Source organism: Erpetoichthys calabaricus, assembly GCF_900747795.2.
Source record: "Erpetoichthys calabaricus chromosome 1 unlocalized genomic scaffold, fErpCal1.3 SUPER_1_unloc_2, whole genome shotgun sequence".
Lineage (NCBI taxonomy): Eukaryota > Metazoa > Chordata > Cladistia > Polypteriformes > Polypteridae > Erpetoichthys > Erpetoichthys calabaricus.
The window spans coordinates 1,378,490-1,450,578 of NW_026261585.1; the positions used below are offsets into that span (position 1 = coordinate 1,378,490).

The 72,089-nt window shown below is 40.5% G+C and overlaps 1 protein-coding gene and 2 non-coding genes across 3 annotated transcripts in view; 1 reads left to right on the forward strand and 2 right to left on the reverse strand.

Annotated features, from left to right (window-relative positions):
- Nucleotides 1-2,310, reverse strand: part of LOC127525844 (zinc finger protein 175-like) — a 10,207-nt gene extending 7,897 nt beyond the window's left edge. Inside the window, exon 1 of the mRNA XM_051921674.1 lies at nucleotides 1,986-2,310. Within this exon, the coding sequence (XP_051777634.1) occupies nucleotides 1,986-2,267 (282 nt within the window). The 5' untranslated portion in view covers nucleotides 2,268-2,310. The remainder of the gene's footprint in view (nucleotides 1-1,985) is intronic.
- A 22,026-nt stretch (nucleotides 2,311-24,336) lies between these two features.
- On the reverse strand, nucleotides 24,337-24,408 carry trnaq-cug (transfer RNA glutamine (anticodon CUG)). Its single transcript has one exon. It is a non-coding gene; the product is annotated as a tRNA-Gln (tRNA).
- A 5,176-nt stretch (nucleotides 24,409-29,584) lies between these two features.
- Nucleotides 29,585-29,656, forward strand: trnaq-cug (transfer RNA glutamine (anticodon CUG)). Its single transcript has one exon. It is a non-coding gene; the product is annotated as a tRNA-Gln (tRNA).
- Nucleotides 29,657-72,089: the final 42,433 nt, after the last annotated feature.

Below are 72,089 nucleotides of genomic sequence, written 5' to 3' on the forward strand. Positions count from 1 at the left end.
ATAAGCGGAAGACAATGGATGGATGGATGTTTTGCCTCTTCTGGCATAGCAGATTTGCTGAGTCTTACTCCAACTCTCAATACTCCTTCTTGCAGGACTGGGTCTAGTTTGTGGATTTTACTACTTTTCTTTACTGATTTTTGCGCAAAGCTTCAACTCTTTTAGGGTGGATGTCGACTTTTGTTGACATGAGAGGTTGAGGGCACATGTTGACAAAAGTCGACATCCAGGAGTAGAGGGTGACAATAGCTGCTAATGGTGACAAAACTCACTGTTACGTCACAGACATTCCCTCTCTGCTTGGAGGAATGTTAGACTCATTGACTCGACATCTTATCCTTGCGTGTGCGTGAGTTACGAAATGTACACAAAGGCAAGATGGCATCGACAATCTCATGAGGCAGGGAAGCGAGTGCAGAAAACAAAATACTCCACAGACAATGTTTTGCGCATTACCGCTGAATCAGATTTTGCAGAATCTTTGTTCAGATGATCAGGAGATCGAGCAAGAGAGTGAGGAACTGGCATCAGCTGATCGGACACTATCAAATGCCGCCCCAGCTGATCGGTGGCCAGCAGAGTGCATTCGCGCAGCTGATGTACCTACAACAAGGTTCATGTGGCAGGAAAACCCAGACATTGATCCATGGGAGCCAAACTGGTGATCGAACTTCACAAAACAGCATGGTTTGCTGTTGGACACGACAGATTACCAGCCGCTGGACTACTTCAGGCTGCTCTCTCCTGATGTTGCTTTTCAGCTACTGTCAGACGAGACAAACAGGTATGCAGAGCAATTTTTTTAATCATAGTATGTGACATCATATACAGTAGTATGCAGGCTCAAACAACATGCAAGACAGTAACATTTGTCAAAAATAAATATTTTTGTTGATTTGATGTATTAAACCATTGCTTTGTGTTCTTTTTTTTTTAAAAAAAGTTAGTTTTTAGAAAAATATTCAGCCCTGGGAGAAAAGAAACAAAAAAAATAGCCCTAAAAGAGGTGACCTCTTCTGGATAAGCTTATAATTGACTGAGGTGAATAAGTTCATTCTCTGCCTTAATCAAGTCTTTCAGAGACAGTGGCTTCAGCCTCATTGTTGATTTGCATTCCTTGATATGTTCTTTGTTTAGTGTTTTTTTGTCTTTCTGGGCCGTGTCCATATTGACTGACTGTATATTGGATAGCCTTTCTCTCTTCTTTCAGACGCAGTAGCACTTCATTGAACCTAAGGAACCACATTACTGCTTTCTTTAAATTGAACCATTCTGAGTAGTACCCCACAAGTCTTTAAACTGATTCAGTTTTTTTTTTAAATAGTAAGAATAAGAGCAGCTCACTTCTCAAAATGGAGTCGTCCGGAGTCAAACTCATGACCTTTTGATTACCAGTCAGTAGTTACGCCACCAAAGCAGTCATATTACGTCCGTATCAATGTCGCACCCTAACGCAGGTTCTTTTTCTGCAGTTATACTCTTGAATAAAAGTGCACTTGTTGTGTTATACTTATACCTTTTGTGAAAGTGTTTATTTGATATTTGGACTTCAAGGTTCACACATTATACGCTTCATGTCTACCTTTTGTCAATTATTACTAAAACATGAAAAATATTTCTGTTTTAATGATGTGTTTACATAGATTGTTGTAGACAAGGAACACACATGAAATGCATGTATTTCAAATAACGATATAGTATTTACTCTATACAACTCTAAACAACTGACACACAGGTAAACAGACTTGAGCTGAGAAAACTTTGTGTGGCGGTGGGGGGGGATGTGATAGTAGACTGCATGTTGCTTATCAACACATTTACAAGACAAAAGACTTTAACGGAGAGGTGCAAAGGGATTTAAGGTGGAACAGATTTACGAGATTTTTCATAGACTTTGATAATTCTAGTGTTAAAAAGCACAAGACAGCACTTTCAAGCCCATAACCCTAACCCTAAAATGTACACCCATTTTATTTTTCACTTACTTGTTTCAGATGATGTCTTAGTGGTGACTGACCTCCCCAAGTTCTAGGAGATGAAATTTCTTCAATCGTCTTTGTGTCCGACTGTAATGATTCATATTTTACATTGATAGAAGACTCCTCTTTACTTATTGACCCCAGTTCATGGTCCCCTTCCTTAATGCTCAGACTCCCCTGTTTAGGATGGACACTCTCCCACTCACAGTCCTCCTCCTCCTCAAAATTTACAGTCCTCTCCTCCATGCTATTCATGTTGGCATCGCAAGTCTTCTCTTTCACATCCATTTATACATTACAGTAAATGGCAGATTTTTCTCTGTGGAGAAAAAAAAACAGGATTCAATTCAAACTGCATCATCAAGATCTAAACACATTTGATTTTTATAACATCCTCTTAGTTAAAGCTGATGTCAAGACAGGCTAGAAAAAGAAGGAGGCCATCTTTCCCAGTTGTGTGTCAACAGTATTCACTACTTTGATTGAACATTCAGTACTGTTGGTTCTCAGAATTCTGTTATCAGTTAATCTTAAGGAAGGTTTACACAAGTCAGGCTTCAGGATTATGTTAAGAAACGGGGCAAATGAAGGAGGAACTTAAATAATGGATCTGAAATTTGCAATCTTAGGATGATATCATAATGGACAACTTATTGAGCAATTTTAAGTTATAGCGCTCATTTTTGTATTGTTGTCCAAAAATTGACCATGAAGTTATGGGAAAGAGTAGTGGAAGCTAGATTAAGAAGTGAGGTGATGATTAGTGAGCAGCAGTGTAGTATCATGCCAAGAAAGAGCAGAACATACGTGGTGTTTGCTATGAGGGTGTTGATGGAGAAGTAGAGAGAAGGACAGAAGGAGTTGCATTGTGTCTTTGTGGACCTGGAGAAATCATATGACAGGGTGCATCGAGAGGACTTGTGGTATTGTATGAGGAAGTTAGGAGTATGAAGATGTACAGGAAATGTATGAGGGAAGATTGACAGTGTTGAGGTCAGCGGTAGGAGTGACAGATGCATTCAACGTGGAGATGAGCTTAAATCAGGGTTCAGCTCTGAGCCCTTTCTTATTTGCAATGGTAATGGACAGGGTGACAGACGAGAATAGACAGGAGTCCCCCCGTGGTCTATGATGTTTGCTGATGACATTGTGATTTGTAGCGAGAGTAGGGAGCACGTTGAGGAGACACTGGAGAGGTGGAGATATGCTCTAGAGAGGAGAGGAATGACGTTCAGTAGGAACAAGACAGAATATGTGTGTGTAAATGAGATAGAGGTCAGTGGACTAGTGAGGATGCAAGGAGTAGAGCTGGCGAAGGTAGATGAGTTTAACACTAGAATTACCAAAGCCTATGAAAAAACTCAAATCCAGCCCACCTTAAATCCTTTTGCACCTCTCCGTCAGCGTCTTTTGTCTTGTAAATGTGTCGATAAGATAAAGCAGCCTCATCACACCCCCATATACCCTGCCCCCCCCCCCCCCCCCCCCCCCCCCCCCCTTCCAGCCATGCAGAAAGGGCCAACCCAAGCCTTGATTATCTTGGAATGAAGTGCTGGAGTTTCAGAGGGGAAATAGATCACTAATTGGAACACATGCATTTCATGTGTGTTCCGTGTCTACAACAATCTTTGTAAACAAATCGTTAAAACAAAGATTTTTCATGTTTTAGTAATAAATGACAAAATGTTGACATGAACTGTATATTATGTGAAGGCTAAAGGCCAAATATCAAATAAACACTTTCACAAAAGGTGCCATGTGCAATACGACAGCTTTCGTGGTGCAGCGGTAAGAACTGCTGACTTGTAATCAAGAGTCCATGGGATCGATGCAGGGTGTCTCGAAAATTTACCATTTTGAGCAGTGAGCTGCTCTTATTGTTAATGTTATACAATAAAAAACATAAATTTGATTTGCGTCTGTAACAGCCGGAGTAAATTGATAGTACTTATATAAATTAGCGTTTCTTCTTCACTTTTATTCTCTCAGTCATGATCATGATACAAACCCCCCACCCCAGATCTGAGGGTGTTAGTTTTTAGCTGAAACTGGGAATAACTGTAGATGCGAGTGGTGTTTTCAGACAACTGGAAATTCTCTCATCTGGAGGGATAAAAGCTGACACACAAAAGCTGGTGAATCTGCCTTGTTTGTATCTTATTGTCACTTGAATTTTTTTATTCAGTTTTATTGAGTGTTCCTGCTCACACTGAATTAGTATGCACCCTATGGTCCACGATGTCGAAGCCGCAGTGACAAAAAACAGAGACATAGGTATATATGATATTTGGAATTCATTTTATATTATTATATATATATATATATATATATATATATATATATATATATATATATAAATACATATACACATACATACACACACACAGTCAGCCCTCGTTTGTCGCGGTTAATCAGTTCCAGACTCTACTGCGATTAATGAATTTCTGCGAAGTACGATTATATATAAATCGAATACAGTGGTCCCTCCTCGATTGCGGGGGTTGCATTCCACAACCCCCCGCGAAAGGTGAAAATCCACGAAGTAAAAACCATACGTTTATATTGTTATTTTTATATTGTCACACTTGGGTCACAGATTTGCACAGAAACACAGGAGGTTGTAGAGACAGGGACTTTAAAACACTGCAAACAAACATTTGTCTCTTTTTCAAAAGGTTAAACTGTGCTCCATGACAAGACAGAGATGACAGTTCCGTCTCACAATTAAAAGAATGCAAACATATCTTCCTCTTCAAAGGAGTGCGTGTCAGCAGCAGAGAATGTCAGAGAGAGAGAGAAAAAAGCAAACAATCAAAAATCAACAGGGCTGCTCGGGCTTTTAAGTATGGGAAGCACCAACCGACAAAGCAACCGCAATAAAGGGAGCAATGTGAAGGTAGTCTTTCAGCATTTTTTAGAGGAGCGTCCATATCCTCTAGGCCAATGTGCGAACAGCCCCTCTGTCAGGAGCAGAGAATGTCAGAGAGAGCGAGAGAGACACAGAGAGAGAAAAGCAAACAATCAAAATTCAATACGTGCTGTTCGGGCTTTTAAGTATGTGAAGCACCGCATGGGAAGCATATCGTATATCATTGAGGAGTTTAATTTAATACATAATACGTGCTCTGATTGGGTAACTTCTCAGCCATCCACCGATAGCGTCCCTTGTATGAAATCAACTGGGCAAACCAACTGAGGAAGCATGTACCATAAATTAAAAGACCCATTGTCCGCAGAAATCCGCGAACCAGCGAAAAATCTGTGATATATATTTAGATATGCTTACACATAAAATCCGCGGTGGAATGAAGCCGCGAAAATCGAAACACGATATAGCGAGGGATCACTGTATATACAGTTAGGTCCATAAATATTTGGGCAGAGACAACTTTTTTCTAATTTTGGTCCTGTACATTACCACAATGAATTTGAAATGAAACAACTCAGATGCAGTTGAAGTGCAGACTTTCAGCTTTAATTCAGTGGGGTGAACAAAATGATAAAAATGTGAGGCAACTGAAGCATCTTTTTTAACACAATCCCTTCATTTCAGGGGCTCAAAAGTAATTGGACAATTGACTCAAAGGCTATTTCATGGGCAGGTGTGGGCAAGTCCGTCGTTATGTCATTATCAATTAAGCAGATAAAAGGCCTGGAGTTGATTGAGGTGAGGTGCTTGCATGTGGAAGATTTTGCTGTGAACACACAACATGCGGTCAAAGGAGCTCTCCATGTAGGTGAATGAAGCCATCCTTAAGCTGCGAAAACAGAAAAAACCCATGTGAGAAATTGCTACAATATTACGAGTGGCAAAAATCTACAGTTTGGTACATCCTGAGAAAGAAAGCAAGCACTGGTGAACTCAGCAACGCAAAAAGACCTGGACGTCCACGGAAGACAACAGTGGTGGATGATCACAGAATCATCTCCATGGTGAAGAGAAACCCCTTCACAACAGCCAACCAAGTGAACAACACTGTCCAGGGGGTAGGCGTATCGATATCCAAGTCTACCATAAAGAGAAGACTGCATGAAAGTAAATACAGAGGGTGCACTGCAAGGTGCAAGCCACTCATAAGCCTCAAGAATAGAAAGGCTAGATTGGACTTTGCTAAAGGACATCTAAAAAAGCCAGCACAGTTCTGGGAAAACATTCTTTGGACAGATGAAACCAAGATCAACCTCTACCAGAATGATGGCAAGAAAAAGTATGGAGAAGGCGTGGAACAGCTCATTATCTAAAGCATACCACATCATCTGTAAAACACGGTGGAGGCAGTGTGATGGCTTGGGCGTACATGGCTGCCAGTGGCACTGGGACACTAGTGTTTATTGATGATGTGACACAGGACAGAAGCAGCAGAATGAATTCTGAGGTGTTCAGAGACATACTGTCTGCTCAAATCCAGCAGTCAATTGATTGGGCAGCGTTTCATGACCCAAAACATACAGCAAAGCAACCCAGGAGTTTATTAAAGCAAAGAAGTGGACAATTCTTGAATGGCCAAGTCAGTCAACTGATCTTAACCCAACTGAGAATGCATTTCACTTGTTGAAGACTAAACTTCGGACAGAAAGGCCCACAAATAAACAGCAACTGAAAGCCGCTGCAGTAATGGCCTGGCAGAGCATTAAAAAGGAGGAAACCCAGCATCTGGTGATGTCCAGGAGTTCATGAGCTGTCATTGCCAGCAAAGGGTTTTCAACCAAGTATTAGAAATGAACATTTTATTTCCAGTTATTTAATTTGTCCAATTGCTTTTGAGCCCCTGAAATAAAGGGATTGTGATAAAAAAATGCTTTAGTTGCCTCACATTTTTATGCAACCGTTTTGTTCACCCCATTGAATTAAAGCTGAAAGTCTGCACTTCAACTGCATCTGAGTTCTTTCATTTAAAATTCATTGTGGTAATGTACAGAACCAAAATTAGAAAAAAGTTGTCGGAAGTGCTGGGGGGGGGGGGGGGGGGGGGGGTGGGGGGAAGAGGAGCAGGGACACTCTGAGTGCTTCCGGGGATGCAGCCGGCACTTCTGCCACACTGGGGCGTGTCGGTGGAAGATTGCCGGGGACACACCTGGAGCACTTCCGGGTGATCACAAAAGGGGCCGCCTCCCTTCATACAGGGGCTGGAGTTGGGGAGAGAAAAAGACGAGGTATGGGAGGAGGCAAAGAGGCAGCCTGAAGAAGAGAAGGCATAATGTGTGGTGTTGGCCAGGACTATTGGAGACTTGTGAGCACTTATCTGTAAATATGCAACCTGTAAATAAACGTGTGTGGGGTGATTTGAACGTGTCTGCCTGTCTGTGTCTGGCTCATGCTCCATAATATATTATATATATATATATTATATATAATATATATATATATATATATATATATACTATATTATATATATATATATATATATATATATATATATATACACACATACATCTATACATACACACACACACATTATACATATAATGGCCAAAAGAAAGCGGGGCGTCGCTTGGACTTATTTTACTACACTGAGAAATAATGAAGCAAAATGGGATACGTGTCAGAAGGCCGTACGTTATTAAGGCAACACCACAAACCTTGTAAAACACATTGAAGTCAGACACATTGCTGAACTCGAGAAAATCAGAAGAGAGCACAAACACTCAGGCTAAAGAGCCTGGCACAGGTGCCAAAGGGCTGTAGTCGACTCAAAGAAGCTTCAAGAAAGGCTGGCAGTACCCAGCGAACATTGGTACTGTAAACTGATGTAGGGGTCTTGTAACTGTTAGAATAGACAGAAAACAATGTCTGCTTTTAAGGAGGAGTAAATTACATTTATAGCTTGATGAATTGACATACTTATAATACATTTTCAAACTTTCCAAATTTATCATGTCCGTTTTGCGTAAAAAAAAAAGTATTACTCAAAATTAACGTTATTTCATTCAGGCTGTGCTAAAAGCTTCAGTCCCGAGTGTTACCTGGTCAACAGTACAGGCGCAGCTTCTCCTCTCACCTGTAGGTGTGCCAAGTAATAATGGCATCTCTAGTTTTTCACATCCCAAGTGTTGCCCGCTCTTGCCAGTGATACGAGCAGTGATGTTGGGGAGCCTCTCATCAGCAGTGATGACAAAGTGAATCTGTCTTCAGGCAATGCAAATGAAATGAACAGTGAAACCGAAAGAGATTCTGATGAATTATTGCTTGGTATTTGCATTATTATATGTTTTACACTTCACACTGTGTACTTCTAGAATTTTGCAAGTTTTACAGTAAAAAAAATAATGTAATTTGTTGAGCCAAAAAATGTATGCTTTTTATATAAAACATCTAACACTAACGCTTGTTATTCTTCCAGAGATCATTTGGAGGAACTGAACGCGTTTAATAATTTCTGTTAATAAAAAAGTAAACAAGTCTGATCTTTGGCACTATATGTAATAGTCTGCTAATGCAAAGTGTTTAAAATGTGACTTTTTGACGTCCACACTCACTGTAATTTTTTATAGAAGATTAACCATTCTTACAAGATGACACCCTGGCTATATCAGTATCGGTATCAGCATCACCAATGCTGGCGTCAGTATCACTTGGTATCGGATCAAAAAGAAAATCTACAGCATCAGCCATCACTAGTTTTCAGGTGTAAATACTGAAGAGCAGGTTTTCAATTTCAATAATGAATGTTGGCTACCAGTTGTCAAGAGTCGTGAAAACGTATTTACAGACAAAGAGATAATGAACAGTGTGGGACAGGCCAGTGTACGGAGTGACAATCAACCCGTCTTTATTTTGGAAGGCTTTGTCATCAGCAGTGTAGGACAGACTGACATTACCATTTTTAACATGGCTAGAACACAAGTCCTGTTTTAAAATGCTGCTGCCAGACACTCGTATTGCCAGCTAAAAACTCTCAGTTTCCATGGCCGGGCCCCTCGCCTGAATGCAGCCTTCATGCCTTACCTGATAAGACAATCGATACCAGACCATATTAAAATGCAGGGACGTCTCTCAGAGGCACAAGCTGGACACTCAAGATCAAACAAAGGACCATAAATCGAGGAGTAACACTGATGTACAGCACTTTGCACAAATTGACAGTCAAGAGGATGGACTTTTATGCAAACTCAAGAAACCAATCTCAAGGCCTCTATTCCGTCATTTAAAAACCCTTATAAAACACAGATCATCTCATCAAGCTTACAGCTCTCAGCCTGACCATAACTTTGGCTGTCCATAGCTTACAGGGATTGGACGTAACAGAGGTTGGAGCATTCACTTTACTCCAAGGGGCAACTGTGCTAAATTGGAAAGGTGGAAGACTTGTCTGCACTGGAGTTGGATGAGGGTGACATTAGCCCAAACCTTGCTGAAGAATAGCTAGTGCACAAGCCGAGATGGTATCTTAAAGGCCACATAGTCATTTTACTTGATATGGCAAATAACTAATCACAATTTTTTTTAGAAGACATGACATTGGTAGCAACAAGCTCAATTAACATTTTCTATAGCAGACACCATCAAAAGGCGCTTTACACAAATTATAAAACAGGAATAATAAATAATAACAACACTGCAAATAAAGGAAATACAACTGTAGGTGGGAAAGAATGTATGGCTATGACAGGAACGTACATATGTCCAGTCCTTGGCGTTTCAAATTAATCCACTGTTATTGTATAAAAACAAACAATGTTTATTTTCCATCTATATATATAATTCACTAAGTCCATGGCAAGCAAGACGACTGCAAGACCGAGCCCCGCCCACCAACAATTCACTAAGCAGCTGACCATGGCACACGCATGACAACAATTCGCGCGAGAGCGAAAGCATTTGCCAAGAATGTTTTCATTAATCAAGAATGAAAGTCGGAGGTTCGAAGAATATCACATACCGTCGTAGTTCCGACCATAAATGATGCCAACTGGCGATCCAGTGGCATTATTCCCATGACCCGCCGGGCAGCCAAACGGGTAACCAAAGTCTTAGGGATCCGGGGGGAGTATGGTTGCAAAGCTGAAAGTTAAAGGAATTGACGGAAGGGCACCACCAGGTGTGGAACCTTTGGCTTAATTTGACTCAACATGGGATACCTCACCCGGCCTGACCGTGGCTCAGAGGTGTATGTGAACTGTAGCACAGACGAAAGCGGTTGAGGCGGTGTTTGGAAAATGAACAGTCAACGTGACTCACAAGTGCATGTGGACTGTACACAGTTGAAAACAATTCAGGTGAGGAGTTGGGTGGCGGGCACATGAGCAGGCAGTGCGTACTGAACGATGACTAAGAGATTACTATGAAATCGGCAGACTAGATTGGCGGGGGCCGGGGCGGAATGGGTGTCAGACGATCGAACTTGCCTATCTAGAGGATGTAAATGTCATAACAAGGTTTCCGTAAGTGTACCTGCAGAAGGATCGTTACCGGTTGTGCTGACCCATCGTTGGACGGTTAGGACCCGAAACCTCTCGGGCCCACTTCCCCGCCCTCTCTCCGGATAGGCAGAGAGGGCAGAAAGGGCGTCCTTCCCCTCTCACCCCGTTCCAGCCCCGTCCCTCGCTCTGGGAGGTGGGGGCACGGCGGCGGTCCTCCAGTTTTCAGTCACGGACAATTGTATGTTGCTCTGTCCAGAGTACCATCTTTTCATTCACTTACAGTCGTATCCTCAAACCCACCCCATTTGGACATCTGTGTCTTTCAGGAAGTGTTCACCCATCAATACATAATTATGCGGCGTATGCTACGCCGTGGGTTGGCTAATGTCACATATTTCCACAGTCAAAATGAAACTCAAGACGGACACGGTAAGAAAACCTGAGTGTTTCCACGGCCTTATCAATCCACACAAAAACTTACAATAACTTCCTAATTCCCGCTACCCAGCACCTCTTCTTAAAGTAACAATACCCCATTAGAAATGAATAATTATCTGGCCGTATTCTTAATATATAAACTAATCTTGAACTACAGAATAAATTTAATATATTTTCAAATTAACTGAACATAAAAACGTTAATACAGAACTTGGCTCATACATCGAGTATGACAGAGGCATTAGGCATCAGCAGAGAGTTTACAAAATAAACTGTCTGAACAAAGGGGGCTTGATGACGGGGGAGAGTAGCTAAATGGTAAAACTTTAAATGAACATTTACAGGCTTCACATTAAAATCTCTGAAACAAAATTGTATTGCCATTTTCAACAACTGGAAACAACAAATATCACATTTATCAACTTCATCTTGTGGAAGGAAAGTTCCACACAAACATACACCATCATAAATAGTTTACTAATTACCACAGTAATAAACTCCTATTAAACAGCAGCACCTCCTAGTTCAGTGACGTCGGCATGGTGGAGGTCTCATGTGCCTCAGTCTTCATTAGAGCTCCATTGTCTAAGGATGTAAGATCCTGACAAAACCAGTGTGCTATGGGTAATCATCAGTGGAGGGGCTAGACAAAGAACATCTCATTATTGTCCCTTAAATTTAATGAAAGTGGGTCTTGCCCAGAAGAGGGATGCTAGTCCTGACACTGGTGTTCACATAATAGTGGCACAAAGGGTTGACCCACACAGCCTGGTTGGCTCTGCATGATAAAACCACATGTAGCAGTAACTAAATTGGACTTAGCTTCCACCTCACCACCATCAACCAGCACCAAACAAATTGGGAATTGAGGCAAAAACCAGAGTACCTGTACAGGTCAGGAAACAGCTATAGACCATCATAGGGTACACTCACATTCAAGTACACGACCACACCAAGACAAGTTAGACTTGCCAGGCCTCTAAACCTGAGCATATTTAGAGATATAGAGAAAATAAAAATAAATGAGCAGACATGGAAACTGCATAGAGAATTAAAAATCAGGCTGAGATACAAATTCAGTCAGCTAGAACTGTAAGGCGGTAACACAAACCACAAATTTCTATTAACTTCTCTAATACTCATTAACAGGCATTACTGGTTTGGCTATAGCAATGAAACATGGGAGTTTGTCATATTTCATAACAATTAAAAGAAAAAAGAAATTATATAAAAAAATCTTGGTTCAAGACATGATCATCTCAGAGAGACACCTTGACGTCAAGCGAGACTAGACATTACAACCTTAGGAAGCAAGACCCGTTAGATGGTGACTTTTGCACATCACGCCCTACTTACAATTTAAAAACAAAGTTCACTGACATCTAACCTCACAGTTGTTGGAATGCTTTTTGGCAGACAAACTTCATGTGCTCCCAGCTGTTAAAAATGTTATACATTCTAGACAGCACATTAACGACTAAGGGAAGAAAGAGCAGCACATTGAAAAGAGACACGAAAGCGAAATAGGGTGCACAACAGAATAATAATATATGTGCAAATTCAGAGAATAAGGAAAGTAATAATCAGCCTGTACGTCCCGAAAGAGACACTGACGTCCCGCAAGACAAAGCAGTGAGACCAAAGGACAGCTACTGTGCAGGGTTTTAAATGATCAACACGCAGCACGACAAGCAGAGCACACAGCTCAGCAGCAGAAGGACAGCAGCTGATCCGTCCATATCTCCTTAGCTTGCGTTCAACTCTCCCTTCACACCGCGAGCGGCAGAGACGCTTAGTGGCAGGCGCTCAGCACACTCCAGATCAGGAGTTAAGCTAGCAAAACGAGGACAACTGCTGTACAGGATTTGAAATGGACAATGCACAGCGCAAGAAGCAGAACACGCAGCAGAAGGACCCCGGTTGATCTGTCCGTATCTCCAAAGCATGTGTTCAGCCACCCCCTTCACAATGTGATCGGCAGAGACGTGAAGTGGCTGGCAAAGCCCCCAAATAAATAAATAAACTTTTACATAATTGACCATTCAAGCAATGCATGGACTTTTAAAAGCAACATCCAGTGCTGCCACGAATGGCCATGTGTAACAGCAGCACCCATGTTTGCCTTGCCTTTGTTGTTATTTCTTATTATTTTTCCGGAGAACTTGGATAACCAAAGTGGCGAGGAAGGTTTGACTCGCATACCTGCGACAGCAACTGCCAGACCTGCGCCCTTTGTCTCCCAGAGTGCCTGAACTAATCGCTGGGCTGCCAGCAGAGCTACAGATTTGGACGCTGAGGAAAAGAAGAGCAGGTGTCCAACTCCACAACAAGAGAAGGCGGCACAGAACGTAGCTGCCTTCTGTCATCATGGGCAATGTAAAATCAAACGCTGGTCAGGAGCCCATGGAAATACAAACTCAGCAGTCTCATGTGCTTCAGTGAAATGAGACTTAGAGCTGAACCACCAGACTCTGTGGGTGCGCCAGACGGATTTAAAATCGCGCAGATGGACAGAAGCCAAAGTGAAAGCGGTAGGAGAAAGAAGAAAGAAGGTGGACATTGTTGTGAATGAAAAATGGTGCAACACCGGACACATTACTATTAAAGCACCAGACCTGAATGTAGTGCATTTATTGGTTGGGCGGTGGGGTTGTCGCCTTACAATCTTATTATATGCTGAGACAGTTTTCACATGCCATTGTGCTGATAGTTTATATCTCCCAAGGGCAGATGCGGCCATCACAACAGACACAGTATATTCTGTAATAAGCACATTCTCTACTGACCATCCCCGTACATTCGTAACAATTTCTGGGTTGTTTGACCCCGTTTCACTTTCCTCCACTCTCACCAAGTTTTTAGCATTTTGTAGAGTGTATAACAAAAGAAAGCAAGGTGCGCCAACGTTAAGGAGGCATGTAACTCTAGTGCTTTGCCACCTTTATGTCAACAAGACCATAATTTGTTACAGCTCATGCCTGCATATCATTGACCAGCAGCTGCCAATCACCACCAGGACCGTTCAGAAATGGACAACAAAGGCTGAGGAGGCTCTGAAGACAAAAGAGCTGGCGAGCCAAAGAGCCTCTGAGACCAGTCGCCATTAGGATGGAGAACACAGAAGTCGTGCAGAGCTGGGTGTCGACATCAACAACAAACTGGACTGGTCTCATAACACAGTGGCGCAGGTCAAGAAGGGCCACAGCAGACCGAACATTCTAAAGAGACTCCGGTCTTTTGATATATAAAGCAAGTTGCGTTTGGGTGCTTTGAGCTAAAAACGGGACTCGACCACGTGAAGTGAATCGGAGAGACACGCCAATGAACAGCAACAGCGTGTGGCAGGCCACATGGGGGTTCACTCAAGTAAAGTCCGCTGCTGAGCTGAAGAAAACGAAAGCGCCGCGCGCCTCTCACTCAGATCGCGTGCAGTAAGTCTGAGAGTGGAGCGAATTAAAACTCACACATACATAAAGTGCATTCCCCCCCCCAAAAAAAAAAACAAAAAAAAAACACACGGAGCACTTACCTTCTGTTTGTCGGCGATAGACAACTTTCTAACCTTGTTCAAACTCCTCCCTCACTCCACCACGGTCTTCCTCTTGTGCAGTTCTTACTAGTGATGGGCCGCTCGATACTCAGGTTTCGACACTGTGTCGAGCTTTCGAAGCACTGGAGATCGAACCGCCGCTTCGAGGCTTGCTTCAAATGCGCCCGTCACGTGATTTTGAGTCACGCTTGCGTAATGACGTCATTGATATCTGCGCAGTCAGCAGTCGATTTGGTCATTCACTAGTCTGTTAAAGCGCTTTGGCTCAAAGCGTAAAAGCAGTTGTTCTTGCTACAACGATAAGGTTCGCTAACCCGAGATGAAATCCTAATTTAGGCTCGCATATGTGGAAATAAGAATTTTGTATAAAACAGTTAAGTAGTACTTGTCTGAAAGTTAACAAATATATTTTGGAGACATTATGAACGATTTACATGGGGCACCTTTTTCCTTGGTGTGGAATCGTGTCCACCTAGAATCTGTAACAAATTAATGAGCATATTTTGCGTAAGGTAGCACGTATTATAACAATCCAGAATCTACTCTACGCCATGTCGATCATATCAGAGAGGCTAAGAAACGCTTCACTAAAGCCGACGTGGTCATTACACCAGTATATGCGCAAGACACTCTCATTAAACGTTTTACTATTCAGTGATTCCCAGATCTGTAGCTGATTTGTATTACTGATTTCCAAAAAGCAATGTGAGTAAAAGCATGTGCTGCATAACTAATCACAACTGTCTTCTGCAATTTTAGGAAAGCTTCGGGAGTTCTGCGTTAATGAGACAAAAACGTTGTAAAGAAACTTTGCGAATTCATCCAGAGGTGAACATAAAGATCACTCAAGTACTGACAAGAAGGAGCAGCTGGATAAGCACATCTGGAGCCAAACTTTCAAAATAACACCTGACTTTGTCAGCAACATCCTTTCCTTCTGAATGCATCTTATCAAAGGCTGCGCTGGGGGATAAATAAGTAATCTTCCGAACTGCAGCACAACGGAGTAAATCATTGATGTAAATAAAATTATTGAAAGACTAAGCTTTTGTCGTTTCTGTATTCTTAAACCATCTTCCAGTCCCACAATCCCCCGCATTCACTGTCACATTTAACGTTCCCTGCTCCTCACCTGTCGTGTCACCCAAAGTATCAACACTCAGTGTAATTCAAGGCTTTACCATCCTTCCTTTCATAGACATAAAATAAGACACACATTCCCTCTACATACGTGTCCAATAATAATAGTAAACTGGCAGGAACGAGAAAAAGCACAAGATGGGAATATTCATGACAAGAGCCTCGGCATCAGGGTGAGGATGTGCCTTGTCACCCATTACGTGAGCTCGTCGGCCACCCTTCAGTTGCACTGGCACACGTTACACTCTGGGGCAATTGCAATGGAGAATACCGACAATGTACACCTTCAGAAGTGGAATAAATCGACTGTATAAGTAGAACATTTCAGATAAACTATGAATTTTGTTAATCATAAACAATGCAACATAACTATTATATGTGTTGTTACTTTTTATTTATTCTCACCAAACGTTACATATCTACATGGGAAATGAACATGGGTAATATGTTTATAACCATTCTCACTAAAATACACTGTCAAAATATATTAATGAGCAAACTTAGACACATTGGCCTTTAGGAAATATAAAAAAGCGTATGCGCTGCCATTTAGGACAGAATGCATTGTTAATTTGACAAACTCTCTACTGATGCGATGTCACAAAAAAAGAGACAGCACAGTCCGTGCAAACTCATCGCCTCCTTGGTTTTTGACCTTATGATTGTCAACATCAAATCAATAAAGTCATTTTAAGAAGATGACAAGTCTGCTATAGTCAGTTCAATGAACGCTCCTTTTAAAAAATTTCTTATACCGAATATAAATCAGAATCTCAATGATGCGGGACTCGCGAGTAGTAACGAATAATATATGACACTGAGAAATTGTAATCCCTAATAACGGGAACAAGTAAAAACTACGATTTCCTAAAACGGACACTGTAAATGTAGGCATTTCAATAAATAATTTAGGAGACTTGTGTGCGCATTTCAATACCAATTTAAGAACTACTTAGGCTACCTGTTGTACTATAAACGCTACCTCAAGCAGCACTTAACAGTAAATAGTCTAACAGGACAATGACTGACTGAAACGAAGATGCTGCGCCGCTACAATAAAGGGTCACACTGTTATTCTGCATGTTTAGAAGGCGCTGATTGGCTGAAACTGTTTATAGCGAATTGTCTTAAATTGGTAGTGCCGTATAGCGATCAGAAACGAAAAGACACATTTAGGCATGCTGCACAGTAGTTTGTTTTTCTACAATACAAATTCAGTACGACACCAGGGTCTCCAAACACACAAATATGAAGCTTATTACGTTTTACAGTGAAACTCTTTACATACACAATATAATTAGGGACGTGTGCCCCCTGCCCGTCTATGGAGGCCCAATCTTCCCTCGACAGCTCGATTCGCTCGCTATCCGTCCCAGCTGAAAATATTGTTAAATGGAGGAATTGAAAAAAACCTTTAACAAGTGGAGGATCGACGACGCGAACCGCTGGTGTTTTTTACCGAGAGACAGTTGCGATACCATTGAGCCACCTAATCAAGATAATCAACGAGCTTCGCACAACTGAACTACTACTACTGTTCTTACTGCGGCGGATGTGGAAATATGTTGTTTGACATATGCACGTTAAATTGGTTTAATTGACACGAGAGTATCATTGTTGTATTCTCCTAATGAAGACAAAAAAATTATATTTATAGATGTATACTATATGACGTACGGTTTTGAACAAAATTAAGTGTTCCATAAAAAGGTTGCACGATTTACCTAATCTTTTTATATATATAAAGTTGATATATGACAATATATCTTTGACACTATGTATCAGACAAAGGAAATCACAGCAATCCACAAGAACAATAATTACTTCTCAGCAACTACCTGAATTGTAGTTTAACTATATTAAGTGAAGTGTGTAATGTCAATACGAATTACAAAATATAACTAGAGAGTTAAGTGTCAGATAGACTCTCAAAATATAGAGGTCAATGCCTTTGAGTGTGCTGAGGCTTCACAAAGATTCAGTAACCAGTGACCATGTCTGCTCGAGACTTCGAAGCCCTATCATGATCCAATCTCAGTACTACGCATGTCTGAAGCTTCAGAGCTCCGTCATGAGCTCAGTACTACGCATGTCTGAGGCTTCAAATCCCCGTTTGAAGCCCGTCATGACGCAATCTCAGTAGTACTACGCATGTCTGAGGCTTCAAATCTGCTCGACGCTTCGAAGCCTCAGTTACCCCAGTGCGCATGTCTGAGGCTTCAAATCTGCTCGACGCTTCGAAGCCTCAGTTACCCCAGTGCGCATGTCTGAGGCTTCAAATCTGCTCGACGCTTCGAAGCCTCAGTTACCCCAGTGCGCATGTCTGAGGCTTCAAATCTGCTCGACGCTTCGAAGCCTCAGTTACCCCAGTGCGCATGTCTGAGGCTTCAAATCTGCTCGACGCTTCGAAGCCTCAGTTACCCCAGTGCGCATGTCTGAGGCTTCAAATCTGCTCGACGCTTCGAAGCCTCAGTTAACCTAGTGCGCATGGCAGAGGCTTCGGAGTCGCGTCACGATCTCAGTACTCAGCATGTCTGAGGCTTCAGCACGCCATCAGGATGCAATCTCAGTACTACGCATGTCTGCTCAGTGTATCGAACCGCAATGCATGGGGGCGGGACATTTCCACTCCTCATGTCAGCTTACTGCTTCGACCCGAGAGTTAGGAAGTTATATTAATTACATTACACTGCATATTCCACCACCAGGTTACAAAATTTCAACAGAGTTGTGATTGGTGAAACAAATCTTTCTGGATCATCAACACAACTGAAATTATTGTGCAGTAGATTACTTAGTGTCAAAATATAAAATGACAAATTTTGCATATTAAAATGCTGACTATTAGAATGCATAAGAACAGCTGTACTAATATGGTTCAAAACACTTCCTTCACCATAATACTCTGGCTGTTCTCATAAATATTCCAGTCTCTGTGTTGCACTGCCTCACTTCTATAGTGAACAGTGTTATGCGTGTATTCACTGAATATAGAAATCAACATATATATATAAAATCCGCGATATAGAAAGACCATATAAATAAACATTTTTATAGTTTAAGCCTTAAAAATACCCATCCCACATGCTTTAAACACATGTAAACTTATAAAACACACTTTGTTAACACATATGATATGTGGATGTCGGGCTAAGGATATGAGTAACATCTCACTATTATAAAACATTTTAACTTCATGCAAGACAAGACAGTGAGACAGGAAAATTGGTGATGTACAGGCTTTTAAATTATTGACACGCAGAGCGACAAGCAGCACAAAGCCAGCACAAAGTCCACTTCTCCTTAGCGTTCATTCAGCTCCCCACCCCCTTGACAATGGGAACTGCGCCTCCGGGGAGGGGGGTTTGAGCGAACGTGCGTTCAGCCCCCCCGAACACACCCCACACACACTCCTCCTCCTTCCGAACGCGCAGAGCGACAAGCAGGCATTTTGGCAGAAGCAGCACAAAGTCCATTTCTGCTCAGCGTGAGTTCAGCTGCCCCCCTTCACAAAGCGAGTGCAGACACATTGACGTCTGATCGCTGCGTGCAGGCAGTGTGCAGTGTTGGTCTGAGGTGTTTAAGAATGTAGAAAATGTTTAAGAGCATAGGCAGTGTTTATAAGAGTGTGGGAAAGGTTAACAAGAGAGTGAGAAGGGTTTATAAGAGTGTGGGAAGGGTTTATAAAGCCTTAAAATATGTATAAATAATAAAATAAATATAGGTCGCTACTTCACGGATTTTCACCTATCGCGGGGGGCTCTGGAACGTAACCCCCGCAATAGGTGAGGGATTACTGTATATTTGCAGCTGGAGATCCACAAAGGGAGAAAAAATGTATCATGTATCATAAAGTAGTTTTTATTCCTGAGCTTTCAACCCCTGCCAGGGGTCTTCATCAGAGGATAATGCTTAGACTTGCAAGAATCAAACGCAATATATAGCAAAACATTATGTGGATGGGGGGTGGCTAAATCAGTGTGATTGGGGGGGGGGGGGGGGGTATTGGGTATACAGTTTATTTATTATGAACATGTTCTCCTTAAGTTTACATATGCTGGATTTACGTCCAAGTGTCTGTTGATGGCGTTCTCATTTGATAGCCAAGATTCGGCCAGCTCTCTGCCACTTTTAGTACTAGCCTTAAATTTGACTTGTCCCAGTTAAATGTATGTCCTGTTGATTTAGTATGCGTGTAGATCAATGAAAGTGAGTCCTTTCTTCTGACGGCGTTGCGATGTTCCTGTATACGTGTTGCGATTCTTTTTGAAGTTTGTCCTATGTATACTGCTGAGCAAGAACTGCGTGGAATACTATAAACTGCGTTTCGTGTTTCTGCTATCGATTTCTTGTTTTTAGCATTAAAGAGGACCGTGCGCAGATTGTTCGTGGGTTTGTGTGCTATTCTGACGCCTGACTTGGCCAGGATGCCCGCTGTACCTTCTGACACATTGTGGTGATAAGGGAGTGAGTGCCAGGTGAGGTGGGGGTTCTGATTCAGTTCAATTGTTTGCTGAGTTTTTTGGCGTCTTCTGTGTAAGCTCCGATTAATGAATGTTTTTGAGTATCCGTTTGAAGTGAAAAGATGAAAGAGATAGCGTCTCTCATTCATTTTTGTTTCCTTCGTATTACAGTGGGTGTGGACTCTTCTGAATAGAGTTTTAACACAGCTCCGTTTATGAGATACCGGGTGGTTGCTGGTGAAGTGTAATATCTTGTTTGATATTCTATATGTTCTATTTACTGTGTTATATGTTGTTTTTATACTGTTTGCTACGATATCACTGTTTCTGTCCCTTCTCATAAATATTCCTTTTCTTCCTCAGGTTCATTATTACTGCTATAATTACTGCATTAATGTTCAATATGTCTGTCAGTCAGTCAGTCATTGTCCAACCTGCTATATCTAAACACAGGGTCACGGGGGTCTGCTGGAGCCAATCCCAGCCAGCACAGAGCGCAAGGCAGGAACAAATCCCCGGCAGCATGCCAGCCCACCGCAGGAGACACACATACACCAAGCACACACTAGGGACATGTTAGGATCTCCAATGCACCTAACCTGCATGTCTTTGGACTGTGGGAAGAAACCGGAGCACCCGAAGGAAACCCATGCAAACACGAGGAAAACATGCAAACACCACGCAGGGAGGAGCCGGGAAATTAACCCGGGTCTCCTTACTGTGAAGCAGCAGTGTGATAAAGATGTATCTAATGAAAATATGTGTCTTGTTTCATGTGTATGATGAAATGGTAGATCTAGCTAACGTAGTTTCATTAGTTGTATTAGCTATATTATGTTACAATATGTAAACTGCAGGTCTTGTACTTTGAACGTTAGGTGATATACGTGTATCAAGTCTTATTTGCGCATGCTTCGAGATAAATGATTAGTATGGGCTGCTCTTACGGTAAACAAGAATAAATGTTTCTGGCAAAGACAGATTTTTTTTGAAATTACTATAAATATGGATAGCTGCCTGCTCTTTGTTTCCAGTGCATTAGTAGATCTTCATGTCGGCGTCTGTATCAATCGATGAAGAGTCTATAGCGTCGTCATTAACAAGGCTAACATGGGGTGAAGTAATTGACAGTGCTGATAAAAGTAAACACACGACATATCTCAGTGACATTTGGCTTTACCTCCCCTTCATCATCTCACGTGCACTTTTAAACACGCTTCAATGTGTCGTTTTGAAACATTTGTGCGTCAAAAGCTCAGCGTCTCATTTCCAATGCACGTGATGATGCGGATGTGTAGCGCCAGTTCGTATCAGTATAGTTATTGCAAAATTTAGTGACAGTTAGTGATGGACCAATCTCATTTCCACGAGGTGTAGTCTAGTTTGTTTGAAGAGTTTAATTCAAATACTGATATATGCTGCTTTTACATTGGAATTAGAATATGAATGTACATTATGCAGATTAAATTCCCGATTAGAAGTCTAACACCAACCAGGTTTTCAAGGAGCATTGCCGCATAATCGGAACTATCAATCAAACGCACCAGGCAACGGAAATCTGCAATCCCCAGACAGATGCTGACCAGGTTTGTTATTGAACACGAGACCTGGCGCTGTCCGACTGGCGTAATTGTTCAAGCCACCGTTACATTTACTTCTAAACAACGGTAATCAGTGCTGGCGCCTAACGTAACTAGTCAACGTTGATCCGATTACTGCAGAATAATTACTTGCTAAGCGTATGTCGATTTACAATGCTTGACATTATTGCCAATTATAATTTTTGACTTCAAAGGTGTATATCACAACTTCATAGAGATTCGGTATTCGTCCACAATGCTCTAAGAGTTTACTGTTAAAATGTGCTGTTAATACAAATGGCCAGGAGGTGTCCCTAGAGAGGTGAGTGTCAAATGCTTCGAAGCTTCGATACGATTTCCGACACAATTGCTTCAAACGTGTTGATGCTTCATGAGGCTTCACTCCGCCCATCACTAGTTCTTACTACAATGCGGTGAGGCAGCGTGGTTACAGTAACAGTCGCCCTGGATGACGTCAGCCGTACGCGACCATAGCTACACGCGACAGGAAGCTATGAACAGCACAGTGAAAAAGTTTATGGGATAACCGTTATCTCATACGTACGTGAAAATGTCACATTCGTACGAGATAATGTTGGATTAAAAAATTACAAACGTGCGCTTCGGGGCTGCCTGATTACGACCTTACCAAGGGTTCGGCGCTTCAGTTTGACGCCACTTACAGCTCTTGTAGAGCGGTGATATAAAAAGCAGACGGCTGGGCTTTTATTTATTAAAGTAGTGTGGGATGGTAGGAGATGGGTTTAACTGCAGCCTGCAGTTCGTATGATGTGCGTCTGATAATGCCGACAACATTAATCACGAAATGCCCATCGCGTACCCCGTTACACTATGGTTAAGATTAGGCTTGTGGGAGGGTAAGGGTTTAGGTACGTGCTTTATGTTTACAGGTATTCGTCTGCACACTCGTACGGAGCCCCTGAGGAGATATGGTGTTTTTTTCTTCCTGGGAAACAAGTTGGTGCGTACAAATTACTATCTTGTGCCCACCACTTACCGTAGCCTGCGCACCAGGTACTTTAAGGTCGCACCGGCCAATACTGCGTGTGCGCCGCCGCATACATTCAGATGAGCACCAAATGCCATCGTGTGCTGCTGTACATTATTTTCTGGAAACAGGACATATCACTGGGTAGTCTGATGTTTTCCTCACACAGTTACAGTCCACAGAAATGGATGTTGGCAAGTTTATAAAAGCAGGCTATGGATTCAAGCCCAGATCGTTAAATCCGTGAAGCAGCACCGCTAACCACTGCACTAATTTATATTGAAATGACTTTAGTTAGCCATCTACTTACTGGGCCGAAGCTTCTTAAACTCCTTACTGAGTAGCAGGTTGTTGATAATCACATTCCCTCATTTTATTGTATTTTCCTTTAGTGCTCGACGTGAGTGCTTCATCATTACCATGAAGTTCTCATGAGCCGGACGTGGAAACTGAATCTGATTATAACAAGACACGTGTTCACGACGTTCATGGCACGTATTCACCTTTTCAAATCTTCTTCTGTAGCTGTTCTCATTTTTATATATGGTCTCTATTTTTGACTAGACTTCTCCAATGAATGTTTTGCTGTGATTTTGTATAACCAGTGCTTTATTGTAACATGCTATCTGTCCAGCCGTGCTGTTTAGGATTACTGCACATGCTCACAGCATATGTTTTCAATTGAATATAGGTTGAAAAGGATTTGAAAATCATTGTATTCTGTTTTTATTTACGTTTTACACAACGTCCCAACTTCATTGGAATTGGGGTTGTAATTTAAAGAAAGAAGGGGAATGGTGGTATCATAACACCAGCTATGACACCCACTGTGAGCAGAAAAATAAGCAAGAATCGTAGCCTAACCTTAATTAAATAATACCAAGAATCTGTGGAAAAATTCAATTTTTCCAGTTTACTTTTGTTTGTTACAACAATGCCTCAGGAACATGACAAATATGCGTTCCACCCATTAGCTCGATTGTAAAACACAAGAGCAGGCTATTTAGTTTTTTGAATTTTTTTAAAAATATGCTTCACTTCAAAAATCATTGTCATGTTACAAATTAAAATATACCATTACAGTGAAGAGGTAACTTCAATTTGAAAAATACTGAACATACCTTAACTTATAAAAACATGAATGATTCAAAACTGTAATGTACAATTACTTCCCAAAAAGTTCTTGTGCAAAGTATATAAGACATCTGTATGAATTAATAAATGTTCCTAAATTCTTCACACTTGTGGCATATTTATAAATCATAAATCACCCATATCGTGTTAAATTTGTGCATGTAAAAAAAGTGCCCTCAAATATCTCTATGTAGAAGAAAATACAGAAAGAGAAAGAAATGGTCCCCGTTCGGGGTAAGAAAAGAAATCCCTGCAATGTAAATAATTCTCCGATTGTTTTTATAGATTTTGGATGGAGGGTGTTGAGAACACAAATATTAGCTGATTAATATTAGCATATAGTAATTATTATTAATATTAACAGATGTTAGCTACCTCAGATTATTGATCACTTGTGAGAGCCAAAGGGCAAGTAAGTGCTTTCCAGGAGAATTTGGAGGTCTGCACAGTCCCCCTGCAAGCAGATTAACTTCAATTGTCAGCCGCTATCCACACTGCAGATATTTAAAAAACGCACAAACAGAGTAAACTGCCTTAGATTTTTCACGAAGTGTGCAAGTGAAGTAACCAGTTACAGTCCTTTTAAATGTATGCTTTTAAAACTCGCTCTGAACTTTTATCACCGAACAGTAATGTCTCTTTATTTCGTGTGTCCGAATTTTATGAACCAAGACAGACAAACAGGTTCCACCGAGATTTGAACTCGGATCGCTGGATTCAGAGTCCAGAGTGCTAACCATTACACCATGGAACCGTCTTAAGTACTTTTCTACAGTAAATACGGTAATGGCAAAGCACTGTAACGTGTTTATTTACATTTTAGGTGCTAGTTTGACATACTAAAAACTGTTCAGTGCTTTTTTTAATAATGTAAATATACTTGTAATACTTCTGTGCCCTCGGAATCTTTACCCGATGCATACACTGCATTTTTGCGTCTCATATTTGGGACGACCTTCACACATTTAAGAGTTTTTATTTACCTCTGGTGAGAATTTCCGCAGTTCCTACCTGTGACATCTCACCTTCCCTCATAGTTGAGCTCACTTGAAGTTTTCTGAGTGTCTTAGGAGACTCTTTGGATGGCAGTACCTGTTCATTTCCTATGTTGCCCAAAAAGCAATTATAGATGTTCCAAAAAAAAAATCGTAAAAAATAAGAAGCAAACGAAACATATTGTAGCATACCTGTGTGTGGATATAAGAGGGACTAACTGTTTGAGAGGCCAAGTCCAAAATGATGGGATTCCTGGAGAAGCGGACTTGAAATCCTCGCTAATGAGCGGAAATTGAGAGGGGCGTGTCACCGCTGCTGAAGCCCATCCCCCTGGCTGCGTGGCTCTAATGTGTACCCGAGTATTAGGTCGGCTCACGGAGGGGAGGAACAGGGAGACAGACACGTTACCTGTGACCCCGGGTACGCGAGAATTTAGCCCTACCTCTGTAATACACCTTTTACTGTCAGATGCGTCCGATTGAAAACCGCATGGGGGGTGGCGTGATGATTTCGCGCTGTCCACGGCCGTTTTCCGAGAGCTGAACAGGGGAAACAAGGCTCAAAGATCAGGGGCTATAGGTCTAGCTTCTGTGAACATGTTGGGGGACGTCTCTCGAAGATTAGGGGCAACACGCTTGAGATCGGAGGCTAAAGCCCTGGAACACCCCTGCCTAACGACGCCACTGGGTAGGCGGTGTTTATGTGTGGGCAAATGAGATAAGCAGCTGGCAGCGCCCATCGGAGAGTAAAGCGGCAAATTCCATTCCATTCCAATCCCGTTACAATATTAAACGTGTCGAATTTCTCTAGATAAAACGCGACAACAAAAATGATTTCTTTGGGGCCCATTTTTTATATATTATTGTAGAGCATCGAGATAGAAAGACTATAAGACCCATAACGAATGGGAGTCAAGCCAAATAATGGGCGCATTTTTTCCACAACAAATGATGTACAATAGTCTCCGTGCAGAAATAAACTACGCTGTAAAAGCCATGTAAACCGCTCCGTAAAAATAACAGTCACTTCTCTAGACGGGCTATTGCACTCTCACAGTGTTACAGATCGTGTGGTGTCCCTTTCCACGTCTCTCCGTTATCATTTGCATCGCCGTGTTTATACTGTCCTGACAATCTCCACCAGCGTTCTCGAGCCTTCTCGGACTTGAAAGGTGTAACGAGAAATGTCCTGGGGTTCCAGGAACGTAGAACTCAGGACACCTGTGAATACCCTGCTATCGATCGCCTCTCCATCCCCGTCTGTAGGTGACAATGCTGGTTACTACAGTGTGTGTGTTTTGTACATTGGATATGGCCGGTTTTATTATTACTTCGTTGTCTCACTAGAAGGTACTACTTAGAAAGGAACTATCTATCTAATGTGAAATTCTCCCCTGGGAAACCCTTACTGAGTGCAGATAGACGTGCGGGTATACAATGACCAGGGTGAGGTCCCGCCTTGTACCCAGCAGCATAGACTCGTCTATAAAACGATTGACAATATGCTCCATTGCAAGGAGCTTTAAAAGGAAAACATTATTTCAGTATGTTATTGGCACAACAACTTTGCAAAATAAGCAATGTTACATAACAGGAAGATACAATTGATGCTTTGAGCAGAATAATAAAAGGTTAAAAAGAAATTTTTAGCAGAGGATGGTTTCGATCCATCGACCTCTGGGTTATGGGCCCAGCACGATTCCGCTGCGCCACTGTGCTAGATGTTTCTAGCAACTTGTAAATTAAATAAATAAATAATCAACATGTCGCTAGAGGGTGATGTTTATCAAATCCAGTTTATTTTTATTTAAATAAAATAAAAGTAAACCAAATGATCACTTAACGGTGCCATAAAATGATTTAAATAGGTCTCAAATGTTCAAAACTATAACTAAATCATAAAAGACACCAGAGTATAAAAATAACAAGACAAAAGAAAAGCAATACATTTATTATTCAATTGAAACATTGTGTATCATACAATAGTTAAAATCTTTTTTTTTTTTTTTTTTTTTAAATCATAATTGTTGCCTGGGTGGCGCAGCTTCCCTTGTCCTCCCTGCGTGGAGTTTGCATGTTCTCTCCGTGTCTGCGTGGGTTTCCTCCCACAGTCCAAAGACATGTGAGTTAGGTGCATTGGCGATTCTAAATTGTCCCTAGTGTGTGTGTGTGTGTGTGTGTGCGCCCTTGTTTCCTGCCTTGTGCCCTGTGTTGGCTGGGATTGGCTCCAACAGACCCCCGTCACCCTGTAGTTAGAATATAGCGGGTTGGATAATTGATGGATGGATAATTGTTGCCGAACATAGTCGGTGGCTATGTGCATCGTGCTTTACCAAATTACATCCATTCGTCCTTCCATCTTTCAAACCTGCTTATCCAGTCATCTGGAAAATACATTTTGTTTGGAAAAGTACAATTGTGAAGTTTTAGAATTTATACTTAGGAAATAAAATAGTGCACAGTAACATGCCTTTGTCTCACTGAATAAACCTTACAACAATTCAGAGCTCTGCAAATTATTGCAACAACAACATCATAAATGTATTCAAATGTCAGTAGCTGGACATCCCTCAGTTACGCTTGTCTGCTCTTTAGATAGATAGATAGATAGATAGATAGATAGATAGATAGATAGATTGATTGATTGATCTTTATTTATCCCCAAGTGGAAATTTGGCTTTCTATAAAAGCTCTTTAAATGAATAAATACATAAATAGACAGATAAATACAAATATACACACATATACCAGAATGACTAAAAGGGAAGAAGAAAGAAAACGCCTCAGTGTTAGTGTGTCATGGAGAGAATGTGCAGCATTGTTCATAATGCCACTCAGTTTTGTTTTACCTCTCTCCTTTGCTGCTACCTCCATGGTCCAGAATGCATCCTATAACTGAGCCTGCCCGTTTAGTTAGCTTGTACATTCAGTGGCCTCTCTTGAAGTGATCTTACCAGCCCAACACACACCATACTGGTTATCAAAGAGTCACAGAAGATGTGATGGATGTCACTATTGAGTCTCCCAAGTAAAAAAGAGCATGCTGTGCCCTTCCTTATATAGTTCCTCTGTGTTCTGAGACCAGTCCACCCAGTTATTGATGTGGCCCCCCAAGTACTTGTAGAACCTCGTTATCTTTATATCACTACCTGCTTAGTGACCAGACATAGAGGCTATTTGGTGTGTCAAAAGTCAATAAGCAATTCCTTGGTTTTGCTGATTTCTGAGATGCAGACAATTCTCTTTGCACCAAGAAACAAAGTTGTTTATCTGACTCCTCTCCTCTGTCTCATCCCCCTTATCATTATATACCCCATAATTGCTGAATCATCTGAGACATTCCACAAGTAACATGACCTGATCCTATATTTATAGTATGAGGTGTACAGAGTGAAGAGAAGAGCAGGCAGGACTGTTCCTTTTGGTGTCCCAGTGTTGTTCACATCCACGTCAGAGGTGTGGTCCTTAAGTCTCACAAACTGAGGTCTGTCTGACAGTTGGTCCTGTTATCCAGGACACCACAGGCTCATCTACCTGCAGAATCTCTTCTCTTACTGTTGAACATGCACACACTATAGTTATCCTCTTTGCCTATACTTTATCGCAAGCCTTTCTTAATTGAGCCTTCTGAATCTACAGTATATGAACGACTACGTGCTACTGACATTTTAGTTAACTTTTTTTGGAACTTGTTGTGTCACAAATAATTTTTTCTGAGGATTGGCGAACCATTAAAAGGTTACTTTGCTAAATATCTTCCAGTCAATAGCTTGCTTTAACGAACGACATTAAGCAAAGCGCCCCTGTGTTACTATGCCAAACTGAGTTCGCGTGTCAGTCTATCTAGATATTTATCTTTGTTTATGACTGAGACTTGTTACAATTAACGTATTTATCAGATATACGTAAGTAGAAATCATTTTACCGACTATTAACTGGTCAATAGCAATTTTATTTAAAACGTAACGCAAGTTCCACCAAGATTTGGACTCGGATCGTTGGATTCTGAATCCAGAGTGCTAACCATTACACCATAGATACTTAATTGCAATACCATCGTACTCTAAAATGCCTGCAGTGTTTAGGCATTCACTTTATTAAAATAGGTAAAAAGTATTTTGTTTTGGTAAGTACTCGTTTGTTTTCTTATATAATTGCGTTGTTTAAAGACTAAAGCCGGGACGCGGATAAAAATCTGTCATTTTGAACTGTGCATATTACCCAGAAATAGAATATATTCTGTACTTTTAATAGCAATGTGTGCGATCACAAAACACTTTCCAGAGAAAACAATATTGCAAATGTATAGGGTTTTAAAATTAACGTATACCAATGGATCTACGTAAATAGCACGTGAAGAATACAATGCTGAGATATGCTAATGTTCAAAAACAGAGATAGCAGAGGATGGTTTCGATCCATCGACCTCTGGGTTATGGGCCCAGCACGCTCCCGCTGCGCCACTCTGCTTTTCAAGAATTTAAATTTGCAGTGATGTAAAAAAAACTATACAAGCATCCAACTGCAGTCAGGGCATGTTTCAGTTCTTAATATATCAGCGCACCTCATTGCTTTTTGGGCAACCTAGGAAATGAACAGGTACTGCCATCCAAAGAGTCTCCTAAGACACTCAGAAAACTTCAAGTGAGCTCAACTATGAGGGAAGGTGAAATGTCACAGGTAGGAACTACGGAAATTCTCACCAGAGGTAAATAAAAACTCTTAAATGTGTGAAGGTCGTCCCAAATATGAGACGCAAAAATGCAGTGTATGCGTCGGGTAAAGATTCCGAGGGCACAGAAGTATTACAAGTATATTTACATTATTAAAAAAGCACTGAAAAGTTTTAGTATGTCAAACTAGCACCTAAAATGTAAATAAACACGTTACAGTGCTGTGCCATTACCGTATTTACTGTAGAAAAGTGCTTAAGACGGTTCCATGGTGTAATGGTTAGCACTCTGGACTTTGAATCCAGCGATCCGAGTTCAAATCTCGGTGGAACCTGTTTGTCTGTCTTGGTTCATAAAATTCGGACGCACGAAATAGAGAAACATTACTGTTCGGTGATAAAAGTTCAGAGCGAGTTTTAAAAGCATACATTTAAAAGGACTGTAACTGGTTACTTCACTTGCACACTTCGTGATAAATCTAAGGCAGTTTACTCTGTTTGTGCGTTTTTTAAATATCTGCAGTGTGGATAGCGGCTGACAATTGAAGTTAATCTGCTTGCAGGGGGACTGTGCAGACCTCCAAATTCTCCTGGAAAGCACTTACTTGCCCTTTGGCTCTCACAAGTGATCAATAATCTGAGGTAGCTAACATCTGTTAATATTAATAATAATTACTATTTGCTAATATTAATCAGCTAATATCTGTGTTCTCAACACCCTCCATCCAAAATCAATAAAAACAATCGGAGAATTATTTACATTGCAGGGATTTCTTTTCTTACCCCGAACGGGGACCATTTCTTTCTCTTTCTGTATTTTCTTCCACATAGAGATATTTGAGGGCACTTTTTTTACATGCACAAATTTAACATGATATGGGTGATTTATGATTTATAAATATGCCACAAGTGTGAAGAATTTAGGAACATTTATTAATTCATACAGATGTCTTATATACTTTGCACAAGAACTTTTTGGGAAGTAATTGTACATTACAGTTTTGAATCATTCATGTTTTTACAACTTAGGATATGTTCAGTATTTTTCAAATTGAAGTTACCTCTTCACTGTAATGGTATATTTTAATTTGTAACATGACAATGATTTTTGAAGTGAAGCATATTTTTTTAAAAATACAAAAATCTAAATAGCCTGCTCTTGTGTTTTACAATCGAGCTAATGGGTGGAACGCATATTTGTCATGTTCCTGAGGCATCGTTGTAACAAACAAAAGTAAACTGGAAAAATGTAATTTTACCACAGATTCTTGGTATTATTTAATTAAGGTTAGGCTACGATTCTTGCTTATTTTTCTGCTCACAGTGGGTGTCATAGCTGGTGTTATGATACCACCATTCCCCTTCTTTCTTCAAATTACAACCCCAATTCCAATGAATTTGGGACGTTGTGTAAAACGTAAATAAAAACAGAATACAATGATTTTCAAATCCTTTCCAACCTATATTCAATTGAATACACTACGAAGACAAGGTATCGAATGTTCAAACTGATAAACTTTATTGTTGTTTTGCAAATCTTCACTCCTTTTGAATTTGATGCCTGCAACACGTTCCAAAAAAGCTGGGACAGGGGCAGCAAAAGACTGGGAAAGTTAAGGAATGTTCAAAAAACACCAGTTGTGAACATTCCACAGGTGAACAGGTGAATTGGAAACAGGTGTTTGTCATGATTGGGTATAAAAGGAGCATCCCCAAAAGGCTCAGTCGTTCACAAGCAAGGATGGGGCGAGGTTCACCACTTTGTGAACAACTGTGTGTGCAAATAGTCCAGCAGTTTAAGAACAACGTTTCTCAACATACAATTGCAAGGAATCTAGGAATTTCATCATCAACTGTCCATAATATCATCAAAATATTAGAAAAATCAATATTAGGAGAAATCTCTGCACGTAAGGCTGAATACCAACACTGGATGCCCGTGACCTTCGATCCTTCAGGCGGCACTGCATTAAAAACCGACATCATTCTGTAAAGGATATTACCACGGGGGCTCAGGAATACTTCAGAAAACCATTGTCAGTTAACACAGTTCGTCGCTACATCTACAAGTGCAAGTTAAAACTCTACCATGCAAAGTGAAAGCCATATATCAACAACACCCAGAAACGCCGCCGGCTTCTCTGGGCCCGAGTTCATCTGAGATGGAGTGACGCAAAGTGGAAAAGTGTGCTGTGGTCTGACGAGTCCACATTTCAAATTGTTTTTGGAAATCATGGACGTCATGTCCTCAGGGCCAAAGAGTAAAAGGACCATCCGGATTGTTATCAGCGCAAAGTTCAAAAGCCAGCATCTGTGATGGTATGGGGGTGTGTTAGTGCCCCTGGCATGGGTAACTTGCACATCTGTGAAGACACAGCAATGTTGAAAGGTACATACAGGTTGTGGAGCAACATATGCTGCCATCCAAGCGACGTCTTTTTCAGGGACGTCCCTGCTTATTTCAGCAGGACAATGCGAAGCCACATTCTGCATGTGTTACAACAGCGTGGCTTCGTAGTAAAAGAGTGCGGGTACGAGACTGGCCTGCCTGCAGTCCACACCTGTCTCCCATTGAAAATGTGTGGCACATCATGAAGAGCAAAATACGACAATGGAGACCCCGGACTGTTGAGCAACTGAAGTTGTACATCAAGCAAGAATGGGAAAGAATTCCAGCTGCACAGCTTCAACAATTAGTGTCCTCAGTTCCCAAACGCTTATTGAGTGTTGTTAAAAGGAAAGGTGATACAACACAGTGGTAAACAGGCCCCTGTCCAGGCTTTTCTGGAACGTGTTACAGGCATCAAATTCAAAATGAGTGAAGATTTGCAAAACAACAATAAAGTTTATCAGTTTGAACATTCGATATCTTGTCTTTGTAGTGTATTCAATTGAGTATAGGTTGAAAAGGATTTGCAAATCATTGTATTCTGTTTTTATTTACACAACGTCCCAACTTCATTGGACTTGAGGTTGTACATTCTGCTTATTATTTTACTTTTCATCTTCAGTTCCGTTTCTTAAGCAGTTACAGATGCATGCTCAAATTGTAGGATTACATTTCCCCAAACAGTGCATAGTTTTCACATTATACATTCTGTGTGGTTAATTTACAAAGCCTACAGTGAGAGATTTGGCATGGCAATGATGAGTACACATCAGAGAGTCTTTGTACTTTATACACATAACAATACAGCTAAACGGATTACACTGCATTAGTATTTTTAATAAAAGTATTAGATTTTTTTGAAAGAGCCAAACAAAGTGCACATATTACAAAAAATACTCAGAAAATGAAAAGTACACCGTGTGCAACACAGCCAAGCTGTGATGAAACCAACTTCTTCTTCTTCTTCTTCTTCTTTGTCTTTTTATGGCAGTTAGCAGACCCACCTATGGTGCATTACTGCCACCAACTGGACTGGAGTGTGGTGCAGAATAAATATGAAGTAATCATGTTTTCAAGGAGAATGGAGGTACAAAAAATGTTATGAGAAAACAGGCGTCAATGATGTACAATAAATAATATCAAAAACAACCAAGAGAAAAGAAAACCTCACTTTACTCGGGTCACAGAATCCAAATACCACTTATCCCCTGTGGTTTCACAACATGCAAAATGCATTTATATTTTGCTAAAATATTTTAAATACTTCCAGAAAAACTAGCATAGGGCATAAATGTGAAACATATCCATTAGGATTGAGCTTTTCAATTCAACATCTGTCTCTCCACCTCATTCATCCAACAAGGGTCCTGACTGAAGTGACGTGCTTTTGGGTAACAAGTGTATCAATAACAGAGATTTAAAAAATTATATTTTAAAATTCCAAAGCCTTATCTACAAACTCAACCTGGCTGCCCTTAACTAGCCCAAAAGAAGAAATGAAATTAACAGTGTACTGAATTATACTTGCTAATTGTAAAGGAAAAAAACACCTGATAAAATGCAAAAAACTGCTTACATACATAACACAAAACAATTATAAGTTACTATGGAAATTTCTAAAAAAAAACAAAAAAAAATCCATTTAGAATTAAAAAAGGTCACATCAAATATAGTTTTTAAGAAGACAGAAAGTGTATTATTTAAATTTTGAATATGGAAATTTTGTTTCACCAGGTTCCGTTTCGGATTTACGTGCATCTGCTCTAAATCAGGAGAAAAGTAAAGCCGAGTGAGCTCGCGGTTTGAATCTGAGCGCCCATTTTAGAAGTGCGTGTTTCCTAATAGGTCCGGTCAATACCTTTACAGTACTTTGCTTCGGTTTGTTCGAAAAGTAGTCTACGGCAGTCTGTTGGTGTTTATTTTGTGTTTGAAAGCTAACGAATAGTGAGTGATAATGTCCGGTCGCGGAAAAGGAGGAAAGGGCCTTGGCAAAGGTGGTGCTAAGCGCCATCGTAAAGTTCTTCGTGACAATATCCAGGGTATAACAAAGCCTGCCATTCGCCGCTTAGCTCGTCGAGGTGGAGTAAAAAGAATTTCTGGCCTGATATACGAAGAAACTCGCGGAGTGCTTAAGGTTTTTCTGGAGAATGTGATTCGAGATGCCGTTACTTACACAGAACACGCAAAAAGGAAAACCGTCACTGCTATGGATGTCGTCTGTGCGTTAAAACGGCAAGGTCGGACACTATACGGTTTTGGGGGTTACGATATGAGCTAGTTAATGTATAGAAATCAATGGCTCTTTAAACGTTCATCCAGGGCGACTGTTACTGAAACCACGCTGCCGCCTCACCGCATTATTGTAAGAACTTCTATACTGCTCAGAGAGACTGTGTATCCTTGGGAAGAGGAGAGTAGTGATGGGTCGTTCTTGAATGATTCGTTCATTTTGAACGAATCTTTAATGTGACTCGGGAAGAACGAGTCGTCTCGTGGGAGTGATTCGTTCAGTCGCGCATGCACATTTGCGCAACTTTCTATAGTTTTTTCGAGTCTTCGGGTTTGAGTCGTTCGTTCATCACGTGACAGCCCCATAAGCTTAACCAACTCAGTCTGAGCCGGAAAGAGAATTGATTAGTTCTTCTCTCGAGTCTTTCGAGTCGTTCGTTCTTTTGTCACGTGGCCACTTACCGGCTCAGTATCTCAGTCAAATACTAACGTAAAATTCCATTTGTTGTATGTTGGATTGTAAATGATTTTAACTCTCCAGTTTTTATTTCATTTTGGGTTACAACTTGAAGTTTAAGTTATCATAACCTTAATATTTTAAACTAACCTTATTCATTCAAATTCAAAATGTTATTTGCTTTTACTTTGTCATTATGTCCTTTTTGACCAATCTTTTTATACAAATATTAGATCAATATGTTAAGTCTGCATAGGAAAAACAATTATTATACCAGGAAACTCAAAATTGGAGTAAAAATGAACACTGCGATAGAATAGTGTACGATTATTAACTATAAGTACTTTGTAATTGTAGGCTTGGATTATTTTATTATATAGCCTAGTGTTTGTTTACTTTACTGATAGACAAAGACAATAAAAGGACAAATTAATCAATAATTTATTTGTAACAGGATTATTTATTTATAAAATAATACACCACAGATCCTCAAGAAACAGTAACAAAATCATAGTGACAGAAATTGACAGACCTTTTTTATTTATAAGAAAATGTGTTTTAGATATTTTTGATAATTTCATGATAATTTCTAAATATGATCCAACATACAACAAATGGAATTTTACGTTAGTATTTGACTGAGGTACTGAGCCGGTAAGTGGTCACGTGACAAAAGAACGAACGACTCGAAAGACTCGAGGAATGAACTAATCAATTCTCTTTCCGGCTCAGACTGCATAGGTAAAGCTTATGGGGCTGTCACGTGATGAACAAATGACTCGAACCCGAAGACTCGAGAGATGAACTAATCAATTCTTTTTCCGGCTCAGATTGCCTTGGTTAGCTAATTGGGCTGTCACGTGATGAAAGAACGACTCAAACCCGAAAACTTGTCAGATAAGAGGCCAGGTGAGCGAATCATAGACAAAAGACCCAGGTAAACAATGAATTAATATTTTCTGTTTCTTATAGTATTATAGTTTTGTCTTGTTTGTAGTGTGATCAACATTTGTGTAAGCAGTAGATGTGTTAGGGAGGTAACAGGTAACGTTTTAATTATATTTTGCTGAAATGAACAAAATGACTCGAAAAAGGATTCGTTCATTTTGCTGAACGAGACTCAAAAGTCCGTGTCGGTAAAATGATCCGAACTTCCCATCACTAGAGGAGAGCAGGCGTGTCATGTGACTCTACTGGCGCGACCGCATGCTTTTCAGTCATGTGATTTGCCGCATATGATGCCGTTCTCTCGTGTACTCTTTACTTGAATGTGTGTGCCGCCATCAGGCCGACCTTTTTGTGTCTCCTTTCCTTAATATACAACATCTATCGACTGTTTAATAAAACACGCCCGTCTGTCTGTCTGTCTGTCTCGGAGTGTGTGGTCCCTCTGAGCAATCTGATTGGTCAGTTTGGCTTTGATGGCTCCGTGGTACGAAAGATAGACATGGTACTTGTGCAAAGTTCAATTCCTGATTGTGACTATTATTATTATTATTATTATTATTATTATTGTGACTATTATTATTATTATTATTATTATTATTGTTATTATTATTATTATTATTATTATTATTATTATTATTATTATTGTGACTATTATTATTATTATTATTATTATTATTATTGTTATTATTTTCACAAAAAGTGTTAAAGCATTTCAAAGAAAATTACGTCTGGCCGCTAATTACTAATAGGGTGCAAGTGGAGTTGCTTTCAAAGAAGGGAAGCATTAGCAAGAATATGACTGATGTTTTCACAGCAGGTAGTGGTGGCTGTGGCGGAAAACCTTAATGTTTTTTTTTTTGTCTATATCATTTTCAGTTATATTTTTTTTGTCTAACTGCTATAAGTAGGATGAGTTTATTCAAGTTGCAGGCCCTCAAGGTCACTCCGGACTTGAAGTATCAGGTATCTCTCTGAGTAACTTAATACATGATGTCCATATATGGCCTTATTTATATTACAGTAATCCCCTCGCTACTTCGCGGTTCACTTTTCGTGGATTCACGACTTTGCGGGGTTTTTAAATACAAGTGATTGCCTGCCTATCACGGAAAGTTATGTTCCAGACCCATCAGCAACAGGAGAAAATCCGCGATATAGAAAGACCATATAAATAAACATTTTTATAGTTTAAGCCTTAAAATACCCATCCCACACGCTTTATAACACATGTAAAACTTATAAAACACACTTTGTTAACACATATGATATGTGAATGTCGGGCTAAGGATATGAGTAACATCTCACTATTATAAAACATTTTAACTTCACGCAAGACCAGACAGTGAGACAGGAAAATTGGTGATGTACACCCTAAAAGCCTGATTTGTCCAGGACTTTTAAATTAATGACACGCAGAGCGACAAGCAGCACAAAGCCAGCACAAAGTCCACTTCTCCTTAGCGTTCATTCTGCTCCCCACCCCCTTGACAATGCGGAAGTGGCCGGAGCGTACTGCGCTTCCGGGGAGGGGGGGGTTTGAGTGAAGGTGCGTTCAGCTCTCACACACCCACACACACACACACACCACACACACACACATCCTCCTTCCGAACGCGCAGAGCGACAAGCAGGCATTTTGGCAGAAGCAGCACAAAGTCCATTTCTGCTCAGCGTGAGTTCAGCTGCCCCCCTTCACAAAGCGAGTGCAGACACCATTGACGTCTGATCGCTGCGTGCAGTGTGCAGTGTTGGTCTGCGGTGTTTAAGAATGTAGAAAGTGTTTAAGAGCATAGGAAGTGTTTATAAGAGTGTGGGAAAGGTTAACAAGAGAGTGAGAAAGGTTTATAAGAGTGAGGGAAGGGTTTATAAAGCCTTAAAATATGTATAAATAAAATAAATATAGGTCGCTACTTCGCGGATTTTCACCCTATCGCGGGGGGCTCTGGAACGTAACCCCCGCGATAGGTGAGGGATTACTGTACATGAATACGTCATCAGCCGTATGCTAAACATGCCTCGGTATATTCACACTCTCTAGTTGAGATGGACCGTTAAACATTACTGGGCTCTTTAGTTAGATTGGCCAGCAGACACATCAGAGAGTACGTAGTTTGAGCACCCTTTTGGACTCTGCAGCAAAGATAATAGATATATGTGCGTGTGTGTGTGTGTTTGTGTGTGGTATCTAAACGAAATAAATAAATAAAAAATTGCATTAAGTATATAAGTACCAATGAGCTGCGTATACAAACATAATCGATTAAAATGTCAACACTGATCTATTATAGATTACCCGCAGGAAGACGAATTACAACCACCGCATTTTCAGTTTACTGTGAACTGCTATTTGTTAAGTGACCAGTAGATGGCACTGTTACTCCAGTTTCCAAATGTGGGCACTGCGTGAGGCTCAGGACGGCGTTCGTCTACTGAAAGTGAAATGCCTTACGTTTAAATACAAATCTGTCCAGTTGAAACAAATCGAAATTAGCGTCTGAGAACAAAGTAAACTACAGCGTATTGCCCTTCAGTGTTATCCGAGATTAATATTAATATCCTGCTCATTCCTAATCTGAAACAGGGTTATCATGGCGTATTTACATTTACGAGAACAACATGTTATTAACCGTTAAAGTGTTGGTTATAAACTAAAAGTGCACTAAACGTGTTAATGACTAAAGGTGACAGAAAACTTCAGCAACACACAATTAGCGGGTGTGGGATCAAACGCTGAACAGAAAGCTCAAACAAAAAGTCTCTTAAGTGTTTCAATGCTTCAGCACGGCAAGATGGCTCAGCCGGGTTCAATTCATTGGCAGTGAAAGCCCTTTAGATAGAATATCTCACTCTATGGTTTGCTTGTGCAGATATCTCAGATGAGACAGGTGGACAATATCATGTCCTTACTGTTCTCAGTGACAGGATCTCCTCAGCTCTTTCCAGCCCAAGATGCTTGGGCAGCTACCAGAACATATTTTTGTCCCTTTCAGCTCCATCATACTAACACAGCATTTGTGTCTAATGTCCTCGTTCATTACCGTATTTCATGCAGGGACCACCTTTAGCTCACACTTCCTGGGTGGCTGAACTTCGAATCGACCTAAAATCGAGGTGAAGGTGTGCTTACAGTGAAGATGCTCTGGTTCTCTGCAGCAGAAGTAACTTCATGAAGTACACTATATGCTGACGACCACATGTTGAGCAGGGTATCTTCATTGGACACTGTCAGCTTGTGACCTCAGCTGCACCTCCAGCACTGGTTTTGTTTCTTACTCCACTTCTTCTTGTCTGCGGGGCTCAGTTTGCTGAATGTTCCACAGGCACTGAGGTGGTGTTCATGGTTATTTCAATGTGGGCAGCATGACATAGAGAGGTCCTGCTTCTTAGCTGTGCTTGAAGCTTTGGTGTCTGTGGATGAAGCACCAGATATTGCAGTAGAAGGCGTGTGCTACTCATGTCCTGTGAGACCTGTACATATCTTGCATGGTCTTTGTAAACTTGAAAGGTTTCCGCTCTTGTTGATAGGGTCCCCCCTTGACGGCCTCAGACACACACCGGGGTATCTGTATGGCTTGACTTTGCCAGTCAAGCCACTCAGGTACCCTTTAGCTACCTGGTAATCAGCGGGCAGCTCTAAATGATCCAGCAGTACTTGACACTTATAGTCCTCAGTTAAATGACGGTGAGCACCGAGGACATTGTCCAAACCCTTCTTAAGATCACTTTGGTTATGATCTATCTATCTATCTATCTATCTATCTATCTATCTATCTATCTATCTATCTATCTATCTATCTATCTATCTATCTATCTATCTATCTATCTATCTATCTATCTATCTATCTATCTATCATAGAAGCCATAAAGAATGGACAGACATCTCGAAGAACAAAATCTTATCTGGCCAGGGGGCTATAACAGAGGGACAGCGTAGATGGAGGTACTGTATATCCCACTCTGAATGAAGTCTAATTCTAATCCCAGTCTGGGGCCAAGACTAAGGGATGCACTGGGGGAGTTTATCTACCAAAGACAATTTATCTTACAGAACAATAGGTGGCAGGGCTTCTCTGTCAAGGTCTCAGATTGGATGCCAATAGGGTTGCTTGGGAGCTGTAGTTCTGAAAAGCAGCCCTGTTGAGGTCCCCAGGGTCCCACTAGAGGACACTACTGGCAGATGACCTCCTTTTTTTGGAGAGCTTCCCCATGACCCAAAAGTGCTTCCACCTTACAAAGCCAAACAAATCCTGATGCAATACAATTCAATAAGAACTGATCCTGAAGAGCAGTAAACAACATCAAAATATTTGCAAAAAAAATCTCCAGTCACTAATGTTGAATAATCCAGACATGAGCTTTTGGAGGTTCACGAGGTTCTGTTGACTTCATTTGTTTTAGAGGACATCACTCAACAGGTGAGATCAAGAGCTTCTGTTTCAAACACATCATAGATGAAGGTCAGCTCTAGATGATAGTGTTACTAACATATTATAGTCATATGGAATGGTGATCTAAAATAATACATATATATTATTAGTTTCTAAGAGTTGTCACCATATAGATTAGGGCATTTTTCTTAACTTGTACTCCTGTCTACTTTCTGCATCTCTCTGACTATCCCACTTCTTCTTTGCCATCCTCTCCTCTGTATACTCTCCTGTACTTCTCCATTCCACCACCAGGTTTCCTCTTTCCTCCTTCCTCTGTCCAGATGTCACGCCAAGCACCCTTCTTAGTGTCACCCTTATTAATTCTGCTGTAGTTTCCCAGCTGTCTGGTAACTCTTAACTGCCACCCAATGCCTGTCTCACCTCCTCCTAAACTCAACCTTGCAGTCCTCCTTGATCCTTGGCTCTGCCCTCACTCTCCTCCACTCTTGTACGTAACCCTATGTTCCTCCCTCTTCTTTAAATATTTATTCACCACAGCCATGTCCATCATTTTTGCAAAATCCAGTATAATCTGACCTTCTTCATTCCTCTCCTTGACACCATTACCTACCCATCACCTCCTCGGCTCCTCTGTTCCCTTCACCAACTTGTCCATTGAAATCTGCTCCAATCACCACTTTCTGTCCCTTGGGTACACTGTCCACCACTTCATCCAACTCACTCCAGAATTTTTTTTCTCATCTATCGCACACCCAACTTACGGGACATAAGCACTAACAACATTCATCATCACACCTCACCTTTCCAGCTTCATAATCATCTCTCTGTCTGACACTCTTTTCACCTCCAAAACACTCTTGACATGCTGTTCCTTCAGAATAACCTCTACTCCATTTCTCCTCCCATCCACACCATGATAGAAAAAATTGAATCTCCCTCCAATCCACATGGCCTTACTCCCTTTCCATTTAGTCTCTTGCACATACAATTAATCAACCTTCCTTCTCTCCATCATATCTGCTAACTCTTTCCCCTTATCAGTCATACGGCCAACATTCAAAGTTCCTACCATCAGTTCCACTCTCTTTACCTTCCTCCTCTCCTCTTTCCTCTGGACACGTCTCCCCCTTCTTCTTCCCCTCCTTTACACAACAGTAGCCTGATTTCGGCCAGCACCATATTAGCTAACAGTACTAGTGGCGGCCATTGTTAATCTGGAAATCTGTATTGTTGTCTGCATCTTGACGTGGCAAAATTTTACACCAGACTCCCTTCCTGATGTAATTCTCCCCATTTAACTGGGGTTGGGACTGGCATGAAGAAACACACTGGTTTGTGCATCCCTGTGGCTGACATTCTCCAGAAATGAAAACTGTTTAGTCTCGAGCAAAGGAGACTGGGATGGGACCTCATCCAGGTATTTAAAATCCTCAAAGGCATCGATAAAGTAGATTGAGAAGAATTCTTTGAACTTAATTGAGATTAACACATACTCAAGGAAGCCGGTGGAAATTACAGGGATGTGCATTTGGACTGAAGACAGAATGGACTTCTTTACAGAGTTGTGGGAATTTGGAACAAGCGATTGAGTCATGGAGTTGAAATGGAATCCTTGAGAACCTTTAAGAAGGATCAGATTGACATTTTGGGACAGCTTAGCTATTAGCTAAACAAACCAGCTTGAGGGTCTCCTCTCGTTTGTCAGATTTCTTCTGTTCTTGTTTTCAGAGGTGTAATGGGAGGTGAGCACACTTGTGTGTAACTAAGAACTGGTGTACTGGACATCATGTAAATACGTTTTACTGACTTCAGTAACCTTGCAGTGGTGCCACATTAGTGTTGTTGTCTCTCATTATCGTTTGTTTCCTTGTTTTGACTTTCTGAAAAGTGGAGATGGGAACTGCGCCTTTAAGGGAGCACATCTACTGAGGACTGGACAAATGGACAGGCAGGAAGAAGCTTAAAGGACACAGAAATCTCCAAAGAGATGAAGGATATTGAGATCTAGAGGACCTCAGTAGTTGCCTTGGAGCAAAAAATGTTTTTGTCCAGAAAGGTACCACTTACCGGGGGGAGGGGGGGGGGGGGGAGGACTTGTGCCCCACTGTCTTGAGGGGGATTGTTTAACCCTTTGTGAAAGATACATTAGGAAGGATTATTCTCAGGTTGCTTTGGAAAAGGTGGTAGGAGTTCAACTGTGTTTTCTGCCAGTGAAGCTTCTCCATCTCTCACGTTACTTGTAACTGGGGTTCATCTGGTCACGGATTGAACTTTTGTCACATCAGAATTGATATTTTATTGACAGTTAATGCTACATTGTGCTCATCTTGCATTTGTGAATTTTGCACATGTGTTGATTTTGTATTTTGTGTTGTGGTCTCAATGTTGTTGCCACGTTTAACTGCTTATTATAATTAAGATGTCCTGTTGTTGTCAGGGTAGTGTTTTGTAGGACCCCATTATTATAAGAAATATTCAGCAGTCAGTAGCTGCAGGCATTATCCAAATGATTTTGCAGAATATTGGGGCACCAGTACAACCTTCACCCAAAATTATTTCTTCCTCTTCATCTCTCCCCATTTCTCTGTGAGGTCAGTGTGTGTCTGATCGACCTTCTCCACACAGCTCAGTCCTACACCCCTTACCCTGTTAGGCCCTTCAGATCTTTCTTTCCCTTATCCACTTCAGCCTCCCCCCTCTTCCTCTTTGTCACGCCCATCACTCTTTTGCCCACATTTTCATTGTCTCTCCTCATCACTTATCCATGTAGCTTTCACCCAACACTGCCATTCAAATTCCTTGTTACTTTACTCTTTTATTTCATGAGCTGCAATGAGGCCAAAGTGCTAAAAGTCGAACAGAAACAGGAGGAACCCTCAAACTGCTTCATGGCTCCCTTTGTGTCTGCAGTGCTGCTGCATCGGCTGTTGTGTCAAATTCAGGTCACTTGTACCTCTGGGAAGAAACATCAATTAGACCGCAAAATTTAGTGACATTTCACAACCAGAGCTGGCAAAGAATTCAGTTCTAGGGGACTTGGACAGCAGACAGACTTGGGCAGATTTGTGGCAGCTGAAATTCAATGTCAGTGAATGTAAAGTACACATAGAAAGTAAAAATGTGAGGTTTGAATACACAATGGGAGGTCTGAAAATCAAAAGTCCACCTTATGAGAAGGATTTAGGAGTCAAAGTGGACTAAGCGATCGACTTCCAGACAGTGTTCTGAAGCCATTAAGAAGGCTAACAGAATGTCAGGTTATATAGCGCCTTGATGTGTGGAGTACAAGTCACAGGAAGTTCTGCTCAACCCTTATAACACACTGGTGAGGCCTCATCTGGAGTTCTCTGTGTAGTTTTGTTCTCCAGGCTACAAGAAGGACAAAACAGCACTTGAGAAGGTCCAGAGAAGAGCGACTAGGCTGATTCCAGAGCTACAGGGGATGAGTTATGAGGAAAGATTAAAAGCGCTGAGCCTTTACAGTTTATGGAAAAGAAGATTAAGAGGAGACCTGACTGAAGTGTTTAAAATGATGAAGGGAATTAGTCCAGTGGATCGAGAAGGTGACTTTAAAATGAGTTCATCAACAACACAGGGACACATTTGGAGACTCCTTATGGGTAAATTTCACACAAACATTAGGAGGTGTTTCCTCACACAGAGAAGCACAGACACTTGGAATAAGTGACCAAGTAGTGTGGTAGACAGTAAGACTTTGGAGTCTCTAATCATAACCAGGCTTTTTGGAATGACCTTCTAGCTTTCCTATTTTAAATCACTCCTCACTGATGTGCTCCTCTCTATTGCAAGTCTTACACTAATTTTCAGTTGAATTTTGCTTTGCTTTAACACCAGTTGCCCACTGAAAGGACCAGCAACTTTGACACAGGACGTACATTCATGAAATGTTAACTGACAGCTGATCTCATGAAGGTCACCTCCGGTCCCAGACACCATTTTAAGCACAGACAATGTTTATTATGGTGGTATCAATACATCCTGCCATTTTAGATCACGTTCTAACCAGGCCCACAGCCTTGATATGCCAGTACACCTCGTCTAGCTGTGGGTTCAGTTATGTGCCCACCATTAACACTTGTTATTAACCCAGCTGACTGAAATGCAACAGTGAGGCTCTGGACCGGAAGACGTATTGGTGGTTTGCCTCTGCCATGGATTAGTAACAGCTAGGAACACACCATACTCCTCATCTTCTTCAGCAAGGGCTTCAGTGCCATTTTGCTAATTTTGTGTCGATTGAAATTGTCTAAAAATTGAAATTGAAAAACTATAAAGTGATAAAAATGTGACTAAAATGTTACAGAAACTCAAGTCTTTGAAGAACACATCATGCTGATTCATTTTGATCTTGGAGATACAATCACATTGGGGTTAAATTTCACCAGCTTTAAATTACACTTGTCATACATCTCAATGATGGAAAAAGGCTGCGGATATCATAATCAGACTCCAGTTTTTACTATTGATGTTTAAAGATTACATTAGCTGTACTTTATGAATTGAATCGTTTCTGTAATATCTGAGTTAGCATCAGCTTACTATCATTTACAAAACTTTGCTATAAACCCTTAGAAAGTGGAGCTGTGACCTCCGAGGCTAAGAGCTGTTTAACTAGCGCATGTTTTATAGGGAAACCTCAGGGGCCAAGTCACCTTCTTAGCGTGTGTTACATGAATAACATTTACATGAGACCTCGGAGGCTGAGCGCCATTACTTACTGTGTGTTTGAGAATAAAACTTCAGAGAGCAGGCAGCTTAACTTACTGTGTGTTACAAAGTCTAAATATTAAAAGAATACTCAGCAAGTATGAATATTCAGACTGTGAACCACAGGCATGAGCCCAAAGGGGAAAAAAGGGATTGTATGGCTTCAACGTTAACACACTTGATAGCGGAGTCAAAGATCAGACTTAGTTTAACAAATTAACAATTTATCAACAAACTCCAAATTATACACAGGAACAGAAATAACAGAATTCCAAATGTATGGCGTATAATGGCTAAGAACACGATTGTTGTAGAATCTTTCAAATTGTGTGTTTGGTTCTGCCTCTTTATATGTTGTTACTCAAGTGTTATTCATGGCGAATTTGCTGTGTTCGCCATTTTTCATCAAATTATTTACTGATGATTTGGCCGGTTTAGGAGAATTATTATTATTTTTTTTAATACAAGCGCCCCATAATGCTTTGCATGGTCAGTGTGACACCCTCCTGAGCTGTGACAGCCAACATTGATGTGACGGCCCCCCCCGGGTATTCAGTGCTGATCATTTGCATTACAGACTCTGTGGGACGAGTTATCTGTGTGTGTAATGGGCTAGAATTCAGTATTCTAAAGAAAATGACATTTCAGTGTGTTGATTAGTGTAATGGGCTATAAACCAGTGTTTTAAAGAAAAGGCAGCATTTCTGGAAAATTCTGCTACAGGTTATGGCTGATGGCTATCTACAGGACATAAATATTTACCTGTCTTGCTACAGAGTCACCTGCTTTGAATAGTCAGCCTGCTTTGATTTAGTATCTCGTCTACACACAATGTGGGGATACACAACTGTCTGCTTCCTTGGACAATTAACGAGTTCTGGGGACATTGGTTTCTAATCAAGTACTCAAAGTAAATGTGTTTACAATATTTGTTATGCAGAGGAGATTGGCTTGCACCATTGTTTTCACTGATTACCATGTTGATCTATGCAGAGACTGAAGCATATATATATTTCTGGGAACAGGAGAATAAAAAAAGAGGAGAACAGAGAAGTATGGTGTGAGACTCGGGACTGCTGTCTGTTTCTTTTATGCTTTACACCATATCGCTGTGGCTACACCCTTGTACCTGGCACAGGTTCTCCTAGGCCTGAGATCGGTAACATGTGCTTGAAGCCAAATGTGCAGGTCGATCTTCGAGTTTCACACCAATATAAGAGAAGGAGGCACTTGTCCTCTGTATGGATAATAATTAACCATTTGGCACGTTAAGAGTGAAAAGAAACCTTGAAAGAGCCTGACACCCCCCCCCCCCCCCACCCCACCAACAAACACAGGAGACTATGAAATAATAATAATAATAATAATAATAATAATAATAATGAAAGGTTTACTACTATTTACCATTTCTATCTTTTTGATAGAAGAAAAAGTGCAAAGCATCAGCAGAGACAGTTTGGAGAGTCTTCAGCGCGACTACAACAAACAGAATGAGCCAGCGTCTTGAATCACGATACGCCACTTTGAATTTTCTGCATTTAACAGATATCTACATATTTTTTCTGACTATGATTCTGGTTTTTCCACATTGTTTTCATGAAATATATGATTGCACGTCGCTGACTGAGTTCTCTCATCTTTGATCTCATGGAGGCTCTGTGGTGAAGTGGTTGGCACAGCTCAGGTCACCTAGTTGGCCACAATAATTGGTCCTGTATTGTTGGCAGACGTTTCTCTAACCCTCAGGGCCTCTTTAAAGTTGATGGCACCATTATAATTCAGTCAAATCTTGTTCACTTAGTCCTTCCCCATTGGCTTTAATGCATTTTGCCAAGTTTGGCGAATATCACAAACATTTCATGATTTTGGGGAACTCACAGCGAATCAAACTCAGCAATGTTCCCTCATCACTAGTTGTTACAAAGCCTGAGGGAAAATGACTTGCTCAGTATGGACCACCAACTGACAATGACACCCTCGCAGATCAATAATCATCAGATGGACTGAGGCGAGACTCCTCGACTCCTAGGACTGTCAAGCTGACATAACTATTATTGGGACTGACAAACGACAAGGCAAGTTTGTTATGCAGCCAGACAGTTCCTGCTTCTTAGAAAAGACCAAACATTGACTTGCTTTCCCTCAGACAGAGTTGGCTTTCTTGAGTGTCTTTTCAGCAGACGATTGTTTAACAGTCTTGTGATTTGGGTTCAGAGTTTCACTGAAAAACACTTTATTCTTGAACTTGATGAAACATTCTTGATGGCTTTATTATAAAAGAACAAAACAGCAAAAGTGATCAGTGAAATAGAAAGATGGCCCAGAGAATGAACTGACTGAAAGGCACTTCAGTGGATTTAAAGAATTCTATTATCGTGAAAAAGTCCTTTTGTGTGTGACGTGTGCAGCTGATCCTGTGAGCTTCAAATCAGCGCCTGACCCAAAGTTTGTCTTCTTTGAGACCAAATCAACTCTACAAAGATAAACTGCAGTCCTCTCACTTACAGTGGCCTTCAGTTGTCGACTCCCCTGTGGTGGATTACCTGGAGGTGCACCATTTGTGATCACACACACACACTCTGATGAGTAGACAAGTCATCGGGTGATGCAGTTCTTAGGGTAGACATCTGCACTCACCTCATATGGTGAGCTGATTAATAAAATGTTCTTCTGTCAACACTCTCTCCAATATCAGACACCCTCTTTGTGAAAACTGCTTGACATATTTTTAAAATAAATCAGGCTTCTCTTAGGGATTCATTTCTCTACAATGGTTTAGTTTGCTTACTTTTCCAGACAGGAGTGAACGTCACTCTCGAGTCCTGAAGTCTGCTTGTTATTCTGGAGTGATGTCTGCACTGCGACTGCTGTTATTCTGTTAGGTTTGCTGTCAGGGCTCAGTGCAGTACTTGCATTGTCCATAATAGTGACTCCTTCTGTAATTCATATGGTGTGATGGTCACTGGTAACACATCAGGATGGGGCTGGAATTTTTATTTTTTTTTATAAGGCCTGTTGATCCCAGCACTGGCACATTCTCGGAGGTGTTATTCCACATGTGGTTCATCTCAGATTGTGTTTCTTCTCTCCTGTGTGAATGTGTCTGTGGCCCTGAAGACGACTCTTTTGATAGAATTGTTTCCCACATTCACAACAATATGACTTTTCTCTCAGGTTGATTTCTCCATTATCATCATGAACCTCAATCTTACGTCATGGTATCCTCTGGGTCCTGTCTTTATTTATTCTTTTAGGTTCACTGCTAGGGCTCTCTGCCAAACCTGCATTGTTCCTAACAGTACCCACTTTTGGAGCTCATAGGGTGTAACTTTGAAGGGTAGGAGGAGTAAATCTGCTTAAATGATCTTTTTAACAAGCCCTGTGGATCCAAAGGACCCTGGGAAAATTTCAGCTGTTTTCACATTTAGGTCCACATCTCTCATTGGATCTCCTGATATTTTGTTATCTTCTCCCACTCTCTGTTCGAGGCACAGTGATATCATGTGGTACTGATAAAGTGATTATCCAGGAATTGGCTGAATGTTTCTTCTCAACCACAGCATCAGGGTTTCTGACTGTGAATTTTCTGAAAGTTACAACTGGTATAAAGTCTTCATTTTCAGAGATTCTTTCTAGAACTGGGATGTCATATTTTTGGCTCAGTTTCCAAATAAAGCAGTTGGGCTACTTTGATGTGTCTTTCCATGAAGAGGTTAGTGGACAGGAGTATTTTAAATCCTGCAGTAAGGTTCAGTACTGTTTCCATCAGTTTGTTGCAAAATCTACATTGGTTGCTTTTTCCATATCTTTAAAAATAAATTGCTAACAACCTTGCATGTGATCCACAATCTAAAGTGGCCATTAGCAAATATTCATCAGTGCATCTCATTTGTCCTCTAATAAGCCATTCATGGTTTTCATCCTCCTGAGCTTATAATAGCAGATCTGTGTATTTCTCAATGCATTTGTGGTCTCTCCAGTTGTGTTTTTTCTCTTCTCTTGGTCAACCTTATTATTTTCTTTTTGTTTTTTCCCAAAATTGTGTCACCTCACTCTGTGCAGACCTTTTGGGGTAATGGCAGGCACTCCTTTGGTTTTGTGGATTGGCTAACCAAGCTTTATGATGGAAGTTGATCTTGGCTTTCCAGTTCAGGCTGTAATATTTTACAAATGTGGCAATCCTGGGAGTCGAGAGGGAATGCTGGCACTCGTATGACTGAACATCTGCGTCTGTAATCGACTTCTGTTTGGTGATTTCCACTTTCTGCCCTGTGAAGGTAAAGCCTTGGCATGCATTGATTTTTGTATTTCAGTTGGCTGGCTGGAGCAACTTTGTTTTTACATCCACACTGTTGAGGTCTTCATGTGGCCACTCTATGACCCCAAAGCTGTATGAGATGACATGTTTTACTGGCTGATTAACTGGTGGCAATTTGTTCCTCACTGACAAGGAACTTCTAAGGATCATTTTTACTCTTTTTGTGTATTCACTGCTGATCTTCAGTCTCTGCTCTTTACGGTTTATGCCTGCACCCTCACCAATCCCAAGTATTTCTCAAGTCTCCTTTTGGTCAAGATCTCTTATTGGATAATCTTCAGCAAGGATGAGCTCAATTTTACATTAATGAAGGCTACCTTTGGTGTATTTGTCAAATCCAAACACTACTCTTTTGTGTGAATTCTTTTTGGGCACTCAAGATGGTCTCTACGTGAAAACTGAATGTTACCACATTCAGTAAAGCAATATGGCTTCTCTCCTGTGTGAGTTGTAATGTGTGTCTGAAGAGTACAACTGTGAGAGAATTGTTTTGTACATTCAGGGCAGCAGTACAGCTTCTCACCTGTGTGGATTATTTGGTGGATCTGAAGAGTACGTCCTTACAGGACCTGAGCTACTCCAGAGTCACGAAACGGGCAGTGAAAATTATCACCCATCTCTCACATCCAGGCCACAACCATTTTGAACTTCCTCCATTAACCAGAAATCAGAGATTAATATACACCAAAGGTTTCTTTTTTAATTTCTCCAAAGACCATCAAGCTCACAAATGGTTAATTCAGCTCAATCAGACTGGGCGCCCCACCCCCCAGCCCTCTGAGTTGCAATATATATATATATATATATATATATATATATATATATATATATACAGTGCATCCGGAAAGTATTCCCAGTGCATCACTTTTTCCACATTTTGTTATGTTACAGCCTTATTCCAAAATGGATTAAATTCATTTTTTTCCTCAGAATTCTACACACAACACCCCATAATGACAACGTGAAAAAAGTTTACTTGAATTTTTTGCAAATTTATTAAAAATAATAAAACTGAGAAATCCCATGTCCATAAGTATTCACAGCCTTTGCTCAATACTTTGTCGATGCACCTTTGGCAGCAATTACAGCCTCGAGTCTTTTTGAATATGATGCCACAAGCTTGGCACACCTATCCTTGGCCAGTTTCGCCCATTCCTCTTTGCAGCACCTCTCAAGCTCCATCAGGTTGGATGGGAAGCGTCGGTGCACAGCCATTTTAAGATCTCTCCAGAGATGTTCAATCGGATTCAAGTCTGGGCTCTGGCTGGGCCACTCAAGGACATTCACAGAGTTGTCCTGAAGCCACTCCTTTGATATCTTGGCTGTGTGCTTAGGGTCGCTGTCCTGCTCAAAGATGAACCGTCGCCCCAGTCTGAGGTCAAGAGCGCTCTGGAGCAAGGTTTTCATCCAGGATGTCTCTGTACATTGCTGCAGTCATCTTTCCCTTTATCCTGACTAGTCTGCCAGTCCCTGCCTGCTGAAAAACATCCCCACAGCATGATGCTGCCACCACCATGCTTCACTGTAGGGATGAGGTGCCTGGTTTCCTCCAAATGTGACACCTGGCATTCACACCAAAGAGTTCAATCTTTGTCTCATCAGACCAGAGAATTTTCTTTCACATGGTCTGAGAGTCCTTCAGGTGCCTTTTGGCAAACTCCAGGCGGGCTGCCATGTGCCTTTTACTAAGGAGTGGCTTCCGTCTGGCCACTCTACCATACAGGCCTGATTGGTGGATTACTGCACAGATGGTTGTCCTTCTGGAAGGTTCTCCTCTCTCCACAGAGGACCTCTGGAGCTCTGACAGAGTGACCATCGGGTTCTTGGTCACCTCCCTGACTAAGGTCCTTCTCCCCGATCGCTCAGTTTAGATGACCGCCCAGGTCTAGGAAGAGTCCTGGTGGTTTCGAACTTCTTCCACTTACGGATGATGGAGGCCACTGGGCGCATTGGGACCTTCAAAGCTGCAGAAATTTTTCTGTAACCTTCCCCAGATTTGTGCTCGAGACAATCCTGTCTCGGAGGTCTACAGACATTTCCTTTGACTTCATGCTTGGTTTGTGCTCTGACATGAACTGTCAACTGTGAGACCTTATATAGACAGGTGTGTGCCTTTCCAAATCATGTCCAGTCAACTGAGTTTACCACAGGTGGACTCCAATTAAGCTGCAGAAACATCTCAAGGATGATCAGGGGAAACAGGATGCACCTGAGCTCAATTGTGAGCTTCATGACAAAGGCTGTAAACAATTATGTACTTTTGATTTCTCAATGTTTTTATGTTTAATAAATTTGCAAAAAATCTCAAGTAAACTTTTTTCTTGTTGTCATTATGGGGTGTTGTGTGTAGAATTCTGAGGAAAAAAATGAATTTAATCCATTTTGGAATAAGGCTGTAACATAACAAAATGTGGAAAAAGTGATGTGCTGTGAATACTTTCTGGATGCACTGTGTATATATATATATATATATATATATATATATATATATATATATATATATATATATATATTAGCAAGAAGGGTTACACACAATCCTTGTTTACTGAAGAACCGTCATCTTGTTCAATCAAAGAAAAAAAAAAGCCCTCATCAAGTAATAAATGTTATGAACGTATATATTTATGTGTGTGTGGACTCTGACCTCAATTTTAAATCACATATTAATCAGATTACCAGGATTGCTTTTTCCACATAAGGAATATAGCTAAAGTTTGGCCTGTTATAACTTTACAAGACGTTGAAAGTTTAGTCAAGCTCATGTTTTCAGCCAAATAGATTACAGTAATGGACTCCTTACAGGACTACCTAAGACAGACACCAATCAGTTACAGTTAGTACAGAATGCAGCAGCAAGAATCTTAACTAGTAAAAGAAATCTGAGCACATTTCACCAGTTTCAGCGTCGTTACGTTGGTTACTCGTGTCATTTAGAATTGACTTTAAAATAATACAACAGATAGTCCTCTACTTGTGAACTTTTGAGATGTGAATTTTCATATTGTAACTGACTGGCCACTTGGTAGCACTATTGCCCACCTTTACCCCAACAGACAAGCACACTGGACACAAGTTAAAAGCACTAAGAAGTAATTTAATTTCCTCCTCCTCCTGATAAAGTGCCCCCAAAGCACCCCGATCACATTAAACAGCACAATAAATAAACACAATACTCTCCTCCACCTCCCAGCAAACTCCATCACACTCACTCCCAATTCCATCTCACCTGCTGGGTCTCCATAAGTCCTTTGCATTGTCCTCAACCCAGAAATGTTTCTTTCCTTCCATCCATATGACTCGTCAGCACTTCCGGCTCAAGTGGAGAATTATATTTTTCTTCAGCCCGGAAGTACTTTTGTGCTTTCGTCCCCGTGACTTTGTAGTACTACCATGCTATATAAATAATAGACTCCTCAGTCTCCCTATAGCGTGTCCTGGCAGCACCCAGCAGCAGTGGTGTATTGCTGAACTCCAAGACCCAGGATGCCCTGCGAGAATTCGCAGCCCCGCCAGATCCAAGGGAAGCTGCCATCTACTGTTTTGGGGGAGGCACTGATCGGGAAAAACTGCCTTCCTCCATCCTTCCATCACAAAGGCGTCCCGGCATGGATGAGCTGCCAGCCGTCCACCACAATATATATGAACAAAGTGGTCTGACAGTCCAAAATTAGCACTTAAGGATACCTCACATGTCTACTGAGTGGTGGCAGCAGGGGTGGGATGATTTTATTTTTGTTATAATAATCTTTATTTCATGTACAATACCTGTAAGCTGCTCAAAGCACATTAAAAACTACTGAACAAAAATTGATTACATGTCCAATTCAAGAACTGCTGAAACTAAAACACCACACATACCAACAACTACTGGACTTATGAACAAAATAGACTTACAAACAGCATCTTGGAATGGAACCTGTTTGTAAGTAAGAGACCGACTGTAATGGTTTACACAGCCTTAAATAATCTCACCCAGTCCTACATTTTAGAATGTCTGTCCCCTTACACTCCCAGTCATAACCGCAGATCTTCAAATGAAGGTCTACTTAGAATTTCAAGATCCAACCTGAAAAGGATTGGTGAGGTGGCCATTTGCTCTTACACACTTAAAATTTAAAATACTTTACCAATAGAAATTCACCAGGCTAATACTGCAGAACATTAAACATAATGATAAAAACAAATTATTTTAAAATGGCTTTTTTATAGCTACATTTTAGTTGTATCCCTGTTAGTCTATATGGACACTGGATTATCATTTTCCTCAGTGATGTGCAGTTCCATATTAATCTGTACTATTCTCTGCTGTCTTCTCCATTTCTTCAATGGTGATGATGAGCTCCACCACCTCCTGATCAACATACCACACTGCCTTGCGTTTATGGATTGAATGGCGGGTGTCCCAGGTGTCCACATGGCCATCATCATCAACATCTTCATGTGAAGCATGTAAACCATGAGGACTGATTTAGGTACAATGTTAGGTAGAATGCCCAGTGTGAGCCGGGCAGTGTTTTAATATTTTTGCATTGGATCCCCTGCAGATTATTTTTCTTCAGCCTAAATGGAACTGTTGTGTTTTTTCAGTCCTGCTAGCCATTTGACATTACCTTTTACTTTGTTACATATTGTATCGTATTATTGCCTAATCTTGTTTTATATTCCATTTTATTTTAACTTGTAAAGCAGTTTAAGTTACATTGTTTGTAAGAAAATGTGCAATACAAATAAATCTTGCTGTTGTATTCAAAAGGTTGTTTCTTGATGAAAACTGTTTGCCACATTCAGAACACCCATATGGCTTCTCTCGGGGTTTAATTCTTCCAAATTGTCTTGGTGTGCTTACAATCAAAACAGAAGTGAACTTCACTCTTTAGTGAGGACAGTCTCATTGTACTGCTTACCTTCTCACTCTCTTAAGTTTCCCACAAGGACTCAATGTAGAACCTACATTGTTCCTACTAGGCTTGTTTTTAGGTGTAGATGCTGAAAGTCAGGAACGACAAGGAAACGGACACCATTATAAAATAAAAATCAATTTCTTTATTCTTGGTGATCAGAGAGGCTGCCTCTACCTGCCAGCTCAATTTGCTACTGCCAGGTCAGATCAGACAGCCTGTCCAAAGAACGGAGTTAGCTCAGTTTTATACCAGTCTGTTTACTAAACAAGAAGAAGTATGGCAGTTCAATTTGAGGTCACGCAGGTTTGCAAGTAGCTTAACATGACACATCAAATCATCACTACGTGCAGAAGTACTCGTTAGTCTTTATAGCTAGTTTTGCAAGACAGTTTCAGAGACAGCACTTAAGAAAATGTACTTCCCTATTATTCTGCACCATCAAGGTTACATCACTTCAACAGCTATGTGGCAGTTACAATTTAAGAATCTTATTTCAGCTTATAAAAGGATTAATGTTATACTGTCAGTTAATGCACAGCACATTCTTATTAGAGCTTACATTTCACACATAATGATCATCACAAATTATAATTGATTATACAATATCAAAAGCTACCTTAAAAGTTAGTTTACTACATTTGTCTTACAAGAATACTCTCTTACAGCTTAGCGTCTGTATTAGGTTACATTTGTTCAGTTAGCTTAATACATCCTTATTTATTAATACATAAGTGACATGTTTCTTATAGTTCTATTAGCACCATACCTTATTATTTGCAAAAACTGAAGCACCTTAATTCTAAATATTTCTTCCTCTCAGGTCAGAAGGAGGTATTGTGATTTGTCAACATGGGTCTGAAAGTTTTTCTTTATCAGTCCTGTTGATCCTAGAACAAGAACAGTTTACTTTTTTTTTTCGGTCCCAAGTTTCATTTCCCATATCTCAGATGGCATTGTTTGGTATATTGTTACCTTTTAGCCTCTCCATTCTTAGGACTAAGTAAAAACTAAGGACTGATACTTCTATTATCCAGGCTTTTTTAGTCTGGTTTCTATCCTCTATTTTTCAGTCAGTCAGTACAGTAATCCCTCCTCCATCGCGGGGGTTGCGTTTCAGAGCCACCCGCGAAATAAGAAAATCCGCGAAGTAGAAACCATATGTTTATATGGTTATTTTTATATTGTCATGCTTGGGTCACAGATTTGCGCAGAAACACAGGAGGTTGTAGAGAGACAGGAACGTTATTCAAACACTGCAAACAAACATTTGTCTCTTTTTCAAAAGTTTAAACTGTGCTCCATGACAAGACAGAGATGACAGTTCCGTCTCACAATTAAAAGAATGCAAACATATCTTCCTCTTCAAAGGAGTGCACGTCAGGAGCAGATAATGTCAGAGAGAGAGAGAGAAAAGCAAACAAATCAATAGGGCTGTTTGGCTTTTAAGTATGCGAAGCACCGCGGCACAAAGCTGTTGAAGGCGGCAGCTCACACCCCCTCCGTCAGGAGCAGAGAGAGAGGGAGATAGAGAGAGACAGAGAAAAACAAACAATCGAAAATCAATACGTGCCCTTCGTGCTTTTAAGTATGCAAAGCACCCTGCAGCATGTCGCTTCACGAAGCAGCTGCACAGAAGGTAGCAACGTGAAGATAATCTTTCAGCATTTTTAGACGAGCGTCCATATCGTCTAGGTGTGCGAACAGCCCCCCTGCTCAATCCCCCTACGTCAGGATCAGAGAAAGTCAGCGCGAGAGAGAGAGAGAAAAGTAAGTTGGGTAGCTTCTCAGCCATCTGCCAATAGCGTCCCTTGTATGAAATCAACTGGGCAAACCAACTGAGGAAGCATGTACCAGAAATTAAAAGGCCCATTGTCCGCAGAAATCCGCAAACCAGCAAAAAATCTGCAATATATATTTAAATATGCTTACATATAAAATCCGCGATAGAGTGAAGCCGCGAAAGGCGAAGCGCGATACAGCGAGGGATTACTGTATTGCTGTGCTACAAGTGACCTGCACCTCCTCATTTTCCATTGTGTGGTCTGAGTTGTGGTCCCAGTGTCTTTGTGGTGCTGGTAAGTTGTACCTCTTGCAGTTTCCAGCGAATGAGCCTGGCCACTTTGCTGATGATTATACACTGCACAACACCACAATCAGTATCTCGCAGCCAGCAATGAGATGTGTGACTGTTTCCAGTTCTCTTTGGTAGAAGCAACAATTCTGGATTATTTTTTGCAAATTTTTTCTATTGTGGCAGAAGCGACAATTATGGGTTGTTTTTTCATTTTGTTTTTCTATTTATGATCTGAACCACTTTGTGTGCAAGCCAATGTTTTGTGCACCTATGATGAGGTGTACATGTTTTGGTCTTTGTTCGCTCCTCATAAGCCATGCGTGTGTGAGTTCTGTATCCACATCAGGCTGCTGGACGTGGGCAGTGTATTTACCACTTTACTTGTAGTTTCCACAATTACTTCTTTTTGTTTTCATCAAACTTTAATTGCTTCTTCTGCTGCTTAGCATATTGTACTGTGTTCATCTGTAGACAAGGTGGGGGAGTTTGTCATTTTTTTTTTCTCTCTTGTGTGAATTACTTGATTTTTCTGAAGATAGCTTCTCAGTGAAAACTTTTTGCCACATTCAAAAGAGCAATATGGCTTCTATCCTGTGTGAATTATTTTATGGTGCTGTAAATGGCTTCTTTCTGAAAACTCTTTGCCACATTCAGAACAGTCATTCGGCTTCTCCCGTGTGAATTCTTTGGTGGGTCCGAAGATTGCTTTTCTGTGAAAACGTTTTACCACATTCAGAACAGCAATATGGCTTCTCCCCTGTGTGGATTCTTTGGTGGATCTGAAGCTGTAATCTTTGTGGAAACCGTTTACCACATTCAGAACAGTCATATGGCTTCTCTCCTGTGTGAAATCATTGGTGCCTTTGAAGCTGTAATCTTTGTGAAAACTCTTTGCCACATTCAGAACAGTAATACAGCTTCTCCCGTGTGAATTCTTTGGTGGGTCTGAAGACTGCTTTTCCGTGAAAACTTTTTACCACATTCAGAACAGCAATACAGCTTCTGTCCTGTGTGAATTACTTTGTGGCGCTGAAAACTGCTTCCATCTGAAAACTGTTTACCACATTCAGAACAGCAATATGGCTTCTCCCATGTGTGGATTCTTTGGTGGCTCTGAAGATGGCTAGTACGAGAGAATTGTTTATCATATTCAAGGCAGCAATATGGTTTCCCTCTTGTGTGGATTCTTCGGTGCATTTGAAGCTGTAATATTTGTGAAAACTGTTTACCACATTCAGAACAGTCATATGGCTTCTCTCCTGAGTGAATTATTTGGTGCTTCTTAAGATTGCCTCTCAGTGTAAACTTTTTGCCACATTCAGAACAGGAATATGGCTTCTGTCCCGTGTGAATTATTTTGTGGTGCCGAAAATTGCTTCCATCTGAAAACTGTTTACCACATTCAGAACAGCAATATGGCTTCTCCCCTGTGTGAATTCTTTGGTGGCTCTGAAGATGGCTTCTCCGTGAAAACTGTTTACCACATTTAGAACAGCAATACGGCTTCGCTCCTGAGTGAATTCTTTGGTGGGTCTGAAGATGGCCTCTGTGTATAAACTTTTCCCCACATTCAGAACAGTAATATGGCTTCTGTCCTGTGTGAATTATTTGGTGCCTCTTGAGATTGCCTCTCAGTGTAAACTTTTTGCCACATTCAGAACAGGAATATGGCATCTGTCCTGTGTGAATTACTTTGTGCTTCTTAAGATTGCCTCTCAATGTAAACTTTTTGCCACATTCAGAACAGGAATATGGCTTCTGTCCTGTGTGAATTATTTTGTGGCACTGAAGACTGCTCGTCTGTGAAAATTTTTTGCCACATTCAGAACAGGAATATGGCTTCTGTCCTGTGTGAATTATTTTGTGCTTCTTAAGATTGCCTCTCAGTGTAAACGTTTTGCCACATTCAGAACAGCAGTGAAGATTGATTCCTGTATAAAGTTTAAAGAATAAAAAAAAAAATTTAACCCACCACTTTAAAACTGACATTATCTTATAACAATAAATACATATTTGTTTAATTTATGAACAAACTTTGTTAAGCATTCATAAGACTTAAGTTGCAAGTGATTAGAAACTCAACTTGTTCATTATTTTCATTTGTATTTTAACTACTCTGCAGATGAGCACAATTATAAGAACCAAGAAGTGAAAATAGTAAAATAAATAGATCACATGTGACAGGCACAATCAAAAAGACTATTGTTGATTTTTTTTTACTACATTACAGAATTGTATCACCATTTTGTCTGTGAATTTCCCCTTGGGATTAATAAAGTATCTATCTATCTATCTATCTATCTATCTATCTATCTATCTATCTATCTATCTATCTATCTATCTATCTATCTATCTAATATTCTTAAAATATTATAACATTAGATATTGTTAATTATTGCAGGTAGAAAGTAATAATCATCATGACCCATCATTACACTGAAGAGTGTCATGTCAAATGTTTGAAATTAACTTATTAAGCAGAATGTGTCTTGATATTTGTACACAATTAGTCCAAAGCCACTGACTCTTAATATTTTTTAAATTGATTTTAAAAACTGGCGGAGAAAAGTAGAGCAAAAATATTTTAATATACAATGAGAACAGAGTAAAACTTAATTGAATAAAACACGCAGGTCACTGAAAAATCCCAGAGACCCAAGTGACCCCTGACCTGAAAAAGCAAACAGGACACTTGTCGCCAAAATACAAAATATACTTCTGTCTTCATACCACCTGGGTCAGGGGCTTTTTTGTTGCCAATGGATTTAAAAATGCATTTAATTTCTTTAGATAAAACAGGGGGCTCCAGAAAAGCAGCATAATTTTGTTAGAGTTTTGGTAAATTAATAGAATTAAAAAATACATCAATCACTCTGAAGATGGGGGTTCAGCAGAGGGAAAACTTCAAGAAAAAAATAAAATAAACCTTATTTCCAAGCTGTAGTTAGTGATATTATCTATATATCTGTATTATCACTATATTTTTGCTCGACTTGGGACATGGAGGCTAACGAATCTCATCTGTGCAGTCTAAGAGCTCACAACTCGCTCAGTTTAGCACAAGAGAGATAGCAACAAGTGCACATGAAATGAATTCTTAACTCTGCACAAGATGGTCATTTACCTTCTCTCTGATTAGCGTCATTTTGAGCTTCTGTACTGGATCAGAAAAACACGGGTGTATTTTCAAGATTATTCACATGCATCTCAAGATTGTCAATATTACTGTATGCTGACTGAGTTTTCTTCAACCAGTCTCCATTAACACATAACAGAAACTGCCTCCTGAAACACCTCCAGAACCACAAACCTTCAGAGGCACAGCATAGTGAACTCAGCCCAAACCTCCATATTTTTTACTAGTGGCAGAGGAGGACACAGCCACACAGTAGCACCTTAAGGCAGCTCGACGAATGTCTTTAACCAAAAGAAATGATTCTTGATAACAAGCTGGATCAGCCAAGCTCAAAGATAATAAATCAGCAACACTTGAGAGCTTACAAGTAGAAGAGAAGACACTGAGATTAGACAGGAGAGAGGAAAACAAAGAACAGCAATAAAGGAGAACTGTAACTGAAATACATTACAAGGTGTCAAAACGAGTCAACCCAGTAGCCCCACCAGCAGTCATGTATAATGTAGACCGTAGTTCCAGAATCCCACCTCTAAACCGTATATGCAAAAAACTAAACTGAGGTCTGTCAAATAAAAACACAGGAAAAAATCAACAGGTTATGATTATGAGTGGGCAAACATGGAGAGAGCTCAGTAAACAATCCCATCCTAACCCCAACATTCACAATACCACTGTGAGTCACTGTGGTGATAAAATGAAAAAACACATTTGAAAATAAATATGATATGCAAGCAACTATTAAACAATTTTGGGTTGTGTCCTGAACTCTCACAACCCACAATGACTCTCTAATCACATGTGTATGTACACATATAAAATACACATAAAAAAAAGGAAGAAGTAACCATTATGAATCAATATTCAGGAAAATGTCTAAGAAATACTTGAATATCATACATAAAACAGTCAAAGCGGCCAACCACTTGAACCACTCTTTCACAATGAAGGAGTCAAGGACATTGAGAGCCTGTTGAGGGTTGATGAACAGCTGCACAACTAAGAAGGACATTTGAGGCTTGGCCAGATAAATGAGTAAAGCAGAAAGACCAATTTGTGGAGCCTTTGTGATCACTAGAGACGAGGTCTTGTGTGGTGTGGACTAAGTCACTGGCAATAAACGTAGATCTTCCATCCTTCATAAGTTACATTTGAATTGTTGAGTTCCTCTTTCAGAATAGTAACTCGGTCAGAATAGCGAAGCAGCTTGATGATAATTGGACATAGATGTGCGCTGTCACTTTTCCTGGTTTATATTCTATGTGCCCACAGAATTTCAGGCCTCAAATTTGTGATGGTCAGAAACCAAAAAGCCACTGTTTTTCACAAAGCGGAACAAATCCCCACTCTTAATATCATCTGGAACTCCAATAATTCTGAGGTTGTCTCTCCTTCTCTCATCTTCATGTCCATAAAGTTTTTTATGGAGAGTTTGGGCCTCGGCATAGGAACGTATCTCAGAGTCCTGGGGCCTCATGTATAACGCCATGCGTAGAACTCACACTATAACATGGCGTAAGCACAAAAGCGGATTGTGCGTACGCACAGAAAAATCCAGATGCAGGAATCTGTGCGCACGCAAACTTTCACGTTCTTCCACTACATAAATCCCGATCAGTGTGAAAAGTAACGCACCTGCACGCGCCTTCTGTCCCGCCCCAACTCCTCCCAGAATTACGCGTCTTTGAATATGCAAATCAATATAAATAGCCTTCTGTGAAAACACAATGGGAAAAGCACAGGGGAAAATATAAGAATTTCAGCGAATACCAAGAGGAGGCAAAGGAAAAACGTACTATTCGTTGGTTTAAACAGTGGTATAATCAACAAAAGAAAGCTGATCGAGTGACAGAGTGTCGGAGAAACTCGAAGGATCGAGTTCACAAAGTCGCACAGTGCCAAAAATAAAAAAGAAATCACATATCAAAGTCGCCGTGAAAAGGCAAGTCGTAGCCCACCATCTGAGTGTCATATGAAAGATTATTAGGGTACAGACAAAAAAAATAGGCACACAGTGGGGGAAAAAGCACGAAATGTCAACTTTAATCTCGAAATTTCCACTTTAATCACGTAGTTTATTTTGCCATTAAAGTAGAATATCATAAACTTCATCTTAAAATCGTTTATTTTACCAGTTTCTCAAGTAGCACGTTAAATGCTTTGTTCTGTGTTTGATCTTCTATGTGCTCTATGTGTGTGAATCACTACGTGCTGCTGTTCTTTCTCTTTCTCCGACAGGACACAGAATCCATTACATTCGAGATATTACTGCTCCATCTCCACTGGCTCCCTGTGTCTTACAGAATCGAATATAAAATCCTACTAATAACTTACAAAAGCTTAAATAACTTCACGCCAAACTACATCAGTGACCTTCTCCATCACTATGTGCCTGCCTGCCCGCCTACCAAGGTCCTCTGATTCTGGCAATCTTGTTGTGCCCGTCACTAATCTACACTCCATGGGTGACAGCAGGGCCTTCAGCTGTATAGCGCCCAGACTCTGGAATGACCTACCAAAATTAATCAGGTCAGCTGACTCCATGAATTTTTTAAAAAAACAATTCAAACCTCATCTGTTCAGGAAGGCTTTTAGCTCTATTTGACTTTATTACCCTTCTCTCAGTTTACTTCTCTGTGAAGATGCTCATGTAACTTGTGTGTGTGTGTGCTAGACCATCAATTATGTTGTCTGTTTTTTTTTTTTTTTAGAATTCACTGTCTTAATCTTCTTTATTTATCTGGTTTGTACAATGCTATATACTGTATATGCTGCCATTCTTTATTATATTCTGTAAGTGCCTTGAGCATGGGAAAGGCGCTATATAAATAAAATGTATTATTATTATTATTACAGCTTTCTGAATAATTAAAACACTAAGATGTACACGTGATATCATTACCATGATGATAGAAATGAAAGCATGTTATTAAACATGGGAACACGATGGCGCAGTGATTGTTCATATCTCACGCAAGAGGCTTGCTGCGCCATGTGCGACCTTCGATGAAATAATTTATTACAGAAGTTCTGTCTCTTTCAAACGTACTAACCTCCAATTCCTGTCCTTACTTTTCTTTCTCCAAAAACCCAATCGCCACACAATCAGCTCTGTAATAGACGTTAAGCCATTTGTAATCTTAGAATGCCGATTCTTCAAAACGTTTAAGGAACATTGAAATATCTTTGTAGTACATGTTTAATTATTCTATTCGTCTATCCTTCCAGTGTCGCGTCAGCACCAGCAAGAATACAACACAAGGCAGGAGCTATCCGTGAACTAGCTATACGCTGCGGCACCGTGTCCTCACATGTTTAATTATTAACAATACTAGGGGGCTCCGCCCCCTGCTCGCTTCGCTCGCCAACCCCTGGTGTTGGGAATGACAAAGAGCGTGATGTATGAATGAGATATAGAATAGTGTGGCGGTGTAGATGATGCAAATAGAAAGCAAACAATAAAGTGTGTGGCACAGTGTAAAGGTTTATTTGAAAATTTCTTTGTACACGCCGTTTAAGTGTAAAAGGTAATTCCAGCTCAGAACTTGTAAGGTCATTTAAGATGGTTATTGTTGTGATCAGAGTCAAGTTTGTGAGAGCTTAGAAAGAGTTGTGTCTCTCCAGGAAGTAATGGAATGACTTCGGTATTAATGTTTTCCACATTAATATTTTTTGGACATAATATAGTGCGTTGTGTTAAAAGGGGCATTTGGTCTAATGAGATTGCTGTTCGAAATGTTTCTGTAACTAAGTCGTCACAGATAAAGGCTTGAGGAATTGTAATAATATGCGGCTGAAGTCTATCTGTATTGGTGAGTGTACAATCTCTCAGTTGCAATAAGCAATTGTTATGATCTGGTTCTGGACATCGTATGTTTTTTACTAACTGTATCTTTTGAAAGCAATGCCAATTGTCTGTGTATTTTAAGGTGCACTGAACAATAGCTGAGTGCATGGCATCTGGAAGAATAGCTAATCACTGTCTAAAATCTCCTCCTCATAAAAGTACCTTTCCTCCAAATCGAATATTATTATTCATAAACGTTTGTAGAAGTTTATGAATGGTGTTGAGTAAGTGACTTCATGCCATTGAACATTCATCAATAAACAACATTTTTTCAAGACGGATGTCACGTGCAGTGCCACCGTTAATGTTCATAGTGGATACCGATTTGTAGGATCTAATGTAGTTGATAAAGATGTCACTTTCAGGTACATCGTCAGTTATAAGCTTCTGTAGATATTCAGTATATGAATGTAAAGAAGGCAGTCTAATTTGACCCTTTTGACAACAACGTCTAAATGTATAACTTGTATTGCCAGTTGTTTCTTCAGGGAAGTGAAGTGAATGACAATGATTGCAAATGACATTCATTAATCCGAATGAATTTTCCTGGTGTATGTTTTCCTTGTGCCGTTTGAGAGGCGCGTCGTTGTATGTCCAGTATTTGGGACGTGTTGTTTTGGAGCTGTAATCGATTTGCCTGTGCTGTGTGAGAAGCCCGTTGTAGCCTTCGCTGCCATTAACGTATGTCTGAGACGGGAGGTGTTTTCGTTTTGAATCCGTGCCTGTTGCGATGCAGCACTTTGATTGATAGTTTGCGTAATGTGGATCTAGGATGTAGATTTGTGCATATTTGTGTTGTTGATTTGTTTCAGGGTGCACTGTTCCAATGCGATGCAGTATTGTGCACATATGCGAAAGCAGTATGGGCCATTGCCTTTTGGTGGCCTGATATTTACTCCGGTATATGCAAAAGCAAATGAACTATTGTAGGATCTAATGCAGTTCATAAAGTTTTTACTTTTAGGTACATCGTTAGTTAGAAGCTTTAGTTGAGCTTTGCGTTTTTGGAGTCGAGACATTTTTTCATTTAGAAATATGGATAAGTAATAAGGAGTATTGCACTCACTGTTAATATGGAGCCTTTTCTGCGGTTGAACGGTTAATAGTGCCTTATTGTAATGAGATCCACCTATGCTGCATAGCCGTCTATTTTGTTGTTTCTTTCGTGTTCGTGTGTTTGTTCCTGTTATCCTTTCCTTTTCGTTTTGTACCCGTGACCGTGTATTCATGACTTGTTTCTTTCTCAGCATGCGAAATATGGATAAGTAATAAGGAGGATCGCAGTCACTGTTAATATGGTTCCTTTTCTGCAGTTGAACGGTTAATAGTGCTTTATTGTAAGGAGATCCACCAATGCTGACACCTATGCTGTCTAGTGTGAAGGTGTTGATGTTCACTTTAGAATATGTGGCTTTGGGTGTCACTTCTTATGGATGTGTGTGTTGGGGGGGGTGGGGGGTGGGGGGAGGGGGGGGGTTGAGGATTGTTGTCGCGCGAGCGTCTTCTTTCTGTTTGTGTTCCTGTGTCTTGTTGAATCCCCCTCTTTGTGTGTGTCCCGTCCCTTGCTTGTAGGGTCTGTGGGGTGGTTTTGTGTTCTTTTTTTTGTGTTCCATGGGCTTGTTGAATCCCCCTCTTGGTGTGTGTCCCGTCCGGTGCCTGTAGGGGGGGGGGGGGGTGCCTTGCTGTTGTGCGCGATCCTTTTTTTTTTTTTTTTGGGTCTAGTTTCGTGTGCAATGTGTTTCGTGCTTTGCTTGCGTTTGAATACTTTTTTTATGTGCCTTTTCCTTTCTTCGGTGCTCTTTGCGCCTCATTTCTCCATTTTTCCTGTGCTCACTCCTTTTTTCTGTGGTCTTGTCCGCCTCTCGCGGCCCCTCATCCGCCTCTCTCGCCCTCTTTTGTCCGCCTTTCTCGGCTCCTCAGCCGACTCTCGCGGACTCTTTTTGCGCCTGCGCAGTACGTCTTTTTGCAGCTACGGCCCATTGCCGGATGTGCCTGCGTCCATCATCCGGTTTAGCATTCTCGGTTAGTAATATGGATAGATTATTTAAATGAAGTTAAAGTTTTATCTGTATACTATAAGCAACATATTTTGCTGCATTTCATCTTAAAAATGATATTGTCATCATACGCGCTTTATAAAGTGGCGCAGGTTGTGCAATATTATAACTGTAGTGTAAGTTTACAGTGAGGTGATTGTACTTATAAGTACAAACAGTTCTACAAGGAGCACTTGATGGACTGATTGAGTGCGTTTATAGTTCTTGGGATGAAACTGTTTCTGAAACGCAAGGTCCGTACAGGAAAGGCTTTGACGCTTTTTGCCGTGGTTGAGGTAGTGTGTACTTGAAACTGTATACCGATAATTCTCTTTCCGATCATCTGCTGCTGTGATTCACACTCAGATACAGTGATATAAATACTCCGAGTGGTGCAGTGAGAGTAATATGGAAAAAGATGATCCGCTGTGGCAACCCTTAACGGGAGCGGCAAAAAGAAGAACAAGATGCAGTGAGCGTAACAACGCTAAAGCAGTTATGGTATTTGGAATACTATGGCTATTCCCTGGACCATTATATTGCAGCAGGTTAATTACAATCAGATGCATTACACTAATAAACAATATACAGTTAATTTCAGTGTATTTATAAAGTCACGTCAGGAATGTGCAGCTAAGAAAGAAAGGATGAGCACACAGGAACAGTAGCACTGCTTTGACGCTGGGTGCCGCCAGTCTGGAAAACCGAGCGGAGACATTGTGTACACCAAGGTATGAGTTACCGTGGAAATGTGCGTGGCTTTACACCAAGTTTAGGTTTTATACATCGCGATTTGAGCGTGGAAACGTTCGTACACAACATTTCTGTGCGTACGCACAGTTTTTACATGAGGCCCCTGGTGCTCCACTTGAGTACAGACCTGAATAAAAACTAACAAGAGTTTCTGCTGTTCATTTCTGATTTTGACAATATCAACATGAAGGTCAGAAAAAACTTCTCTCTTCTGATGTGTTCAAGGTCACACAGCATTTTGCTCCTATATAAAGGCCTTCAGTCGATCAACAGTGGAAACTGCTCCAGAGTTATCTGACGCCATGGCAGCCTCAATCACACTGCTCTGGGTTTCTTCACTGGCCTTGAATCAGAAGAACCAGGGTGTGTCTTCCGATTAGAACAATTCATATGTCACACCGACAAGTAAAAAAGGGTATGTTGAGGCTCTGATGAGACACTTTGAAGTTAAATTTATAAAAACAGTAATCGCAGGGTAGAGTCATGGAGTACTCTTACAACACAGTTATTACTCCACTAAGCATCAAGTGGACCCTCAACTACAAAATGTGCAAAAAAAATAGCTTATTTAAATCACTAAATCAAAACAGAAGAATGAAGAAAGTGAAATATTAATGCACTGACCCACAGGAGCACCAGTGATGTAGGAGAATAAATTTAAGATGAGAAATCCTGGGATTGGAGAAGTTACTCGTATTAGTGTCTGTTCTGGATGAGGAGTGGCAGGTGTGACCAGGATTGGTCAGCTTTATCACACACCGGCCTCATTTATACTGCCCATTAGAATATTAATAGACGTGCACTGCCATGATTTATTTATGCTAACAAAATTGAAATTTCAGTGATTATTGTGTATTAAAGTTATTCTGTGAGTTCATATGTGCAAATGATGTGTAGTTAAATTAATTCTGTGGTTGTCATTAATCAAAGACACGCTTCTGCCACCTTTTGATTAATTTCAGTCACACCAGATGTTCCTGCTAGAATTGTATGAAAGGCCTCATTCTTCAACCTGATGATAGTTTCCCTCACTTCTAGTATCCATTTACCTTTATTTATTTGGCTGACGCCATAATCCAAGGTGACTTACAACATTTATGAGACAATTGGTTGCATTTCGTTTGGTTTTCCAACTGGAACACAGGAAGGTCCAGTGACTTGTTCATGGACACACAGGGAGTCAGTACTGGGATGTGAACCAATGACCTCAGGGTTTGCAGTCCAAAGCCTTAACGACTCCACCACACTGCCTGATATCCTCCAAAGACTTCTAGGACTGTCATGATGACCGACGCCAACAAACCCTTGTCCAGAGTTCCTTACAGTGGCCTTTACTATGGAGTTCTTGAACGTGGTCAGTTCAGACTCTACTGCATAGATAAAAATGAGTACACTACAGCATACATACTATATCTTCCAAAATACTAACTGATAAGAAAATGATCAGGAGATAACAAAAGACGAGCTTAAGTCAGAACAGTGAGTCAAACTGACAACTGAAGAAATAATTCTTCAAATAAGAAATCAGAAATAATTAAAAATTTCCAAGCCAACCTTACTATCATCACCAATATGATGATGTAATCATCACATACCCAAGCAATGCTGGGTAAGACCACTATGGACACTACAGACAATGGCAATAAAATGGCCGTAAGTCAACAAAGATGGGGTTGGAGCAAAAGCAATTGTTTTTGGATTGTTTTAAATTATCTTGGATTCATTGCATTTATTTTCCTGTAAGTAGTTCAATGGAATAGTCACACTGGAAATAACGGTGCAGTTTTTGGAGTAAATCTTTAGTAAAACAACATGATACTCATGACAATCAATACATAACAAAGTAATATTCAAACACACCAAGATTTCTCAAGGGGGTTTGTAAACAAGTCCAATGACAATCCAAACTCCACCTTCCAATGTCTTTCTCTTTTCATCAGCTGGAATACAGAGGTAACTGAGCAACCTCAACATGTACCATTAAATGGCAAACAAGTCAAAGCCGGAAAAATCCAAACTTGAACAATACTAAAGTAAAGCACAAAAAGGCCTGCTATATAAGAAAGGGAGAGGAAGCAAAAAAGAAAGTGAACAGCCGAGATGGCAACAAGTCTGTAACTTTCCCTGAGATGACTGCAGATCAATTAGGATATTAGAACAATATGGACGATAACAGGCCACTCAGCCCAGCAAAGCTCACCAGTCCTATCCATTTAATTCTTCTAAAATAACATCAAGTCGAGTTTTGAAAGCCCCTAAACTCCTACGGTCTAACACACTACTTGGTCATTTATTCCAACTGTCTATCAATCTTTGTGTAAAGAAAAACTTCCAAATGTTTGTGCAAAATTTACCCATATCTGGTTTCTAACTGTGTCTCTGTGTTTTTGTACACATGACAACACAAACAGGCCAAACTCAAGACTGTTAGCTGAAGATCCACAGAGATGGACACTCGGTTGGATTAAGTAGCTCTGAGAAGGCGTTGCTTAAAACCTTCCATAGAATTAAACCTCTCTACATATGTATGAAAAAGTTAGTGAACCCTTTGGAATCCCCTGAATTTCGGCCCAAATTCCTCCTGAGAATGTGGTCTCATCTTCAACTGCACGACAATAACAGACAAACACAATCAACCTGAACTCATAACACACAAACAGCTGGACTGTCAATGCTGAACACATCAATTAAACCTTTACACTCCCATCTAGTCAGGTGTTCAACCAATGGGATGAGTGGAGGTGTGACTTGGAGGCACTCAGACAAATAAAAGGGAAGAAATGTGGGTGCTGGCAACGCTGTCTCTTCTCAATAAAGATCTGCGCATGAACAAACAGAACAAGAACATAAGAAATGCAAAAGACAACAGGAGACCATTTATCAGTCCATCATGTCTGTTGGTTTAGCAAACAGCTAAGGTGTCTCAACATCACATCAAGATAACTCTTAAAGATTGTCAAGAGGAGATCATAAGAAAGGGAGGTAAGAATAAAGGTGGAAATGCTAATAAAAGCTTTGTTTCGCTTCATTAGTGCTTTTGTTGTTTTACAAATATTACTTGCCCTTTCATTTAATTTATGTAATTTCATGTTTTGTTTATATTTTGTTCTTTATTATCCAAATAGTTTTGAGTTTTGTGGGCGAGACCCTAAGAGACGGGGCCACATTAATGTTACTCCTGAAAGACCACCCCCAGCCTTTATATTGGCGGTCCTTTAGAGGTTCACTGACATTTGATAAGAGCTTTATTATAATTATCTAAACCAGTAATCCATTTTAGGCCTGTGAATGCTGAAGCCTCCTGTTGAGTTTGGACTCAGGCTGTCTGGAGTGAGATCTCTCTATAGGTAGACAAGTGAAGGTCTTGAGCCCTCATTTATAAAGCTTGAGTACACACAAAATGAGACTGAAAATGTGTATATGCTCATTCAAATGTCCAGATTTACTAAGGAAAACTTCACAGGGGAACAAACGTATATTTACAACAACTCTGACCAAAACATACATAATAGTTCAGAGAAACTGGGAAATGACGCCACACTTGATCAAGTAGTAAAATGCTACCAAACCAGCTAAATGACTACTCGGAAGCATAGTAATTCATTTCACCAAGCTGTTCTTATAAGGTGCGTTGACGTGACAAACAGTCGTCATTTTTGAGGTATAATATGATGTATAGACTGTATGTTAGTTCCTTTTAAGAGCACCAATGTTACGTATTTGCACTAAAGAAATTCAGTTTTGTCATTACTTTATATCGGCTAGGTGTTGTCACTTCTCAGGGAGCTGGCCGACACCTCAACAGAATCTCGGCCAAACTTCACTCCATTATGCCTGCTGTGCTGGAAGTCATTAACTGACTGCTGATGCACTACATCCGGTGTTTGTACACAAATAACGTGACGTGTTTCTGACAACATAAAATGGCAATCAGCAGCCATGTCCAGCTCTCCTAACTCAATCGAAGCACTTTACTACACTCATATTATAATAAGGGCATGTAGCAAGGCTGAAGCTGCCTTTGTTAACTGTAAGCAGTGACATTTGTGGATGAAAACCTGCACAGGTCACCCTTGCTGGGCGTCCTGTTCTCCCTTTACATTAAATAAAATAAGTACAGTCAGGAGAAAGAGTCAATCAATCTTCTTTTACTTTCTAAGTCTTGCAAAGGCAACACTCAAATCAGCAGAGCAGTAAAATGAAAGTGTTACAAAGAGGTATTTGTCCATATGTGAATGGTTCAGGGTGGGGATTAAAAGGAGTGTTCACATGAGTATTTAAAAAAGTGATTGTGTTTTATAAAAAGTAAACTGTGTAGAAATGTGTGTACGCCAGGTTTTATAAATCTGATTTTTTTTGGATGTGCACATTTTCCTATTTATTTTGCCATGCACATATTTTCACGTTCAATTCTGTGCAGAACATTAGAAATGTCACCCCTGGTCTGGTGTTTGGTCTTTTGACGGCCTGTCACCCCATGTCATTATGTGTGTGTCCCCATTTCACAGTGGTTTGGAGGTAAAAGAGCACAGCACACTAATGCTAACACCTCATTGTAGAATCATAGTTGGGGGCTTTTTTGATTCTGCAGGACCAGGACAGTATGTCACCATCAGTGTAACGCCGAGTTAAAAATTATTATGAAGAAATATGAGAGGAGAATGTCAGAATAGCAAAAGCTTTATAGAAGTTAGGTAATGAAACAAGACAATGTGCAGAAAGAAAAGAAGAAATCTACAAGAGAAAGGCTTAAACTGAACAAAACTGTTGTTGTGCACTAGCCAATCAGAACATAGAGCTTTACCTGAAGTCAGCTGATCATTCAAGGAACCCCAGTGACATTAAGGAATTGAACACTCTGGAAAGGAGGAATGAAGTAAAATTGAAGGTTGGGCAGAAACAGCAGGAAATGTGTGGTGGAGGTCATTGGAGATAAAGAAGGATCAGCAAGTTAGTAAAGACAGGGGGTCACAAACTGAACTGTTCAGGTTTAAACAATGTGTTCAGGAATGATGAGAAGTTTAACTGTTTTAACTAAAGATGACAGTGTTTGTGCATTTTTGGGGACTTAATTAAAGATCAGATCACACTGTTAGGAGAAATTACAGCAGAAATTGCAAAGGATTCACAAACTGTACTTTTGTTTAACACTTTAGCTAAAGACAGGTTTAGAAAGTTTACATAATTTTACAAACTATAATGGAAGAATAGAAAATTCCTAAAATCTGTGAAAAAGTAGTGAAATTGAGTTTTACTGTTTGTTTAATATTGTTTGAAATCTTGTCCAAGTTTGTCTTAAAAAAAGCACAAGACATCACTCTCTGGCCCATAACCCTAAAACGTACACTGATTTTTATTTTTCACTTACTTGTTTTAGCTGATGTTGGTGGTGGTGGTGGCTGATCTTGTGGACTTGTAGGAGATGAAACATCCTCAGTCCCCTTTGTGTCAGACTGTAATGATTCATATTTTACATTGATAGAAGACTCCAGAGATGAAGAGTGTCTGCTTTGAGAAGAGACTAACCCGGTCACTGCTCCATCTTGATGTTCATAATGAAGGTCACCTTCCTTGACGCTCTCCATACTCCTATAGTTGTGTATCTCAGTGCTGACACACTCGTCTTTATCCTCCACTTTAATACTCACTGACCCCAGCTCATGGTTCTCTTCCTTGATGTCCAGACTCTCCTGTTTGGGGTGGACATTCTCCAACTCACAGTCCTCCTCAACATTTATGGTCCTCTTCTCCATGATATTCATGTCAGCCTCAAACGTCTCCTCTTTCACATCCATTTAAACGTTACAGCAAATGGCAGATTTTTCCTTCTGTCTGTAGATAACAATAGGATTCAAATCAATTAAAACTGATCTAAAGATATTTGATGTTTATAACATCCTTTCAGTTAAAGCTGATGTGAAGTCAGGCAGTTCATAGCAAGTTGACACTAACTCATCACTTTTCATATCAAATGAGGTGTAAAGTGAGTTTGGGAATGAAAGGAGGGTCCATCAAGGTAGAAGGAGGAGGCCATCTTGTACAGTTGTCTGTCAACAATATTCATTACTCTGATTAAACATTCAGTGCTATTGGGGTCCCAGAATTGTGTTATCAGTTAATGTTTAGGAAGGTGTATACAAGTTAGGCCTCAAGATTATGTTAAGAAACAGGGCATATGAAGGAGGAGGTTAAATAATGGGTTTGGGGTCTGCAATCTTTGGACAATGTCACACTGGACGACTTATCCAGCAATTGTAAGTGATAGCCTTCATTTACATATTCTTAGGCTCTGTCCACACAAACGTCTGAACTGAGCGTTTTTCTGCTGTCTGTAGCGTCAGGTGAGCGCAGATTGAATGTCGAGCATTTTTCTGCTCATTGCAGTGAATCAGACCATCCACATGGGCTTTCACCACGTCCATTTGGTCAGATGCGTGTTCGGATGGCATCAATTTCTACCAAAATCCCAATGAACGTGCATAAAATGTCGGTATTGCGTTTACATGTCGTTCATTTAATGTTCTGGAGGACCGGATATGTCCCATGATTACATGTATACATACA